General features: G+C 44.7%; 1 protein-coding gene across 1 annotated transcript; it reads right to left on the reverse strand.

Moving 5' to 3' along the window:
• Positions 1-12679: 12679 nt before the first annotated feature.
• Positions 12680-34416, reverse strand: Mylip (myosin regulatory light chain interacting protein). The gene is made up of 7 exons (XM_021180281.2): positions 34121-34416; positions 32816-33006; positions 20029-20214; positions 18497-18694; positions 17862-18026; positions 15768-16188; positions 12680-14069 (listed from the first exon to the last, which is right to left on the reverse strand). The coding sequence occupies exons 1-7, from the start codon at positions 34205-34207 to the stop codon at positions 13980-13982; spliced, it is 1338 nt and encodes a 445-aa protein (XP_021035940.1). The 5' UTR covers positions 34208-34416; the 3' UTR covers positions 12680-13979.
• Positions 34417-72089: the final 37673 nt, after the last annotated feature.

Below are 72089 nucleotides of genomic sequence, written 5' to 3' on the forward strand. Positions count from 1 at the left end.
TAGTCCCTCAGCTCACAAGGCTGGGTGTTTCTGTCCTCTGTCCCTGTTGTCAGGTTGTATTTTCATTGCAGAGGGTGAAGTAGAATCTGCAGGTCTCATTCCAGCTGGGACCAGATAACACAGGATCGCCTTTAGCAGGTAGCATGTTGCTGACAAGTTACTTAGAGGACATGCACATGGTGTGACTTCTGTGAACTTGGCAGACTCTCTTTGAACACCACAGGGATACAATAAAGTCAACACTTGATTATTAGGCCTCTGTTACATAGCCAGTTTGAGGCCATTTGGGAATACAGGAGAGAGACTCTGCCTCAAAAAATATACTAATTATTATAAAGACAGCCAGGACAGCAACTCACATTACAAACCCATGGAGTATCCAGAAAGAGCTGCAGCTCGGCCTGTTCCACAATACCACAGTGTCTGGAGTCCCTTGAATGAGCCTGCAGCTGAACAGCAGTATCCAAGCCATGTGGCTTTCTTTCAGGGAGCTGGCGCCAACGCTTGTCTCAAGTGTCCGGGGGCCAGCATTTGCCTTTGTGCAAAGCAGGAAAAGCTGTCCCTGCACTGTAATGCCGTGTTTCTACCTATTAGGATATTGCTGTGATATGAGACCATGATAGGCAATCGATTGCAAATCCTTGAGGCATGAACTCTGAACGATGTTCCTGAGGGGTGGTATAGTGGGTAGCCAGCACAGCTGTTCCAGCAGTCTCAAGAGCCAGTTGTTCAGGGACTAAGAAAAACTCCCATTGTTTCTGAAGGTCTGGCCCAGTGGTCTGGAGGGTACCAGACAGTCGGTTAATAAATTAGTGATCACAGGGCGATTATTAAATTAGAGTATACTGCATGCTTGATGGTCACTATCTCCTTAAAACTCCAGCAAAAAAAGTTGTGAATAAATATTGTTTATACTTTTTCTATTATTGTTATATTACTTATTATTATTTATTAGTGTGTGTGAGAGAGAAAGAGAGAGGAGAGAGAGAGATTGAGATTGTGTGGAGATCAGAAAACAATTTTCAGGAGTCAGGTCTCTCTCTACAGTATAGTTTCTGGGGCTCAGACACAGCTATTGATATGGGCTCTAAGCATATTGTACCCAGTGAGCTTTGTCTCAGTGGCCCCGAGTCTTTTGGAAGCAAAGAAGTCCAAGATGAAAGAACGTATGTAATGCCCTACTTCACACTCCCAGTGAGTGACATAGCCCACCTAGATTCCCGACAGAGGCAATGCTAAGGCGATACTCTTCCACGTGGTGTACGCTCCTAAAGATGTGTACATTCTTGACGGACTATATTCCATGTTCTGCCGGAATGCAATGGACATTGAGTGAGTTGTTGTATTTTAATTCACACTGTTGGGTTTCTCATGGAGGAGGGAGAAGCTTAAAGATCCTTGAGGGCGCTGTTGAAGACGATATGAACATATGACAAACTGCAGCTGTGAATGAGAAAACCATCTTTTTCAGACCAAGAGACAGAAAGGCATGCAAATGACTGGTTTGGCTATAGAGGCGGTGTGCATGGTCCCGACTTGCTTCTCAGCAGGCCGAGCCGGCCTCTACTCAATTAGGAGGGCCAGCCCTCCAAATTGGAAGATGGTTGGCAGAGATTCAAGCCTAAAAGCCTGAGCTTTCAGATCATCCTTAAGATCTCTGGTGAGGCGACATGTCGGCTTCCTCTGAGTACAAGCCAAAGAGACACGCTGGCTGACCAGACCATGGTTTTCTTTCTTCTGGGGCCTTTGACATCTTGGGACCAGAGCTTTGGGTCCAGTAAAACATCCTCCTTAAAGTCTGGCTAGCTCATCGCCTCTTTCTCAGAGGAGACTGAGGAGAACAAACGAAGAATGAAAAGGTTTTCGCCCATCAGCTTCCTGTTGGCTTCTCTTCCGTGAACGATTCTTAATTTAACCGGTTTCCTTCTTAATTAGATTTAGCAATTAGGGTTGCCCATTAACCTAAAGTTTTCCTGTAAAAGTCTCATCTTCCACGGAGTCCGCCTGCTTTACAGCCCCACAGCTGCCTAATTGGCAGCTAAATTCACATCCATTCAGAGCACACTAGAATATGCACAGCCTTACCCAGGTGGCTGGCACCCGTCTGCTCTGATGCCGGAAGCCGGAGCCAAGCATTTCGGTGCATATCCTTGCCAGCTACTCCGAGGTAAAGGGAGCACAGAGCAAGACACTCTGGGACATTTAGTGCTCCACACCTCATTAATCTAGTCATCCAACCAAAGCTTATTGGACATTGTCAATCTCAAAACACTGTCCCTTTGGCAGGTACTGCCAGGCTGCACCCAGAGATCTCTGCACGAAGGGGAAGTTACAGCTTTGTGCATGGAGTGAGTGACTCTTGCCCCACTACCCTATTGCAGACTTGATGGGGGGGTAAAGATGAATTCTATTTTTTTCTTTTCAGAGAGTAATTGTTGTGGTTAGCTTTAGTTTTTTGAGACAGGGTCTCATAAACACTGGGCTGACCTTCAACTCACTCGGTAGCTGAGGCTAGCCTTGAACTTACTCTTCCTGCCTAGTACTAGATAACAGGTATGTACCCCCATGCCCTGTCAGAGTTATTTTTATTCCCCATTACTTTGTCTTTATCTTTTGAATAAAAGAGTAGTTCTCTCTGACGCACACCCATAGATGTCCTAATTTCAGGGTTTTCTTCATAGAGAAATTTGGGTTATCCTCCCAGGCCTCAAATGTAATTGACAAGCACTTCCTTAATTCCGTTTTCTGTTTGTTTTGAGAATGGGTCTCTCTCTCTCTCTCTCTCTCTCTCTCTCTCTCTCTCTCTCTCTCTCTCTCTCTCTCTCTCTCTCTCTCTCTCTCTCTCTCTGGTTTTTCGAGACAGGGTTTCTCTGTGTAGCCCTGGCTGACCTGGAACTCACTTTGTAGACCAGGCTGGCCTCGAATTCAGAAATCCACCTGCCTCTGCCTCCCAAGTGCTGGGATAAAAGGCGTGCGCCACCATCTCATAGCCCAGCGTAGTTCCAAATTCATTTCTTAGCTGAGAATGGACTTGGACTTCTGATTCTGCTGTCTCCATCTCTTGGGTACTGGGATTACAGGTGCATGCCAGGACTCCATGCATACCAAGTGAGCCAAGGCCTAAACCTCACAGTTTATTATATATGCAAGTGCTCACTGCGTTAGCCATGGGTCTTTTCTCAATGTCTGTAGAGAGTTTAGCTCTCTTTTTTAAAGTTAACATATTACGTGATAGGTTTCATTCTAGCATTGTCACGCAGATTTGTCATTACACCTTGTCCCCCTCCTTCCTCCAGGTCATTGTCCTCCCTTGCAGATCTCCTTCCTGCCTCCAGATATCCCGCTTCTGTTTTCTTGGGAGGTGGGACTCTAACAGAAGAACTCTAAATTATCAGGCAACCTAATTGCCAGATCTAATTAGGAAGGAAAACAGTAAAATTCAGACTCTTCTTGTAAGAGAACCAAACAAGAAGGCAAGATGGCTTTATTGGGATAAAGTGGAGCAGATGTTTTTACAGATGTCAGAGCTGACAGTGGGAAGCCTTCTCCAGGTGTGGAGAGACACCTGAAGCAGGGGCTGGCCCTGGGGCTGACACCTCCTGGCCCCAAGGCAAGAAGAGGCTTTGGATTTTGCTGGGAAACAGGCAGCTTGATTTTACTGGTCAAACAATTCAAGGTAACAAGATGCCTCTGTGGCCCTAGAGGGCTTCATTGGAGCAGGATTTTTTTTCTTCTTCTTGCCTAATCTGTGGACAACTATTATGGGTTGGATGTGTCTCTGAGAACTTCCTGTGCTGGAGATTTGCTGTCCAGATTCACCCTGGGAGTGGCGTTTGGAGATTCAGACTTTGGGAGGTCACTAGGATCAGATGAGGTTATAAGGGTGTGTCCCCCATGATGACCAAGGGGGGCTTCAGGTAATTCTGACTTTCTGTGAGATGCCCTTGCCTTGTTGTGATGAACAGATAGATGTTGGTGCTGGGTGCTGGGTACTGAGACTTTGGTCTCCAAACCCTGGAGCCAATAGACCTCAGTTCTTTATAAATGTTCTGGTCTCTGGTATTTTGTTACAGAAACAGAAAGGAACCGGGGAAGGGTAGAACTGCTGCTTCTCAGAAGGAAAATGAGCTTTCAAACATGAAAGTGATATGAAGAAAAGAAAAAAACTTTTTGTTTTAGAATTCAGTGCAGCACTTAGGGTTCCCTGTGCATGGATTCCATACGTCACAGGGAGAAATTAATTCTTAATGTATTTATGTCAATGTGTGTGGATGCTTGTGGAGGACAGAAGAGGGTGTTGTATCTTTTGGAGGTGGAGTTACACACATAAGATTATTTCTTAACTCTAGGGGTGTCCTTTCTGCTGTTTACCTGCTATGAGCATTGTCTGTGAGTTATTCTGTTGGTCTGGTTTGGTTTTTGATGGCAGAGTCTTACTGTATGGCCCCGGTTGGCTTAGAATGTGCTACATGAACCAAGCTGTCTTTAACTTGCAGACAACTTCCCATTTTTGCCTCTGGAGTGTTGGGATTATAGGCATATACTATCATCTCCAGCTTAGGAAGGCATTTAAAAAAATTTTTTTTAAATTTTGGGGTGTGTGTGTGTGTGTGTGTGTGCACGCGCGCGCATGTGCTTGCATGCACTTACCAATCAAGTTTGTGTATGCATATGAGTGCAGGCCCTGGGAGAGACCAAGAGAGTCCCAGATTGCTTGAAGCTGGGGTTATAGATGATTCTTTGCCAAAGCAGCACACACTCTTCTTAACTGCTGCTTCTCTACCATGCCCATCCTTTAAAATTACTTATTTGTGTTTTTATTTATTTATGTGTATGCATGTCTTCAGGAAAGTAAGCATGTTTGTGGAAGTTGTGCACGCTGGTGCAATGGCAGAGAACAGAAGGCATCAGGCGTTCTTTTCCAGAACTGTCTAGTCCTAAGACATAGGAGTATCTTCCTGCACACAAGACTTTTGTCTCTGCTGGGCTGGAAGCTGGGCAAGACCCAGAAATCCTCCTTCCTCCAACCCCACTCTGGGAGTCAGGGTCACAGACATTTTCAGAGATACCTGGCTTGTTATCTGGATGCTGGGATCCAAACTCCAGTCTTTCTAGCTGCTTGGGCCATCTCTCCAGCACCCACAATGGCCTTTTTAGAAGCTTGCTCTCCTCGGAACACCCTGACACACACCATTCTTCTGGCCTGCAGCAGCAGCCCTTTTCCAGTGCTGAACACAAAGGACATTTGTTGCGTGTAATTGTGTTCGAAAGCTGTCCCATTTCCATTATGAATAATCACGACACCGCAGGGTGAAAGGGAGACCGAGACGCCACATTTGAAACCACGAGAATGCTATGATTCATTTTGGTCTTCCTTATTAAGAATCCTATCTCAGATAATTTGCAGCCAGGTTCTACCCCCAAGCAAGTTTCTTCAGTCATGTTAAATTCATGGGGAGAATCCCTTGGGGATTTAGCGCTGAAAAATAGACAGCTTTAATAACAGCACGCTGATGTAAAGAGCAGAGAGGCAGCGTGTTCTAACCGTTTAGGGGAAAAAATGGGTAACTTGTTACTAATAAGCCGTGCTGTGTTTTTTTTTTCTTTGCCATTTTCATCACATGAAGGAACATTGAGATGAACTTTTCAATGCACGGGATGATTGCCTGACGGCTTCCGTCTCTAGGGCAAACGTTTAGTTAGGGATCATTTCGCTATTGCCTTAACTAAAGCCACAGAGGGCATACACTTACTGGAGCCTAGGATATGAAGTCAGATCCCTGGGCAAAAGGGTGGTGGAGAGAATCACAGGAACCCAGATATTTCTTGATCTCATTTCACAACTGTTTTGAACTCAGACACTCAGTTTCTCATTGCTGCAACAAATGCCGGAAGTGAACCAATTGGGTTCATGGTTTCTGAGTTTTCAGGTCCCGGTTGCTGGCCCTGTTGCTCCGGATCTTTGGCTAAGTAGCGTGTCATGGCCCGGAGGAAGTGGGAGAGCACACTGCTATCTATCGCTATCAGCTATCACCGTAGATTGGAAGGAGAGAGATGTTGGACATGTCCCAGAGACCTAACATCTTTCTGCCAGGTTTAATCTCTTAAAGGCTCCAGCCCTTCTGCCTGCAGGAGATCCAGTCTTCAACACAGGGACTTTTAGAGGCACTTTTAAAAACCTTGTTACCTTTTTTAAAGACCAGGTTTCACATAGCCCAGCAAAGCCCCTCTGTGGCTAACCTAGACCTTCTGATCCTTCTGCCTCCACCTCCTGAATACCGAGGATCTCAGGCATGGATCACCACACCCAGCTGATACAGCACTGGCAATCAGACTATGATCTTTGTGCATATTAGGCAAGTACCCTGCCAACCAAGCTACATCTCCAGCTTCACACACCAGCTTTCCTGTCCAGGAGGCTTTGCCAGGACCTATGTCACCATCTTAGGGAATGTCCAAGTGTCACTTCTCAGCCCTTTATCTCCCTAATTTCCTCTGTGCATCCAGTCATGTATTCCAGTGATGTCGACCTGTCTGCTGGTCTCCAAATATGCCATGTTTTTCAACACATGCCTTCCATCCACCTTTCGCACCAGGGAAGCCGATTTATCTTTTAAGAACCTCTGCCAATGTGACCTCTAGAAGACTGTCCCACCCTAGGCAAAGCCACTCGCACTTTCTTCTGTCTTCCACTGCGCCTGCGACCTGCTGTGGGGCTAAATGTGCTAGAACGATTGATTCACAATCTCAGCTCCGCTCAGTGTCCCACAGAGGACAGGATTTCCTTTCAGACATTTCTTCCTTCTACTCAAAGGCTTTGCAACAGTAGGACTATTGACATTTTAGGCAAGACAATGCTTTTTTAAAATATCATTACATTTCCTTCATTCCGAGTGTGGGACAAAGTGTAAAGGACTTGGTTCTCCTCTTCTACCGTGTGAGTCCCAGGGACCCAGGTTATCAGGCTTGACAGCAAGTGCTTTTACCAGGTTAGGACAAATTTGCTGGTTCATTAAACCAGGATAAACTTCCAGTGTGACAGTTTAAAAAACAAAAAAACTCCTCAGACATTGCTAATAATATCTTGGGGGGGGGGGGAGGGAGCACACTTTACAAACAGAGAGGGGGTGGGGAGGGGAAGGAGAAGGGGGAAAGAGAAGGGGTTAAGGGATGGGAGAAGGGGAAGGTGGGGGAAGGAGGGGTAGAGGAAGGAGAGGGGGAGGAGGAGGAATTACCCTCAGTTGGAACCACTACCCCAGTTCTAATAGCCTCATCCTAGGTACTTAATGAATATTTGCTGAGCTAACAAAGCAATGCTCAAATTAACGAACCCAAATCCGAACGGATCCAATGCACAATGGTAAACAAACAGAGCCAACATCTTGCTGTAGTGCCTACAAATTCACCAAATCAGACTTGAAGTCTTTATTCCAGCCGTGGAGGCGCCTTGGGAGCAGCCTAGGCTCTTTCTGCCTTTGTCGGTTTTTTGTGTTCTTGCTCTTGACCCTTCTGGGCACTTCCCTGTCCCCATGCTTTGTGTGCCTTTCCTGTCACTCAAATTCTGAGCTTCCTTCAGGAAAAAGACTCTAAGTTCTTGTGAACGCCTCCTGCCACTCAGGGACGAACACAGAAGCACTGGTATTGCTTTGGGTCTTGGTGCTATTGATTAGTGTTTTGTTTCATAAACACACATATGGACTTTCTCCTTCGCTGAAGAATAGCCTTGATGGGAAGGTTCGCCCCTACCGAGCTTTTCTTCCTGTTACCACTGCTGTGCGCTGTAAGAACAGATGTTTGGCTTTGCCCGAAGCACACGCTGCTTTAAGTAACTGGCAGATGTGTTCAATCTGTGATCCGCATTGAAGAGGCAAAAGGAGAACTCTTTAATAACTCACAGCTTTTAGAACAAAATCCATTCAAACAAATATGAAATAGAAGGAGTTTGCGAATGCTTTAGGATTTCTGTGTGAAGGCATGGGAGATGCTCCCAGTAAAGAAACAGGGAAATGCATGCGTTTTCTTTTTCTTCAATGTTTGTGCACAAACTCTGCTTAGGATCTTTTCTACAGTAGCAAAACAGTATGGGCATGATGTGCATGCCTGTAAAACCAGTGCTTAAGAGGACCAGGAGTTTCAAGCCAGCCTGGGATCTTGTCTCCATGAGATCCTGTCTCAAAAACACAAAATAAAAGGAACCACCACCACTACAATAAACTGTGAGATTATGAGATCAAGCAATATATATGTACATACATATATACAGACACACATATATATCATGTATATGATATATGTGTGGAATCCAGGTTGAAATAAAAATCTTAAGGTGGAGGGGGACTGTCTGGGGAAAAGAAAGAGCACTCAGGGAAGAGAAAGAGGGAAGATGAGAGAGAAGTAGGAAGGAAGAGATGCGAATGTGATCAAGTTACACTCCACACGTGTGTGAAAAATGTCACAGCCAGACTGGTCATTAATTAGCAACTAATATATGCTGACGCAGTTTATTGGAAACAGACACTGCCAGTCAGTCCTCTTGGTTTCTTCGGTGCTGTAAACCCACACGCATCCTTTACAGCGCCTTGTGCAGCAACAGTAAGTACACCACACTTTATCTCAGTGCCTGGGTTCAGGAAACGCCGCAAACTCTGTCTTATTCTATGCAGTATTTCTTTCCCAAGCTGTTTGTGGAAATTTGGCCAGGTTTTATCTACATTCCTCATTCTCAGTGGATGGTAAGGAGACAAGCTCCCAGAATGAACTAGTCTTGGCTTTGAGTCCCTCGTCCTGTGACAGGATAATAATAAGACCGCTGTGCTAGGAGGTGGGGACACACAATTTGCTTTCTACATATTTCTGAAACCCTCAGGAAAAGGAGGCAAGGGTTTTCTCATCAAGTGCTGTCAAGTGGATCATTAGCCAGCCAGCCCTGAGTGTCATCAGCCCATTGGCTTTCAAAGGTCCTGGAAATCCGTGTTTATCTCTCTCTCTTTGCTGACCCATGTGCTCCCATCCAAACCACAGAACCAGAACACTTCTGGGCCTATGGTGGGGTTTCATAGGCTTCGCTCTATGCTCCAGTATGTCAACTAAGGTGAAAACAGATTCATTCAATGTGATCACACTGGGAGGAGGAATAAAGAAAGGGGCCTGGAGACCCTAAGGGCACCTTTGGGGTAATTGTTAAGTTTCAGACCCAGGACAAGTGACTGAGGTGCCTACTTAACTTTTCAAATTGGATCAGACCTCCAGGTTCTCCCAGTATCCCTCAGTTCCTACCTGTTACAGCACATGGCGGACATACCCCATCCTCTACCATGAACTTTCAAGCCCAGGGGCTAGGCTGCTCTTCCCCCAGAGGCTCTTCCTTACATAATCCAGACATTTTGGTTACCTGCCCCTTCTTTTCTTCTGCACCTTTGGCCTCCTGGCTTCTGTACCAGGCTCCATTCCACTCTCTCCCTTCCCCTCCCCCTCTCGCCAGGAGGTTCAGGGTCACAACCACTCTGGACTCTCCCAGATGTGTCTGCCTCTGGCTATGCTCTCCCACATCTCTATAATAAACTTTCTCCTTCACCATACTGAGGAACTGTCATGTCTCTCTCCTCCCTCCCTTCCTCCCTCCCTCCCTTCCTTCTTTCTTTTCTTTCTTCTTTCTTCCCCCCCCCCCGCCCCCCTCACTACTGGCATAAGCTTTGGATTTAAACAGAGGAGGATCCGAGGCAGGAAAACAGGGGTGTGCATAATCAAACATCCAATCAGTTGGTCTCTGTCTTATTTTAGTGAAGGGTTTTTGAAGAAGTCCTTCCTTATGGCTGTCATGACTTAGAGGCATCAAATGGCCCCCACACGATCATTCTAGGGTACAGCCTGACTTTCATGGGTAATTATTCTCATCTTTGGGAGTGGCCTCTCTGTCTGGTGGTCTTCTGCTGTGCTGGGAATCCAAGATGACTTCTGGAGGTCAGATTAAGGACATTGATTTCTGTCTCTGTCTCTTTAGCCTGGAGACAGGGACCAAAAGAGGTGCTCGGCTTTCATTTTTTAGTTATCTTGAAGGTCCAAGGGGGAAAAACAAAAACAAATGTTTGCTTTTTAACAAAACCACTTCCAAGAGCACGTTTTAGCCCCGCCTCCTCTGGGGGTACCAGCTGCTTCTTTGGTCACTTTCACATCTTTAACACAAAGGGCTTCTTTCTTTCTCAACCCCGGAAGTCCCAACCCCGGAAGTCCCGACCCCAGAAGTCTGACTCTGGCTTCTAACCAGTTCCAGGTGATTCCAAGTAGGGCCTATGTTAGCTTTCCAGGATCCAAACAAAGCTAATTCCTTTCTGTTCCTGTGGATCGCTTCTACTGTGGTTTGGATGTAAAAAGTTCCCATAGGTTCATGTATCTGAACACTTCGTCCTCGGCCGGTGGGGCTGGCTTGGAGGACTGTGAAATCTTAAGGGAGAGGAGTCCTGCTAAAAAGAGTGGGTCTCCGGGGTTTTATAGCCTAGCCCACTTCCTGTCCAATGTCTGCTCTCTGATGGTAGGCTCTGTGAGACCAGCAACCTCATGTGCCTGCTGTCATGTTTCCCTCTCCCTGATGGAGTAGATGCCTCTCCTCTTAGAGTGTGCGTCCAAATAAATCCTTCTTTTCCCAGGTTGCTTCTTGACACAGGTATCTGGTCATAGCGACGAGTCACTAACCCCTTCCCCCTGTGGATTCTTCTTTCAGTTGTTTTCAATCTTTATGACACACCTCATCAAGTCTTTTCATTTGTCTTACCCTTTTTTAAAAATCTTATTCTTTATCATTGTGTGCACACATGGTATGTCTGTTGTGTGTACATGCCACGGGGAGCATGTGGAGGTCAGAGGGCAACTTCACTGAATTCTCTCTGTCCACCTTAAAAAAAAAAAGTATGTGTATGACTATTTTGCCTGCATGTAGGTCTGTGTCTCACATGCATGTCTGGCGCATGTAGAGGCCAGAAGAGGGCATCAGATCCCCTGGAAATGGGGGCTCCAATTGGTTGTAAACCACCATGTGGGTGCAGGGAATCTGACCAAGGTCCTCTGCAAGAGCAGCCAGGGCTCTTAACGGCTGAGCCATCTCTCCATCCACCTTCCACTTTGTCGGTCTTTGCCCACTGAGCCATCTCCCTGGCCCACTTTCCTTGTTTTCTTCATGTCAAGACATAATCAAAACTGAGTTGTCTCTCTGCTCTCCTCTGTCTCATGTGTTAGTTGTTGTACAAGCTTTCCTGCCTTGCCAGTTCTTGCCTCTGAAGGCAGTAGAGAGTACCAAAGTCAAACCTGGAATTGAAGGTTCCACTCACTGTTTCCCCATGCCACACATTCCTTCAGAGCCTAATTTCTTATCAGTGCATTGATATGTGAGCCTGGGCAAGACCCACTGGCTGGCTGCATTGTAGCCTTGACAGGGGCCATACGGCTTTCCCCACATCTACAGAATACAAGTCTTGCTCAAAGGTCCTTCTGAAGCATGTTTACCCTGGGCCCTAAGCAGAGGTAGTCAGTATCTCCTATGCTCAGCACTGTGTCCTCTCTTATGCTTCTAGAAAGCCAAGTAATACATGGGTTTTCATGCTGGTTGCTAAGCTTAAGTCCCTGGCCCATGGAGTACAAGCAATGTTATTTGTTGACCTGTCACTCACCCACCCATTCATCCTGGTTATCATTCTGAGACAGCCATGTACACAAACCTGAACATCACTGAACTTCCATAGGGAAGCACCCATGCGTGTCACAGGCACTACACAGACACTGTAAATCACAAAGACACCCAATACTCTACTGTTGCTTTGGGTATGGGGTAAATTATATCTTTGACTGTTTTTCTTTTAAAGTTCTGGGGCTCATTAACCATTGAGTTGTTGTCTAATAAATATGTTGAATAAGTGAGCTGATTCCTAGAAACCAATGGGAGGCTGTGTTGGGGTCTGTCTCCCAATTGTAAAGGTATAGGTTACAGATATTTTAAAATACTCTACCATACAAAGCATTTTCAGCGTAGATGCACACACACCAGCCTAGCCCAGCAGAAACATGCAGTAGTACTGTAGGAAGGCAGTCCCGGACACCACAGTATGTTTCTGCTATGACTGAGCCCTGTGAGCCCCATGTGTGACCGGCATAAGCCAACTTTGCTAAGTTGGATGTTTCCTCTCCTCTTCATGTAGGTTCCGTGATGACTCAGGCCATCATACTTATATAGCAAAAACTTTTACTGGGTAAGCCACCTTGCTTCCCTCCTCCCCAAGCTATCCTTTGCATACACCATGTGTGTCACAGAATCTTGTTCACCTACCTTCAAACCTTCAATCTTGTATGTCTAAAAACAGATGATAGAAGACCTGGGCAGATCCTCTCAGTGAAGCCACCTTAACACCTTAAATGTCCCAACCTTGAGGTGAAGTGCTCACTCAATGGCAAAATAGCCTACGTGAAAATAACCATAAGATCACAAAGGCCCAGTTGGCTTTAAAGTCTTTATTATCCTGAATAAAAGACAGAAGTCCTCTAGGATATAACAGAGTTGTTTTTTTTTTTTTTAATGTGGAAACATTATTTTTTTTTTACAAGTGAAAAAATAAATACCTCTTGGAATAAAGGCTTATATGCTAATATGTGCCATAAAAAAGTAGAGTTTTAATATCTGACAAAATGTCTGTGCAAAGAAACAAATGCATAAACACATTACTGCTACATTAAGGCAATATGAAACGTAGACTCAGAAATCTCAGTAAAGTGACAGTGTAGGCTTCTAGCTTGAACTTAGCTAGTATTGCACCCGATGAGGTCAGCTAGGTTTCCCGACACCCTAGAAACCCCCTAGCTCACTAGCTTCCAAAATGCCCAAGTGGGGGTGAGAATTTAGAATATGGAAACATAAAGCAGTAGCTCTGGAAGACACCGAGGGGCAGGACAATGAGTACGGAAGCACTGACATAGGGAAACTCGAACAACGAGAAACAAGACATACACAAAAAGGAGACACTATCTAGAAACCTATAAGGCTGTAGAAAGTTTGATCTTCAAGCAAGGCGACACCAATGGGTGCAGCTGGAGTGAGTGCTTGGGAACGTGAAGAACCACTCGGGCATACTGAGTGGCTCTCTGGCTCGTGCCTCTCTCTCTCTCTCTCTCTCTCTCTCTCTCTCTCTCTCTCTCTCACCTTTTTCCTTCAAGGAAGCTACTCTCGCTTTCCAATCTCCAAAGCCCAGGGAGTGCTTGACTCTACCATGTATGTCTCTTAACCAAACTGGTAGCATTTTTATCAGTGAAAGGCATGGGGTGCGGAGTGAGGGGAAACGGAAGGGCTAGGAAGGAAGTCACCCACAGTGAGCTACCTGTTGGCTCTCAGCCAGACTGCTTCCAATCTGACAACATTGCTGTCAACCCTTGGGAAGTCACAGGATTGCTTTTTTTTTTCAATCTGCCAGCTTTTCCAGTTGTTCTTGAATTATAATTTATAATTATAAAGACAGAAATGACTTTTATAATGAGGACTATTTCTTTAAGAAAAAAAAAATCCCTATTAAAAATGTTCAGCGCTCCATGACCATACAAAAAGAACCAAGGAAATCCTTAAAACACTTACAAAATCTTCTGCCCGGGGAAAAATGAAGGAGGCATCATTTCCTAAAAGGTGCCCACAGTTGGGCCATGTTGCCACTTGACTGACGAAGACGATTTTATCTACTCCTTTACTTGATCATTAAAAAAAAAACAACCCTAAAGTTCAAGGAATGTGTCCGTGTCCCAGCGTTCTTCCTGGTGGCCACGGGGCCTGTTGCTTCTCCTCACGGAAGAGGTGTGGTCACATTCTTGTTTTCTTTTCCTCCTTGTTTCTGAAAATGTCTCATGGCAGATGGGTGTTGAGAGTGAAATAGCTCTTCACAAAGTTATTATTCTTATAGTTTACAATACTGCAGCTTGTGGGGACATGGCTTGTCCAGCGAGTGCAGGACGCATCAGATGACAGTCAGATTGAGGAGACTGGTGTGGGTGGGCAGGTAGACGTGCTGGACATGCTCCACACGGGATCTACAGACCGGACAGGACTGCAAAAGAAGCCACCACTGGTTAGGATATTTGTGGGACCTGGGAATTCAGCTTTCGTGCCCCAACAGTCAGTTTTCTAGATACGATGCCGCTGTGATCCAGTTCTAAGCTTTCAAGTGCTCTGGAACAGGCTTGAATATTTATACTTTATACAGATTAACAATGAGTGTTAGGAAAAGACATCCACTGAAGAAAACTATTTTCTGTCAAACTGTGCATGCATGTGTGTGTGTGTGTGTGTGTGTGTGTGTGTGTGTGTATGCATGCGTGCATGTGTGTATGTGTGACCAATGGTCATCCTCATGTGTCAGTTCTCAAAGACTTCAACCTGTTTCTGGAGACAGGGTCTCTTACATGGAGAATACTGGTTAAGCTAGTCTGGCTGGAGAATACTGGTTAAGCTAGTCTGGCTGGTATGCGAGCCCTGCTGTTCCTGTCTCTACCTCCTTTACTAACAACACCAGGATTAAGAATCCCTGCATCTGTTCCAACCCCTGACCCCTTCCCACACTGCTTTTTAACTAGGAGGGTTCTAGGGACTGAACTCAGGTCCCTGTGCCCTGTGACCAGAGAGTTTATTGGTCCAGCCACCTCCTTAATCCTTCTGTTAGCATCAGCCTTCCTTCTGTCTAGGCTGGAGCCAGGCATACAGGAAGAGGTCCCTGCACCTCTGGCCACCATGTTGGAGGTATGTCTGTAGAGAGACCTTGGTTCAACTGCCTTGGGGTCATTATCAGTGGGCAGATACCCTTGTGGCCAGGGGCAACAAGCTTCTAGTGGCTTTTTGGCACACACCCTTCATTGGCTACTAAGGAAAGAGGCAGCAGGGTCAGAATCCATGCACAGGAAAAGTTAAGCCCAGGAATCTGGAGGGGACCCCTCATGGCGGCAGCACAGGCTATATTCCGAGAAGGCACAGGTGTCTTGAGCTCACTGCTCAATCCCAATGCTAGCTCTGTCACTGTAGCTTGTGAGGCCTAGGTGATGTGCAAGCCTGGCTTTACATACATCCACCATGACATTTAGCAGAAACATTTGAGAGGTGAAACCAAGAGAACATTTTACTGCACGAGGAAACGTAAGGTGCAAGAAGGAGAAATGCTATATGTGAGTTGCTTCTATTTTTTGTATGAAAAGTAGCTTGACTTGCTAGCAAGTAACAGCCAATAGAAGAGACCTCTGAAAGTACCAACAGTAATGAAAGGAAATTAAGGGGCTGGTAGCTGGTGAGATTGCCCAATGGGTAAGGATGCTTGCCATCAAGCCTGACAAACCAAGTTTGATTCCCAGCACCACATGGTGGAAGGAAAGAATTGACTCCTACAGATTGTTCTCTGACCTCCACGTGCACACACACACACACACACACACAATACACACACACACACGTGCGCGCACAAGCATAAATGCAAATGTAGACAAAAATGATAAATTAATCATAAACACGGTAAATAAGTCCCCAATAACAATAATCCAAAAATTAATGCATGAATTCATTGGTCATCCAAAAATTAATGCATGAATTCATTGGTCTGGACCTCATATCCAAAACCAAATGGTGGCGCGAGTGTGCTGGTTCACTTGTTTCTAAAGGGCGCAGTGGTGTAAGCCACTGACCGCAGGGCCCTCTCCAAATGGAGATGGGTGCTTTCCACCTATTAGAGCCTGAACGGACAGGAGGGTGAGTGTCGCCTTACCTGCAGCTGGGCTGCACAGCTCTCGCAGCACACAGTGTGGCCGCAGGGGCAGAAGGTGGAGTTGATCTCTTCCTCGCAGCACGCCATACACAGCATGGCTTCCTTCAGCTTGCGCAGCTTCTCCTGCAGCACCCGGGTCTGCTGGCAGCTGAGGCCCTCACAGCTGCTGCAGCTCATGCTGCTGTCTGAGGACTTCAGGGGCGAGCTGGGAGGGCTCTGGTCACTTCGAGAGACAAGGTCCACAACGCCGGCGTTGTACAGAGCCCTCCTGGCGTGGTCATAGACCTCTTTGGATGTTCTCTTGATGTCGAAGACGTATTTCTTACCAAGGTTAATGTTTTCGTTCAGAAACAGAGACGCCAAGTGGCCCTTCAGGTCGCGACTGTACTGCATCATGACGGCGCTGGTGACTGTGTCACACCTGAACGGAAGCCAAGTGTGAACACCAGACTTAGTATTGAAAAGCCTAGGGAGCTTCATAATTCAGACTATCAATAAGATAGTCTTCATAATGCTGCTATCAATAAGAACAGCATATCCACAGACATTAAGTATTCTATCTCATCTCCCTCTTGATTATCTACATCATCCATCTGTCAATCTGTCTTCTATTATATACTATCATTCATCTATTTATCATCTCTTTGTCTCTGTAACATCCATCTATCTCCACACTTATTTGCTTTTGAGATAATGTACCCTAGGCTGGCCTGAAACTTATGGTCCTTCTGCTTGTCGGGATTACAGTTGTATACCACCATGCCTGGCTTAAAAGGCATTCACTAATATTGTTGCTGTTTTGTTGAGACAAGATCTCACTATGCAGGCCCTGAAACTCACCACATAGAACAGGATGGCTTTTAACCCATAGAGGTCCACCTGCCTCTGTCCCTTGCGTGCTGTGATCAAAGACATATGCCACCATACCCAGCTTTTTTTTTCCCCAACCTTGAGATAAGGTCGCATGTGACACAGGCTGGTCTTGAACTCTGCTGCCAAGGATACCTTGGAGCTTCATGGTCCTCCTGCTTCTACCGCCTGGGTGCTGCTGGGACTACAGACATGTGCAGGATGCTCGCTTCATGTGGAGCTAATGCATGCTAGGCAAGCACTCCATGGACAGAGCTGCATCCTTCCCTGAGACAGTTAATACTCTTTTGTGCATGTCTGAGAGTAACTTTCCATTGTATATGCTCAGTAGCTTGGGGACTTTACCCCTGTGCTTCTCAGGGGGTCTCCAAATACTTTCAAGGAAGCAGCTGTAAATATGGAGATGAGACATCCCAGTCCCCCTGGGGCTGTGAGCTGCCACCCAGCAGCTTGTGGAAGCAAAGGGACTTTTGTTCTTTGAAGTCGCAGCTTTTATGTTAAGCATGTCTACACATTTTCTGTTCTGCTCTGTAGTCTGTTTTAACACGAAACATTTGTAAGGCTTCCTACTAACTACATTTTTGGCTTTAATTTTTCTCGAAGTATGAGCCTAATCCTAACTCAGCTTGAAAAAGTACTCTCTAGATTCTACAGTGTTATTTAAAACTCTCCACCGTGGCCAGCTGCAGTGTGCTCCATGCAGGCAATCCCAGCAGCCGGGAAGCCAAGACTAGAGGATTGCAGTTGAGCTTGAAGCCAGCCTGGGGTGTATAGTGAATTCCAGGTGAGCTTTGGACACACAGTGAGATTTGGTCTCGCAAAACACCAAGTAAAATTAAATTCAATTTAAAAAGTATCTGGAGTGTGTAAGGCGTAAGAGCTCAGAACAGAGTCTTTCTCAGCAGGGAGAGATGTGTGCCACTGCTCCAGGAAAGGATGCAGCGTTGGCAGAACAGGTCTGACCCTTGGGGTCGTGCAGGGAGGTGGCTTGGACGGAAATACCATGAGAGATAAGCAGGAGGCTCTAAGGGAAGTGAGGCACGTGCAATCCTGTGCTGATAAGGGCTCCACTAGCTCTGCAAATGGAAGTATTCAGGGTAGCCATTCTCTCCTCTTCTGTACAAGACTTGTGGACTCAAGGCTAGGGGAAGTCACAGAAACCTGCCAGCCCCCCAAGGATTCTATGCTCTGGCCTAAGCTTAGGAGACACATGGTGGTACGCGCCTGTAGAATGCATGTGTTTCGGTGATGGCTCGGTAGAGGCCGCTGGCTGCTCTGGTGCTGATCATCTTAAACAGGAGCACGATGCTGTTGCCGGACTCCTTGGTGACGGTCAAGTAGACATTCTTTCCTGACTGGGTGGCCATCTGCACCACAGGATAAGCTATCCTGAAAGGCAAGAGGAGAAAAGTGATCAGGTTCAGGAGGGAGAGCTCAGCATGGTGTTGCTACGCCTTAGCAGGCAGCCCGTGACCCGCCAGGGAACCAGACACTCAGCCTGGGGACTTCTGTGATGGTGCTAACTACTGATACTGAGCAGGAAGAGCAGTTGTGGTGTGGGGACAAGAGCTGGAGTAACCTCATGTGTGCATGTGTGTATGTGTGTGTGTGTGCATGTAGGCAGAAGCCGACACAGGTATTTATGGCTTGAGTACCTTATGAAAAACAATAATTCTGAATGCAATTGATGAATAAACTAAAAAATGAATCACTTTATTCATAGAGGTTGTCTGTCATGAATTTCTGTCCATTTTCTACTTCCAGAAAAAGCAACAGGTGGATATACATGCCTAGGCTTGTATGAATGTACATATGCACGTATGCATGCATGTACGAATGTGATTGAAGACTCAGGTTACCTGTTAATAGGGCTAAAGTCCTCTTTACAGATCGAGATGCCTTCAGGTCCAACCCCAATGAGGAGTTTCTGTCCTTCGCTGTCCCTCACGGCATGCCACTCTATGCCGTAGTTCTCCATTGCTGACACAATCTGCAGAACCTGGTACTCGGCAGAGGCCTGGCTGATGCCCTCCAGCTCCTTATGCTTCGCAATGATGCTGTGGGGCACCCAACGGCACTCGATCAGACAGATCAATGTATGCATTTCTTAAAGCCTTGGATATGGTCATTGAGAGACCACAACAGCACCAAATGACATTTTCCTGTTTCATTTACTAATCATATTTACTGTAAAATACTTCTGAGATATGGCTCGGGATCTCAACTCTGGGGCCAGTGAGATTGTTCAATGGGTAAGGGTCCTGGCTCCAAGCTTGAGTTTGATCTCTGGGACACATGAGGTAGAAGGAAAGAGCTTACTCACACCAGCTAGCTATCTTACACACACACACACACACACACACACACACACACACACACACACACTTTTAAAAAGATCTCAACACATATCGAGAACCCATCATTTAGGAACACTGAAAGAATTATGGAAAATCTCTAAACATACACGTAAGACAACCATGTAGGCTAGATCCCCTTATGTTTATCTCCATGAACTTCTCAAGCTTCCTGGTAGGCAAGCACCACAGGGGGCTGATTAGATTATCTGCAACTGAAGAAGACACAGCTCTACACTCTCTGTTGTGGCAAGGTTGTCTCTCCTGTGGTCTTTGGTGATCTGGCCTCCCAGTGCAGCCTTCCCTTGAGTATGGTCTGGATTAATGGACTGGCTTCTAAGGAACAGAAAATGGTGGGAGACCTGGCATGAAAGCCACCTCTGAGATTGAGTCTGATTTCTTTCCTAGCTCTTCTCTCTTGCTCTTGGATCGCTTCTGCTGGGTGAACCAGCTACCACACCATGAAAGAGCACCATGAAAGGTCAGGTGGTATAAGAAGGAGGCTGGCCAAGAAGCTACAAGAGTCATTTGGGCCTGGAAGCCTCCCTTAGTTGGGCTTTTAGGTGAGACTGCTCTCTGGGGCTTGGTCTGCCCCCAAGCCACAGCCGTGTCCTTGTCTAGGCATCATTGGATAATGTCTATTGTCTGGGGTTAGTTTGTGACACAGGGATAGGTAACTCAGGCAGTCATCTACGTTAGGCCGCTTGCTGTAAGTCTTGCCTGGATGAAGCAAACACTAATAAACATGCTAGACTTTTATTGGAGGAGATTTGCATATTTAAAAGGTCAGGCACTTTTTGAGATCCTTGTTATTTATGGCATTTCATATAAGGGCATTTATCTGTGTGGGCAGTTTTGCGTTGCTAAGGTTCTCCTCAAGTAAAAGGCACATGAATCCTTTAAAAATGACTGGATAAACCTGGCAATGGCAGGGCTTTGCCTTCCAAACTCCATCAGGACACCACAGGGCCAGTTTCCTGTTTCTTATCAAGTCTGAGGCGGGTGTGAACAAACATGCTAGCCTCCGGCGGCCTCACCTGTTCAAAGTGGAGCTGGAGAGCTCTTTCTCACACAGGTCCTCATAGCTGTATTGGGCGGTGTTCTGGTTGTAGTCTCCAAATTTGGTCTGGGCCAGGAGGGCACTGAGTTCCACGGCCTGCTCTGGGGAACACTGGAGGTGGCCTGCCAAGAGGGACTCTTTAATGTGCAAGAAAAAGATATGCCTGCAAGAGAAGGAGAGAAAGACTGAGACTTGGGATAACAGTATCTGAGGTGGCCTGCTGGACTAGGGTGTGTAGCTCAAGGATAGAGCAATCGCACAGCGTGTGTAAGGCCCCGGGTTTTATCCCCAGTGCTGCAGAAAACAACCAAAGGAGCTCAACCAGCTTTGCATTTCACAACCGAGTACTTTCTATTTTTAAGCAATGAGAGCAGGTATAGAGAGGGATGGCTCAGTGGATGAGGGACCTTGCAGCCAGGGCTGAAGACCTTGGTTGCTTCTACTCTCTGGGCCCTCACAGTGATCGCAAGGGGACTCCCCACAGGTTGTCTTCTGACTTCTAAGTGTGTAGCATGGCATGCCCCCTCTTCAAATCAGTAAATAAAATATCATAAAAATTTTAGTAGAAACAGAGCAGGTTAGCATTATAATGTTTTCAAAGAAATTTAAAAATCAAATTTTTGTTTGCTTGGGTTTTTTGTTGTTGTTATTGTTGTTTTCAATTTTTTATTAGGCATTTACTTCATTTACATTTCAAATGCTATCCCGAAAGTCCCCTATACCTCCCTGCCCCCTGCTCCCCTACCCACCCACTCCCACTTCTTGGCTCTGGTGTTCCCCTGTACTGGGGCATATAAAGTTTGCAAGACCAAGGGGCCTCTCTTCCCAATGATGGCCAACTAGGCCATCTTCTGCTACATATGCAGCTAGAGACACAATCTCTGGGGGTACTGGTTGGTTCATAATGTTGTTCCAGCTATAGGGTTGTTGTTTTTTGAGACAGGCTGGCCTCGAACTTGCAGTGCAGCTGAGGCTGGTATTCAACTCCAGGTCCTCTCGCCTCTGCAGATTACACGCATACATATCTACTATTCTCAGCTGGAAAACCTGTCGTAGTGGATTCTGATCTTCAGGGACAGTAAAAAATAATAATAATAATAATAATATCTCCTGAATTCTCAGAATCCTCCTCCAATGTCCACCCACAGCATGTTGAAGAGTATGACAGAGATGTTCTTAGGTGTCATCCTCAGAAATACCACCCACCTGCTGTGACAGAGTATCTCATGGCCTAGATATAATCTGTTAGGCTAGCCTGGTTGGCAAGTGTATGCTTTGCATGTTTTTGACTGGGTGGTAGGGATTGAACTCAGGTCCTTCTCGCTGAACCTTCTCTCCGGCTCACTTCTCAGGGCTCTCCCGACCCAGTCTATTCTTGCCATCCTGACCTTCTCAGTCCTACTCAAAACTTAGAAGTGGCAAGAGCTTTTGTGACCCCAGGGGCCCTCTCCCCTCCAGAGTCTGCCAGCCCACCTTCCGAGCCAATTGCTGTGAAAATGCTCCATCTTTCTGCTCAAAGTCCTTCACTGGATGCCTGATGGTGGGTGAAAGCCAGGCTTCCCCAGCGGCTGACTCCGGCCACACCTCCTGTGGCTATGCTCTGGATAGGAACCATCCCTCTTGTGGGAAGATCCAGCCTTGCAGCAACCTGCCCTGAAGGCCTCCTCTCCTGTCCTTCCACTTAGTCACCTTTTGATCTGCCTTGCACACAGCCCATCTATTTCCTAGTTACTTTATGTAACAAGTTACAACATCTAGTTTCTTTCCCTAGCTGCACCTGGGCTGGCTTAATTGCCTCTAACAACAGAGAACTCCATAAAGCCAAGTAAAGCGCCGTGCATCTGTGTTTATTTTATAGTCCATCCCCAGGTTGGCTCTGTTTGAGCCTACCCTTGGTACACTGGACGTTCCATTCTATATTCACTACAAGGTATGTGTGCCACAGAAATTCCTGGGAAAACTCAGATATTGTTTTTATTGTCTGAAATCCTGAAGAGGTTCTGAGTCACCACAGAGGCTAGACGACAAACTTTGTCTCTTTGATGACTCGTGGTAGCCTCTCCCATGTGCTTAAAGGCCCAATAATGAGTTCCAGTCATTGGTGAGGCTCTGAACCCTGCGTCAGCTCGGCTCCTCACTGTCTCTGCTTTTGCTTTTGCTGCCCGCCTGAGTTTGTCCCACGAGGGGCTAGCATGAGAAAGGTAAGGAGAGAGAGGACTTAAGACAAGAGAGGTGACAAACACAAAGGTCTGTGTTGAGAGTCTCAAACTGCCAGTCTGACAAGAGCCATTTGTCTTTCTAAGCTAAGAAAGAGTCAGCTCAATCTTTTTGGATCTTCAGTAATGATAAAGGTTCCAAACAATGAAACACTCTGAAAGGTTTCAAGTCTTTCCGTACTCCAAGCCCCCAAGAAGAAACCACTGTAAGATGCACCGTAGCATTCAAAGAGAACAGACACAGTTTTTTATTAACGCAGACATCTGGTAGTCTTTAGAATACTTCTTCCATACTGCAACACTGAGAAAGGGGCCCTGCTGGGGCAAAGGAATTGCCACGGGATGGGGGGGGGGGGGCTGCTTTTAAAATAGCTATACAGATAGTCCGAATGGTAGTCCACACCCTTAACTCTGAAAGAAGCAGGTAGAATTCTCTGAGTTCCAGGCTAGCCTGGCCTATATAGTGAGACTCTGTCTTAAAAGGGGGGAAGAAGAAGAGGAAGAAAAAGGAGGAGAAGGAAGAGGAAGAAGAGGAGGTGGAGCAGGAGGAGGAGCAGTAGCAGGAGTAGGGGCAGGAGCAGGAGGGGCAGAGGCAGGGACAGAGGCAGGGGCAGGGACAGAGGCAGGGGCAGGGGCAGGGGCAGGGGCAGGGGCAGGGGCAGGAGCAGGAGTAGGGGCAGGAGGGGCAGAGGCAGGGGCAGAGGCAGGGGCAGGAGCAGGAGGGGCAGGGGCAGGAGCAGGAGCGGGAGCAGGAGGGGCAGAGGCTGGGGCAGGGGCAGGAGAAGGAGCAGGAGGAAGATGCAGGTCTAAAATTCTCAAACATGCCGGTGCTGATCACGGGAAAATGGAATCTTAACAGACATCTGCCTATTCAACCAGGGATGTGTTTTCTGGGTTCTAAAGCCAGAATCTATGCTTATATTCAAGGAGAAACCTTGTGCCAAAAGATTTTAAGATTAGCACCACAAACTGAGCCTTCTCGATTTAATGACTGTGAAACGTAAAGGTCTCTCTCGACTTATTTTCCTAGCATAAAGTTTGAAACTGCTTCCTGCTTTATTAAACAGTCAGAGAGCTGCCAAGGACGACTTTTCAAATTTATTCAATTTCTTTTTCCAAATTCTCTACGCCTACTTCTGGAGGGACAGCTGCCAAAAGCAAAGCAAAGAAATGGTAACCCAACGTAGTAAATAGGTGGCTAAGAGCCTAGAGCAATGCCCACCCATCCCAGGATTGGCTGAGAACTGGAACAAAGTGGGTGGGGCACACTGGTGGTCTCCAGCAAGTTGAGGCTGAACTGTACTCAGCATCATCCAGCAGACACAGGCACTTCCCCCTTCCTCCTTACCCCCCCTCCTCCTCACTGCAGGCCTCTTTCTGCATGATGTAGTTTTCATGGCTTTATGGCCACCTTGCAAGAGAATCGAGTGGTCTGTGCCCCGCCCCACACTGGGGCTATGGGATGGACATGTCTGATAAGTTGTTGGGTTTTGTTGTTGTTTTGGTGGAACAGCGTCTTTGGAGAAAAGGAACATATCTTATCAAAGGCTCCAGCCACAGGTGGGTTTCTGGGTGACAAGGGTCCAGGCACCAGTGTAATGGAGCAGGGGTAGCCAACATCACCAGCTCTGAGGAGCGATCAAGAAGAGCTATCAGTGTGTTCTTTCCAAGAGGAAGGATGGCAGTGCTCCAAGAAATGTTTCCAACAGGGAATTCAGGGAGGGTGCAGGATTTGTGAGTGGCTTTGAGTTCATTCTTATTAGCTTCCTACCTTAACTATCTGGCTTATAACTATCTTCCCTCCTGATTTCAGCCCCTTACTCTTTCTTTTCTTCTTGTCTTTTCTTTTCTTAATGTAAGTGACCAAAGGTTACTAATAATATCAAAACAAGCAGATGTAGTCAAAGAAGTCAGGCCTGGAGAGAATATATTTTTTTAAAAAGCACATCTCACAAGTGGATAACCTGTCTAGTTCCATATCATTTACAACATGGAACCACACACAAAGGAAAGGCTTTGAAAAGTACCTACTTTGTCTTAAGCAAATGTTTATGAACAGAAGCCAATACTACATATGCTATGCATTCCTACGGTTACACTTAGAAATTAGTTTTTAAAGTTTTACCCAGTTTCTAAGAAAATGGGTCGCTTTCTAGTATATGGACCACACTGTGGGGCCCAGGGTGCATCATTCTAGCTAAGTCAAGTGTTGGCCTCATAGGCTCAAATGAATTCACACATGCTATCAAAGGATGAGGGGCTGGAGACACGCCTCAGTGCTTAAGAGCACTGGCAGCTCTTTCAGAGAGCCAGGTTCAACTCCCAGCACCCACCTGGTGCCTAATCACCACCTATAGCAGATCTAGGGGATCTGCTACCATCTTATAGCATCCATGGGCAATGGCACTCTTGTGGGGTCCAGATATATACATGTAGGCAAAGCACTCACAAACAATTTGAAATTTGAAAAGCAAAGTCTTTTAAAATTACGAATACTTCTTCACTTATGTATATCTGTGGGTAAGTGCCACAGTGCATTTTTTGGAGGTCAAAGGGCAACCTCTGGAAGGCAGTTTTCTCCTTCTACCATGCTGGCCTCAGAGACTGAGCTCAGGCTAGGTTGGTAACAAGCACCTTTACCTACTAAGCCCTCTTGAATGGCCACAGACCACATACTCTTAATATGGTTTTGCTTCAAAATTCTCCATCAATTTCTCTTTCAAAAACCCATGTCTTTACAGGGGATAGAGAGATGGCTCAGCAGTTAAGAGCTCTTGTTGTTCTTGCAGAGGAATGGGGATTAGATCTGTGGGCACTAAGCATGTGTGTGGTTGCACATACATACATATATACATACATGCAGGCAAACAATCATACACATAAGGTTAAAAAACTATATATATATATATATATATATATATATATGTGTGTGTGTGTGTGTAAAGGCCACGCCTTCTCATGGTGTTAAGGGATATCAAGAACCATTTGTCTGGAAGGTCTGTGATCGGAAGACTCTCGTCTGAAGACTAGCAATCTCACAGAAAAATCCTCTAGTATTCACAACAGAGCTTTCCAGAAGCCAAGTGGAAGCCCCTGTATAGCTCACTGGGATGCTTTAAATGAGAATGGCTTCCACAGGCTCCTGTGTTTGAACACTTGGTCCTCATCTGGAGGAACTGTTTGGAAAGGATTAGGAGGAGATACCTCACTGAGAATAGGCTTTGAGGTTTCAAAAGCCTATGCCATCCCCAGTTAGCGCATCCCCCCCACCTCTCTCTTGCCTCTCCCACCCCCCCCCCCCGCCCCTGCCTCTTTCTCTGTCTCTCTCTTTCTTGCTCTCGCTCCCTCCTCTTTCCTCTCTCTCACTCTCTCCTCTCTCTCTGCCTCCTGCACCAGCACGTTAAGTTATTAGCTCCAGCTCCCGTGCCATGTCTGTCTGCCTACTGCCATGCTCCCTGCTGTGAAGGTCATGGAATGTGGCATTGTGAGCCCCCAAACTAAACATTTCCTTTACTAAGTCGCCTTGCTCATGGCAACAGAGAGGTAAGGAAAAAGGCCACTGTTGGCCTCAGCCTCCCAGTCATCTTGTCTGTTACGCCATCTTGGAGAGCTTTTGAGAACAAATGTAAAATAACTAGACTGAGCCTCATGTTCAAAATGTAAGCAGTAAATCTAGCATGACTTTAGAATGGCTAAGTAGCTATTTTCAAAACCATGGTTGCCAATAACTGGACCCTAATCCCCCCTGAAGCACATGGCCAGGAAATAGTGTCTGGGCGGCCACTCACCCCAGGCAGACCCCCTTACAATCAAACATCCCATCTCTGTCCAATGAGTCACTTCACCGCATCGGTTTATTTTAAACCAAACTCTGCCTGCCAAGTTATATTTAAAAACGACCAAATGGAAACAGGAATTGCGACGAGAGGTTTTTTTGTCTTAAATCTCGTAACGTTCTCGTAAAACAAAATTAGTTCAGAATAGAGCACAGTCCTGCACATAAATGTTAAAACCATACTGGCTTGAGAATTAAACCTTAGAGTACCTTTATGGCTAGGGGTGGACAAGGCTTTTCAGAACATACTGAATAAACTTCAGACAGGGTGTGTGTGTATGTGTGTGTGTATGTGTATGTGTGTGTGTGTGTGTGTGTAGGTAGAATAAACTAGATCTCACCAAAATGAAAAACTCCTACTCACTGAAAGGCATGAGCCTAGCAGGCAGGGCACAGGGGAAACATATATTTATAAAACTTGGATTTTACAATGAACTGTATCTAGGCTACATAAGGAATGTGGGCAGCTCAAGAGCAAAGGCAAATGATCAAAATGGGGGACTCGGACATTTCACCAAAGGAGATGCAGGAGAGGCCAGGAAGCCCACGAAAATCTGACAGACATCATTAATCATCAGAGAGATGCAAATTAAAGCCACAACACTCTACCACCATGTATCCAGCAGAAGGCTGGCAGGGCTGTGAGACGCCCCACTTCCTTACATTCTTTGTGGGAGTGGGAGAAGGGAACAGTACAGATGCTGTGGGGGAAAGGCCTGGCAGGAACTTATACAGCTAAACAATCATGGGACCCAGTCATTGTATCCTTGGGTATTTTGCTCAAGGAAAATGGAAACACATGTGTCTATGAGAAGAAAAAACAAAAGCTTGTATTAGAGTGTCCATAGCAGCTTTATTCATGGACAACAGGCGCTCACCAGCAGGACTGTGGCTCAACCAACAGTGCAGACTACTACCCAGTCGTGGAGAGAAACAAAGCAGGCTGTATTTAGCTCAGAGTACTCACCTAGACCGGTCAAGGCCACACTCAGTCCCCAGCACATACCAAAGCAACATGAACGGAGAGCAGATGAAGTAACAACTAAGGAACACCCCAACACATACATACAAGAGCATGGGATCTGTGATGGGTAAAAGAAGGCAGACATGAAGCAGAACTTACTGGAAGACTCCCTGTGCATCAAGCTAAACAGACACAGCAGAGCTAGAGTGGAAACCCCTAATGCTGACAGCAGTCAGTGGTTAGAGTGGGCAGTGGGTATGGGCAGGCCGCAGAAAGATGAGGGACTTCCTAAGACGGTGGGCGCTGCCGGCTGTCCTCAGTCGCAGCTGAGGTGTTGTTTAAGCATGCACCCATCGAATCTCATTAAGAGATGTAATTAGGGTTTATATGTTTTACCCCATGTAAACTTTAACTCAGAAGGAAAAGGAAGCATATGCAAGCAGTTTCTACTTAACGATAACACGCCGAAGTGTTTAGGAGGAAGGGTGCCTATAGGTGACTTGTTTAAAAATGAATCAAAAAAGTTGATGGATGGTTGGAATGACCGATAAATGATTAACTATATAACACAGTAGGCATATTAAACTTAACAGTAGGTGCAGGGGCTCTATGGGAGTCCATGATAAAACCTCTCAACTTTCCTCGAAGTTTGAAATGTCTCACGAGGCTGAGAAAATAACCCCAGGACTCAGGTTTGGAATGCCCATGGAGAAAGACCACCAGGCCTACTTCATGGAGGGCTTACAACTGAAAAACCTGTCAGAGGCAGATGACTATCTGAGAGTTACTAAATTAGGTCTCTACCTGGGCTTACGGGGATCCTCTTTAAGCCCTGAATGGAACCACTCTTAAAGATGTTCCTCCTTGGGCCCTCCAGCAATTATGATATGAGGCTCACCACAGGGAGGCTTCCAGCCCCAAGAGAGATGGCAGCCTGTGCCAGGAGAATACTGTAACTTGAAGGCACAGAAGGCTGTGCCCCTAAAGAATGCCCTTACCCGTGGCAAGAGGCGTCTGCGTGAGCAAGCTGTCAATCTCCGGCCTCTGCGTGCACGTGCATGGACATGTGCATCTGCAGGCTCACACGCATACACACATCACATGCTTCTAACATACTCGCACACACAAAATGAGTATGTGAAGTAGCATTTTTAAAGAGATGCTCTTTGTCTGGGCCGAAAGAGCTCAGAATCTCAAAATAAACACCACACAGCAATGCGAACACTTAGATGTGGCCAAGAGAACAACTTTAAGTAAGATGCAGAAACCCAATTTATAAGTTCTTTGGGAATAGTATATATGTATGCTTTTACTTTCTTGGTTTGTTTTACTTTCCTGGGTCCTATTTTATATTTTGGCAAATGAAACCGGAGTGGAGGGAAGCGAGAAGGAGACAGGGGGAGAGTGGCGATGGGAGAGGGAGGCTGATTCTGCTATACTCCACATACAGTGTAGAGAACAGAAATGGATCTCTGTAATAGCAACATGAGCCTCTGTAACAGACGCACACCGTCTGCAATGCAATTGCATGCAGACTGCACTCATCCTTAATCACGCTGAGGTAGATTACATAAGCCACCTTCACCCAAACTGATGGTAAGCGAGACTTTGAGCATGACTTCTAGACCCTGTCTAGGACCAGTCTGACTGGTCCAGGGTTGGTTTGAAATGGCCAAATCCCATTTGCCTTGAGTTTGTCTGTGACTTTGGCTTCGTGAGCTTTCTTTAGTTTTGTTTTGAGATTTTATTTATTTATTTTTATTTAGTTTATGTGCATGCCTGGTGCCCTCAGAGGCAGAAAAGGGAGTTGGATCCCTGGAAATGGAGCTATAGGTGGTTGTGAGTCACCACCTGGTTGCTGGGCATCAAATCTGGGTCCTCTGCAAAAGCAATGGTGTTCCAAACCATTGACCCATCTCTAGCTCCAGACTTGTAAATTCTTAATTTATTGATTAACAAGGTATTTACACAGCACACGATTTTGCTAGATTCTGAGGATATGGTGCTGATCAAATTGGTTGGAATTTACATTATTGGAGTGACTGGCAATGAACCTAAGTAGTTATAATGTTAGAAGCACATTCATGCTCTAAAAGACAGGTAATGTCTTAGAAGAATGTAGCCTCCCAGGCAGTGAGGGCTAGAGAAGGCATTCCAAAGAGAAAGTGCTGAGCTGGAGTTAAGAATTGGGGAGGTTAGAGCCTTGCTGCCCCAACACATAGAAATCTTAAGGAGATGCTATGTCCCAGATAATGCCATTTCTCTGAACGTTCAGTTCAATACTCATGGAGTTTCATGTACTGGGGCTGCTTTCTGGGGGGTGGGGGGAAATCCAGATGTTGATTAACTTTAAGTAAACTGAACTGTCCCTAACAGAGACCACGGAGCTCTGAAAATGTGGCCACACCAGGACAAACACAAAGCCCCTGCCAGCAGGGGATGGTATAGTCTCCACTATGGGGATAAAATGCACACTTCTCTAATCTCTGGTTTTGAAAACGTCAGCATAATTCATCGTGAAGAACCAGAGAGCCCCTGAAAGACACGAGAGTCTCCACGAAGATGATTTATTATTTCAGATTTACTTCCAGAACGCATTCATTTGTTTCGCTTTCCATTTCAATCCTCAGCATGGCAAACATCTGCTGAAAATACCTGCTGTCTCCATCTCTAATCTATGCCAGCTGGCTGAACAAGACTCTCTTATCTGGGCCCTCCATTCAAGAGCAAATGGAATATCCAGGTAGGGGCTCCAAGTGGGAAATTAAGCCCAAGACCATATTAGCCTGATCTACCCATCTATGATAACATTTGATCCAAGCCAGTGCAACTCTTCAGAAAGATGGCATCTTTCTGGATCCCATCTTTCTGGATCCTAGCACTGCCCACCCCCCCCACCCCCCCACACACACACCCATGGTACCCAGGCCTTCTTGCCTGCACTCCTCTTAGCAGCCTGCCTGGACTCATACTAACGAGTATATTAACCACCCCTGCACATTAAGCCTGCTTTGCTCTGAGCTTACTGCTTAGTGGTCTGCAGAGGGCAACTGTGCCCAGCTATCTCCTTTTAATGAAATGCCTAGATACCCTCAGTCCACTAACTGCACCCTCGTGGCTTGCCTCAATCAAGCCACCTCTTAAAACTGAATTGTCCAAGCTGTGTTAACTCACTACACAAACAGACGGAGTGTGGAACCACAGGATTTAACATAAATATTTTATTGCAAACAATGGAACTTGAAAAAGTTTGTCAACAGGCTTGGTTGTGTGTGTGTGTTTCTTTTTTTTTTTTTTTTTGTCTTTTTTTCTAATATAGCATTAAAGGAAAATAGTTTTGTTCTTTAGTACCATGCAGGCAAAACACCCACACTCTTAAAATAAATAATTTAAAAAATATGAAATTGGACCTAGCACAACTTTTTGATGTCCAATTAAAGGGTAACAAACACAAAGTAGATATTACTTTATGACGATGATATTGAAGCAGAATGACTGGTCATCAACCTTAGGCATTTTCTTAAAAGTTTTATATTTTGGATAACTCCACAAAACTGCAAGATTTACCAACATAATAAATGTAACTCGAAATCTCCTGTCCTCCCCCCCCCCCCCAATCTCCCTTGCTTCTTTATTCAGAAGAGGAGCTCTGGGCAAGGCACACAAGCATCACTGTGCTCTCAACTCTCAGATTATGTTTTATTTTGACCCAGAATTTCACTAAGTTCTTAGACTAGACTTGGACCCACACTATAACCCAAGGCCTCAGAGTCTCTGTTCCTCTCCCTCCCAAGCCGCTGGGGTTACAAACCTCCTGCATGGCTCAGCTTTACACTAACCATCCTATGGGACCTCTGAAAACGAAGGAAAATCAACTGAAATGACCGAGTTGAGCCAGGAAGGCACATACTTTGAATGCCATTAGATATAACTCCCAGGAGTCAAAGGCAACCAAGTAACAGAAAACCCAGAGTAGGAAATCTGATTCTAGTACTCACTCACAAACGCCACTTTCTTACAGGAATAAAGTAGAGCTGATCACAGGTATTGACCTAATTACAGGAGGGCACGTCGCAGTAGAAACCGCCTCACAGTCAGTCATAAAGCATGAACGCATTCCCGATACAATTTATTTGCTATTATCCTTCCACTACTTAAATGAAATCATTTGCTTCCTCACCTTTTGGCTGATTTCAAAAATAAATTTATGTCACTAGAATTGGGTTGCACCTGGAAGCCCTGAAATCACTGTAGCATCACAATGTGACTGCTACACACACACACATGCTGTCATGTATTTTTCTCATTGACTGAACTGAGGAAGCTTTCACAAACTAGTTTGGTCGGTCTGTCCATCTGTCTATCTGTCTATGGGCCAGTGAGATGGCTCAGATGTTTGCGGCTGAGCCTGACAACCAGAGTTCAGACTTCAGGTCCAACCCAGTAGAAGGAGAGAACAGGCTGCTGAAAGCTGTCCTCTTACCTCCACACATACACAAGCACACAGAGACACCACAGAGTAAATGTTTAAAAAAAGGACACAGCCTCTTGTGGTTAATATAGACAGCTCAGCATCTGTAAGTATGCCATTACATGAATATTTGTAAGGTATTTTCAGAAACAGTAAAAATTTCTTATGCCTGTTTGCTTCATAAAAAAAAAATCTCTCTCAACCTTTAAAAGGCCACAGCAAGGCAAAGTGGACATTCCAAATCCAAATGGATGGTAGTTTTTAATGTTTCCATTGCCTGTTTAGTAAATAAACAAAAAGTGGTATGTTAAACCCTCTCAGAAGAGCCTGTTCCCCATTAGGAGTTGAAATCTGCAGGATCACGTTTTTCACATGCGTGGCCCATTGCCAAGCCACAGGAGTATGGAAAACATCAGTGCTGGGATCCAAAGTTTGCTGCGGCTTTCAAAGCAATCATTTTCCTTTTTTCCAAACGCCACTGTAGTCTCTTGCATTTTGGTAATAAATATTAAACATCACCTTCCTATTTTGGTTCATCTTTGAGGAAAGTATTATATAGTCAGCTCAGAGGGAAACGTACCGGGGTGTGTGTGTGTGTGTGTGTGTGTGTTTGTATTTTGGTCGTTTGAAAAGGAGACCACACCCACAGGCTTCGGTTGTCTACCATGGCTGGTGGCCCTTAGTTTAACAAGGAAAAAAAACAACACCACATGTCCAACAATCGTTTTTAATAAATCTGTAGGCTGAAATTTACTTTACAGTGGCCCCTCAAAGAGTTCTTTTATTAAGATTTTGTGAAACTTAGAAAAGTTTTAAAATCTGTAGGAGGCCAGACAGAGCGCTCCTGCTACAACACTGTAATCTGACACTTAGGCTGAAGACTGACCAAGTTTAAGTAACCCAAGAGGAACTGTTTCCTGCTTTCTGTTAGAACAGTCTACAGTGACCTGTAGTAACACTGCCGAGGCGGGGTTACTAGCGGGCATTAGATGAAGCTGTCAGGAAGTTGGTTTCCTTTTTGTTTGTAAGAAGTCAACCCTGCTCTCCCACTAATATTATACAGAACAGGAAAAAACAAAAACAAAACAAAACAAAACAAAAAAACAAGTGTTGAAAAATCCACCCAGGCCAACTGTGCTTTGGAAAACTTGAGTTTTTCCTGAACTTCCTTTGCATCAAGTCAAATTTGCCAGGGAACATCTCCGGGAGGGCACGACAGCTACCTCTAAATGGAATCAGAGGTGTACTTGACATTGGTTTGTATCGGCCTCGCTTTACCTTGTCTGCTCCTGTAAGATGAGATGAGGCTCCACAAAGAACTTGACCCTCAGTTTAAGCCGGTAAGGTGCCAGCCCATCCATCTGCTGCGAGATCCGGTTTCTCAGATTCAGCCATAAGCTCTCACCTTTGCTCCCCGTGAACTGCAGCCCAAAATAATCAACCTCGATGATCCCTAGACGCCTGCACACCTAAAAACAAAACCAAAGGTATGGTGTGTGAGCAGTGCAAACCTAAGGGCTCCATCCGAGGAGAGGACTGGCCCCTGCTTTCCCAAAGTTCTACCTTCTTGCAATGCCAGTTGGTAGACCGGAAAAACAAGGTTTTAAGGAAACAGTGAAGCCAAAACGCAGCCCTCCAGTGGAGGCTTGGCCTTGCTTGACTATTTCTAGGGTCTGACCAATGGCACAGGGAAAGGGGTCCCCCCAAAACAGACTTCCCAAAAGGCTGAGGTAGAACACACAGGGTGTTTTATTTCTTATTCCAATCGCTGGAATCCCCCCGCCCCCCGCCCCGCAGCACCATCTGCACAGCTGATTTGGCAGCGTATTATCTGGACAGTTTTAACCATCTGGATTCCAAAAACACAAACGCGTTGAGGAAGCATGCCACAAGTGTCAGCTAAGCTTTACAAGCGCCTTTCCAAACAGCTCAGGTCCACAGGTCTCATAGGCACAGTATTTCAAGGGGTCAAACGGGCCTGCCAATATCCATTAGGCACACCCCGTTAGGAGCCTTAGTCACCCTTAAGAAAACACACGTGTAAAGACCCCCAAGAAGGAGGCTGCCTGCAGAACCGTCCCCCGCAAATTACTCAATATACTCTGGATCCCTAGCAAGCCTAGAGTGTCAGGTGAACAGTCCTTCTGAGAAGCGGCTTGAGATTCGGGCCCACCTGATCAGCTAGGGAGCCCCGGGGCCAGCGACCGCTTGCAGCCACCTCATCCCGGGACGCGGGTGGCGCTGCCGGGCTTTACAAGGACTCCACGGGAGGCATCATACACACACACACCTGCGGCAGGTGTGCCGGGCCACCTTCTTTAGAGAAAAGTGCCAGGCTAACGGACAGGGTGGAGGTTCCTGGCAGTGTCCTGGTCTCCGGGCCCCGGATCCCCCACCAATAGCGTCCTCTATGCTCCCCCCCGCACTCTCCGCTCGCGGGGAGGAGGAGGAGGCTGGAGCCTGGCGTCCCGGGAGCGCTCCACGGGCCGCTGCTGCAACATCGCCCGGCTCCCGGGGAGCATCCCCGAGCCCCGAGGCTTCCCGGGGACAAGCAGGGATCCCCTTTCCGATCTCCGCCCTCACCTGGTTGAGACAGTCCTCGCCGTTGGCTTTTGCCTCCACCTCCACCTCCATCAGCACCGCGTCCGGCCTCGTCACATAGCACAGCATGGCTGGGGCCGCCGCCACCGCCGCCACCGCCGCTTCTTCTCCGGTGTGCGCCGGGGCTGTCGCCTCACCGCAATTGCTCCAAGTCGACTCCGGGCTCCGTGAGGAAGGTGCAGCCGTGCGGCCACCCGCCCTGCACCCCACGCAGCCGCCACTCGCGTCCCCGCCACCCCCACGACAGCCAGTTCCCGGGAGCTACACGGCCGCGCCGCTCCGACAGCCCCACTGCCTGCGCCGCTACAGGCACGCGTCTTTTATAGAGGCCCCGCCCCTCCGGCGCCGGACTCCGCCAATCACGGAGAGCTTGCCCCTCCTCCCCAGCTCCGGCAGCCAATACTCAGTCTCGGTAGGCTGAAGCCCCGCCTCCCGGCACCGCCTGTGGAGCTGCGGGAGGTGGGAGCCCATCCTCTCCCCAATCCCCCGTACCGTCGCGGCCTCTGCCACTGGGCGACGCTCCTCCCAGCCCGCTGTCGCCCGCAGCTCCAGGGGACGCCTTTCTGTCCGGGTTTGAGAGAACTGTGATCAAACGCTCCTGTGATGCTACGATGCTACGGTTTTCAGGACTCCTGCGTGGGGTTACTCTAATAACCAGGTGGTTTGTGAAAGCCAAGAGAGAAGCAAGCAAGCCACAGAGCCTAAAGTTAAGGCTTTTCCGCTGGCATTTGCCACCCTGGGTTGTCAAAAGAACAATCTAAGTAGAAAAGTTTTTGCAGCTGACCCAATATAAGCCGGTAATTTGATCCAAGCACCATTCTTACATTAACTCGTGCCAAGGGTTTCTATGCGTGGGTTCTGCTACATTGAAACACCTTACCAAGTTATGTCACCCAGCCTATCTCTCATCCAATTCGTTCACTATACACCTGGTACACTCTCTGCTCTTCCTTTCAGACACCCAGATGTTACCCCATCTTAAAGGTAACAGGCTCATCTCAGGACCTAGCAGAATGGGAATCTCAATACAAGAGATTAGTAGTTAAAGGTGTACAACCTTCATATTTTTACTACTTGTTTCTCTTGGCCTCTACTGTCTTTTTTGGTTTCTAAGATAAGCCGGGAGATGTGGGTTTCAGCCTTGGATCTTTGGAAAACTCCATCTCTCTGAAGCTCAGTGTCCTCGCAGTAGAATGGAGGAGACTAGCTATTTTTTGGACACTCCCTCCTCCATTTCCCTCCCCGCGCGCACGTGTGCGCCAGCATTGCTGTGAAGCAATCTAGCCATCCCTGCCTGCCAATGACCCTATCTCTGTGCCGTTTGTTTGCTGTGCGTTTAAGACGAAGTCTTGCTGCATAGCTCAACCTGGTGGTGCACCTCGTATTTGGGCTCAGTGATATTTATTTCTGATGATGGGGAAAACATCGGAGAAGGACTGGGATCTTAGCAGAGCCCTCGCGGAGAACTGTGCACTCTTATGGCTTTGTGTTTCAGGAACACATGGCATAGTTCCCGCACTGCTCCAAGTCCAGTGTAAGCTTGCATTCATCCGCAGGTCTACTGCTCAACCCTTTCCTTCCCGGAAGCAGGTCTGGCACATGTATCTGGGAGATAACATTTAGATTACCTAATCTGTGGCCCATCGCTGGAAATTTCAGCATAAGGAGAGGAGGCAACATGGAAATTGGTTGTATTGCTTAATATTTTTGAAAGGCCAAAACTTAACCAGCTTAAACAAGGGGGAACTTAGGGGACAGATTGGGGAAATTCCTAGAAACTGGGAATAGAAAGGAGCTGAAGAAGAACAAAAATAAACAAACAGAATAAACAAAGACAAGAAACGAAAACAGAAACATTTCTATTTAACTATCTTTAAAACTATCTTACTTTGGAGTTTGGCAGGGATTTTTTTTAAATGGCTTTTTTTCATAGAAATGATTCTATATTTATATTTTTAATATGAGCAGCTAAATAATTTGTAGAAGCAAAGGAAATGTCAGGTTTAAAATTTTTAATTAAGAAAAATTTAACAACCTTAAGTTACTTACAAACCAGTTGCATGGCTGAGATTGACATAGGCATTTCTTTAACCCACATCCATTGAATTCCTTCTGTGAGATCCTCAATAAAGAACTAATCATTTTAAAACCAAGTATCTCCAGATAAGAGCCAGTGAAGGGGCTCTGTGGATAAAGGCACCTGTCACCAAGCCTGATGACCTGAATTTGACCCCATGACCCATGAAGCAACAACCACAGGTTGTCCTCTGACCGCTACGTGTTACATACATGAAAACTAAAGTATAAAAATTAAACTAAGGCATCGACAGTTACTACTGAAGAAAAGAAGTGGTTTTAACAAAAGAGATCAAGGGCTGGGATTAAAACTCAGTTGATAAAGTGGTTGCCTAGTAAGAACTTAACCCCAAGTACCACCAACTGGCCCTGGTGGCACAGTGTGCCACCACTGTGTGTAATGGCAGCAGTGTGCCACCACTGTGTGTAATGGCAGCAGTGTGCCACCAGACCAGCAATCCCAGCAGCACTTGCAGGGTAGAGTTGTAGAAGCATCAGAAACTTGAGGTCATTGTAGGTTAAGTAGGGAGTTTGAGGATGTCTTTAGCTAAAGACTAGACCTCAAATTAATTAAATAAAAAATTAAATAAATAAAAATTAATTAGTGAATGAACTGAGTGATTGGAACTCTTAGCCGAGTGTTGTGGCACACGTGCCTGGAATCCCAGCACTTGGGAGGCCTCTGAGGTAAGTGGATAATGAGTTTGAGGCCAGCCTGGGCTACACAGTGGGACTCTTTCTAGAAGTGGATAAAGAGCTTGCTGTGGAAGCTTGAGGACCCTAGCACCCACATAAAAAGGTGGTGTGTGCTCTTAATCCCTGGGTCGGGAGGAGAAGGAAGGAGGAACCCAGGGGCTCATTGGCCAGATAGTCTAGCCAATCTAGTAAAAGACTCTGCTTTTCAAAAAATAAAATTGGAAAACTTTACAAAGCAGAAGCGTGTTATTGGTGTCTAATGTGAACCCCTGGTCTCCACGGGGCATGTGAAAAAACAGACATAAAACACACAGGCATAAACAAGCAAACAAAACCCTCCAAAAAAGTTAAAAACAGAAGGCCAGGGAAAGGGAAAGAACTGATGTCTGAGGAGAAAAGGATCAATCCAGGTTTCTCCTGGTGCACACGGAGGAGGAGGCTGTGAGTGGAAGAGGAGGCTGTGCGGCCTGTCTCTTCCCTCCTGTCATTTCTTCCCCGAGATAAGACAGAGACTGGTTAAGAGATGAGAAGGCTGCATGAGAAAGCACGGTATGTTTAAAACACTCTGTTAGGGAATAGAAAACCCACTGCAGAATTGCTTCTTAGAAGACGCCACCATCTGCTAAAGCTACAGAGTGTCTGGAGCCAGTTTCAAGCCCCAGCTGAGTCTAGCTCCAAAATAAGAGACTCAGAATATCCAGGTCCGGAGGTTGAGAAGTGAGACGGATTGCGTCGTGTTTGAAGCCAGGGAAGACACTCTTGCTGTCTGCTTTCCATTGCTCTCAAGCAGGGCATGATGTTCCTGCCTGAAAATTCCTAGCACCCAGGAGTCTGAGGCAGGGAGGCGGTCATAAATTTGAGGCCAATCTGGACTACAATTGAGTTCTGTCCAGCATGGGGTAGAGAGTGAGACCCTGTCCTCCTCTCCCCCCACCCCTGAACCAAAAGAATAAAGCTTTACTCAGCTAGTACAGTAAAAATATGGCCTGCACGAATGTAGATTATTAAAAGTAAAAACAAAACAAAAGCAAAAAACTGTATCAACGTGGTAGAATTGATGAACGCAGTACATGTCTTAGTTAGGGTTTTACTGCTGTGAACAGACACCATGACCAAAGCAACTCTCATACAGACAACATTAATTTGTGGCTGGCTTACATGTTCAGAGGTTCAGTCTATTATCCTCAAGGCAGAAACATGGCAGCATCCAGGCAGGCATGGTGAAGGAGGAGCTGAGAGTTCTACATCTTCATCTGAAGGCTGCTAGTGGAAGATTGACTTCCAGGCAGCTAGGATGAGGGTCTTAAAGCCCATGCCCACAGTGACACACCTATTCCAACGAGGCCACACCTCCAAACAGTGCCACTCCCTGGGCCAAGCATATTCAAACCATGACACTACAGTTCTGGCTGCTCCAGTGGACCCAAACATTGGCTTTTCTTCTGTCTTGTACACCAAGTTGCAAGAATAATACATGCAATACATGTAATGCCCATACAGATTCTCCTGGCTGAGCATGTGGTCTGCTCAACATGGCTGGGGACCTACTTCTGCTCATTATATCCTTGTCATTGCACCCAGGGCTGCAGAAGCCCTGCACTGGGTCCCAGGTGAGGCCCTTAGTGGCCGCATCACCTGCCACACCCGCCTCTTTCTCTCCCCATTTATTTGTAAGAGCACCACTGGAGGAACAGTTATCTACTGCCTGAAAAGCTGCCCTTTTGCCTTCACACATTATTCGAGCTAATTATTCACATAAGTAACGCTTCATCAGGCATAAGTGTGTTAGAACAAGTTGAGTGAGCTGAAATCTCTAATTTGAAATATTAGCCTCACAAAACTCAGTAGTTTAATTTGATCCTCGCCTAGCATCTCATTTCTGGAACTGGCTGGTTAAAACGGGAAAGGGGACAGAGGAAGAATTCCTGTATTAAATAAAACCTGGGTGATCTGCAGTGGCATTGTCTTAATTGGAGAGCCGTTTAAGTGATTTTTTTCCTTCATTTTAGTTACTAGGAAAGTTACCTCGAGTGACAGATTACCTGAAAGAGAACAGTGCACAGAGGAAAATGAAGTGGATGTCATTTTATCAGGACTCTCCACTTACAATCGATGGGATGATGTTTCTGTTCGCATACACTGTGCTCTAAATAGTCACTGTGGGGCCAGTGAGATGGCTCAGTGTAGGTAAGGGGCTTGCTGCCAGGCCTGATAACCTGAGGTCAATCCCTGGGACTTACATGGCAGAAGGAAAGAACTGACTGCTGAAAGTTGTCTCTGACCTCCACCTGTGTGATGTGGCACTTGTAACAACACACACACACACACATACACACACACAGACAGAGGCAGGCAGACAGACAGAGAGACAGACAGACAGACAGGCAGGCAGGCAGGCAGGCAGGCAGACAGGCAGACAGACAGACAGACCAGGAAAATAAAAAGTAAATATTGATTGTGGCATAAGCAAGTGATTCATAGCAATTTGTAAAATGCAAATATATCAAGATATTGAGAAGAACTTGAGATGTTCAATTCCAAATCTAAATGTAATCTTATGAATATTAGAAAGATCATAACCAGAAAGAACACACACACACACCAGCTATTGCAGTTTCTCAATTCTTTATTTTTTTTTAAATACTTTATTCTTTTTTTAAGTGTGTGTGTGTGTGTGTGTGTGTGTGTGTGTGTGTAAGCACATGGTTGCAAGTGCTCTCAGAGGCCAGAAGAGGACACCAGATGCTCTGGATCAGCAGTTACATGTAAGCTGCCTAATATGGGTGCTGGGAACTGAACTGGGGTCCTCTGCAAAAGTAATACATGCTCTTCACAGCTAAGCCATCTCTCTAGCCCCTCTTTTTTTTTTTAAATCAAATACTAACTTCTCTTCTATTCGTCCCCTGATCATTAAAATGCCCTGAAAGGCCGGCCACATTTGTGACCTCCTTCGTGTTTGGAATGTGTCATTCAGCTGAGTGATGAGTGATGCATATAGCTTCAAGATACTGTTTGATTAGTCACATTTTGTTTGGGGGACAATATTTCCGTGCATTTTGTGAGGCTATCACAGACTATTTGAGGCTGGGTAACTTATAAAGCATAGAGGATTATTCGGCTAGAGATTCTGGTGGTTGGAGGGTCTAAAGGACATCTTGCCAATATCCTGATGAGGACTCTCTGGCTGCACAGTGTGGTAGAGAAATAGAAGGAGAAATGAAAATGGGGCTTTTGTGTTTAAAAAAATTAATAATTTCAAGTTTTCCTTCCCCAGCTCCTGAAATGACAACTTTGAGACTTATTAGTTATCATTAAATGACTAGATCATAAACTTTGGTTCATTCCCTGACTAGCTCTTAACCTATTTAACCATTTAAACTGCTCCATGTCTACTATTTGGTTAGTGACCTCTCCTCTGACAGGAGCTGTCTCCCTGACAGCTTCTTCCTTCTTGTCTCCTCAGAGACACTCTCTGAAATCATCTACATGAGGGTTTACTGGTCTGTCTCCTGAGTCTGTCTCCCACGTCTGTCTCCCGTCTCACTTCCCATGAACCTCCCCAGGGCTCTCTTTTATCTCTCACTATTTCCCAGAATCCTCTCTCTTCCTGCCAGTGTCCCACCTCCTATGTCCTGACTCAGCTCATTGGCCATCAGCTTTTTTATTGACTGGTGACGGTTATAAGACATTCTCTCTGCAAGCTAGTACAAGAGGATGGCGTATAAGAGCGGAACTCAGTTTATAATAACCCATTCTTAAGGGAATGAATCCAATCCTACAAGACCTGTGTCATCCCTCTGAAGTTGGTGCCTCCAAGACATGACCACCTTCCAATAGACTCTGCTGCTAAAGGCTCTACAAATTCAAACCACCATGAAGAACAAGCTTCAGTCAAAGAACAAACAGCCTTGCTACATTCGGTTAGCCCTTTGTTTTTGTTAAAGACAGCCAAATTGCCAGGCAGTGGTGGTGCACACCTTTAATCACAGCACTCGGGAGGCAGAGGCAGGTGGATTTCTGAGCTCGAGGCCAGCCTGATCTACAGACTGAGTTCCAGGACAGCCAGGGCTACACAGAGAAACCCTGTCTTGAAAACCCAAACCAAACCAAACCAACCAACCAAACAAACAAACAAACAAAAACCCAGCCAAATAGTTAATTAATCTTTTATGTGCATAGAGTAAGTAAAAAACTGGCTTCAGGGCCCTGATGAATTTTAAAGTAAGCAGAAATCCAAAGGTTGAGGCTAGAACACAGAAGTAACTCCAGGAGAGTCTGTCTCCCCCTCCCTTCCTCCTCCTGCCCCTCCCTTCCTTTCTCTCCCCTCCCCCTTCTCTCCTTTCTGGTTTTTGTTGTTGTTGTTGTTGTTGTTGTTGACAGTCTCCTGTGGTCCCAAGCTGCCTTGGACTTGCTATGAGCGTGACCTCCAAATTCCTGATCTTTCTAACTCCACCTCTCAAGTGCTGGAATTACAAGTGTGGTCTGCCATGCCCAGCAACCGAGAGCATAATTCTTGAGCAAGATGAGAAGCCCAAATAAGAAAATCAGGAGTGTTTACCTTTTCCTTCTCCTCTTGAATTATCTGGTTTCTAATTTTGTTCTCCCAGAAGGTAGCAAATTCGTACATGTGTATACTCAGTTTTTATCTTACTGCATTTCCTATGTAGTGGCAAGTTCAAATATATATTACTGTCTTTGGGGGGGGAGACTATTAATAACTCATCAGCTGGATTAGATATATGCAAGGAAGACAAATAGCAAGTCTGTTTATCTTGGAGCCTGAATTAGACGGAAGGTCTTGTAATACAAAGCTATAATTAGCTGAACTATAAAAGATTAGGGCAAATACATACTCATGCAAACAAGATGACAGTTGGATCGCTATCAGTCTTCTTGTCACAGGAAAAGATACTTAGATTTACCACTGACAGATTGCTTGGGGCAGTTTTTAGATTCGAGGATCATGGTCTATATAAATTAAGCAAGTCAACATGTCTGGTTTACTTTAAAGAATAATAAAATCCTTCTCCCAGTTTTTAGCTCCACTTTAGACAACAAGAAGTCCTTTTCAGATTGTAGTTCTTTTTAACCAGCTTCAAATGGTTTTTGTTTTGTTTTTTTTTTTAAGATCTCACCAAGCTGCGAATGTTTCCTTGAAAAACTGCAAGTCTAAAATGGTGCATACAGGCAAAATATAGAAAGAAAACTCAGGCAAGATACTGAGGAAACGGACTGTGCTAAGGGACCGTGGTTTCCCTCTAAACTGCTCGCATTTATTGTGGGCCCTGATCGTCAGCTCTCTTAAGGGACATTCAGTTCTCTTCTGGGACAAATCTTAGTGGAGGATGACTGACAGAATTTGCCATTCCAAGTGACATATTATGAGATTAATTACACTACCCCATATAAATATAAAATTATATTTTCCCATTAGAGATTTTGTATATATCATTAAAATTAAAACACACATCATCAATACTTAAAAAGGGATGCTAAGTATTTGCTTATATCTCTATTTTTTATTATTTTTTATTAGATATCTTCTTTATATACATTTCAAATGCTATCCCGAAAGTTCCCTATACCCTCCCTCTGCTCTGCTCCCCTACCCACCCACTCCCGCTTCTTGGCTCTGGTGTTCCCCTGTACTGGGGCATATAAAGTTTGCAAGACCAAGGGACCTCTCTTCCCAGTGATGGCCGACTAGGCCATCTTCTACTACATTTGTAGTTAGAGACACGAGCTTTGGGGGTACAGTTAGTTTATATTGTTGTTCCGCCTATAGTGTTGCAGACCCCTTCAGCTCCTTGGGTGCTTTCTCTAGCTTCTCCATTGGGGGCCCTGTGTTCCATCTTATAGATGACTGTGTGCATCCACTTCTGTATTTGCCAGGCACTGGCATAGTCTCATATGAGAGTGCTATAACAGGGTCCCTTCAGCAAAATCTTTCTGGCATATGCCATAGTGTCTGGGTTTGGTGGCTGATTATGGGATGGATCCCTGGGTGGGGTAGTCTCTGGATGGTCCATCCTTTCATCTTAGCTCCAAATTTTGTCTCTGTAACTCCTTTCATGGGTATTTTGTTCCGTTTTCTAAGGAGGAATGAAGTATCCACCCATTGGTCTTCCCTCTTCTTGATTTTCTTGTGTTTTGCAAATTGTATCTTGGGTGTTCTATGTTTCTGGGCTAATATCCACTTATCAGTGAGTGCATATCTAATGACTTCTTTTGTGATTGGGTTACCTCACTAAGGATGATATCCTCCAGATACATTCATTTGTCCAAGGCTTATATCTCTATTTGATGTTACCAAAATAACCTTAAATAGTAACACTAAAAACGCTGTCTTGTACTGTTTACTTTTATTTTTTGGTTTTTAAATTTTGTGTAAGTTTATGCATTCCCATGTGTACATATACCTGAGAGTATGTGTGTGTACATGTGTATGTCTATGTGAGTATATGTGTGTAAGTGTATGTGTGAGTGTCTGTGTGTTTGTGTGTGTGTGTGCATGAGTGTGTATTAGTATGTGTGTGTGTGTCTATGTGAGTATATGTGTGTGCGTGTCTGTGTGAATGTCTGTATGTTTGTGTGTATGTGAGTGTGTGTGTGAGTGTGTGTGTGTGTGAGTGTGTGTGTGTGCATGTGGAGGTCAGAGGTCACCCTCAGGTGTCATTTCACAGACACAGTTCACCTTGTATTTTGAGAGTCTCTCTCTTTTACCTGGACTTTGCCAAGTTGACTGGGCTAGCTGGCTCCAGAGCCCCAGGAATCCAGATGTCTCTGTTTCCTAGTGCTGAAGCTATAAGGGTCTGAAATCATATTTGGATGTTTTATAAGGATGCAGAGGCTCAAGCTCAGGTCTTCACGTTTGAGCAGCAAGAATTTATTCACAAGCCATTCCCAGAGCCTTAAGTTTTGCATACTTGAGGCAGTTTGACTATGTAGCTCCGGCCTGGCCTGGAACTCACTATGTAAATCAGATTGGCCTTGAACTCATAGCAACTTTCCAGTTTGTGCAGCAAAGTTCTGGGATTCTAGGCACTTGCCACTATACCTGTGTGTGCTGCCTAGTTTTATGTCAACTTGACACAAGCCTATAGGGTATTTTCTTGATTAGTGATTGGTGGGGGAGAACACAGTCCATTGTAAGTGGTGCCACTCCTGAGCAGGCTGAGCAAGCCATGGGGAGCAAGCCCATTCACAGTATCTGCCTCCTCCCCCCATGACTTCTGCATCAGCTCCTGCCTCCAGGTTCCTGCCCTGTTTGAGTTCCTGTCCTGACTTCCCTCAGTAATGAACAGTGCTTGGAAGTGGAAGCCAAATAAACCCTTTCCTCCCCAAGCTGCTTTTGGTCCTGGCATCCCATCGCAGCAACAGCAACCCTGATTAAGACTGGATCTAATGATTACTCTGTTTTGCAGTGCTTTAGGCCTGAACCCAGGGCATCACATGTTTTCAAGAGTTCTAGCCAGGCGGTTCCAGAACTTGGGAGGCAGAAGGAGGTGGGTTTCAGAGTTCAAAGCCAGCCTGGTCTACAGAGTGAGTTCCAGGACAGCCAGGGCTATACAGAGAAACCCTGCATCGAAAAGCAAAACAAAACAAAACAAAACAAAAACCAAACAAACAAACAAATAAAAAGTTCTATCACTAAAATAAATGCCAAACTTCCATTATAAATTTTTAAATAACCTGGAAAACAGCATTCCAAAGAATTATGTAGTTTCATAATTCAATCACAAACATTTTATCATGTTGATTTCCTTTTATTTTCTGAAATGTTTAGATTTTAGGCATGAAGCCACATTTGACCCTAAATGTTTCGAGGGTAGTATTAATTTATGAATCTAAAAGTAAAGATGTTTTCTATAGAATCCTAAATAATTAACACAATCAGGAAATTAACATTGATATAATATTTATTTATATTTTAGTTATCCATTTTCCACCAGTAGGTCCATTAATGTCTTCTATTGCAAAAGGAAAAACCAAAAAAAAAAAAAAACCTAAAAAACACCACTCATATTGAATATTGTACTCAGGTTTCTTTATCATCCCTTAACCTGGTCTTTGTTTTTTGTGGCTTTGACCTTTGAAGAGTTCATGTCTGTGGCCTCTCTGAATTATAGAGTTATTATCTTAAGCAAAGACAGACACAACCATGTAACTTGTCCGTTCAAACAAACAAAATAAACAAACAAAGCAAACGGGCTAATTAAAAGACAGGCCAACATCCTCCTGTAGGAGCAACCTACTTGCAATGCGTTCCTAAGTAGACACTGTATCAGAGCATCCTCTGAGTACCCATGTCCGTACCCACACACTGGCCAGAGAAGCCCCCGTGTGCTGTGCCCAATGGTTAATGTGGGGATTTCTAACTGGTCAAAGCATGGATCGTAAGTAACTGGCCAGGCTCAGCCCTGGATGAAACATCTTGCTCATGCCCTCTAGGGCTCAGAGGACATTGTAAAGGAGGGCGAAGAAAGAATTTAAGAGCTGGAGGATATGGGAAGAGCTGTGACTCTTGTCTTCTGAACAAACAAACAAACAAACAAACAAACAAAAAGTTCTGCGGGGACGCTGCGGTTACACGGCAGCAGTGGCTACCTGTGCAAGACTTGATCCCATCAACATCCCAGCATAGATAAGGGCCCAGGAGATCCTGTGCCTTCTTGAGAAGCCATAGGCAGTTAATGGTTATTGGGAGAGGAGAAGCCATCTTCCTCAGTGGTGTAGCCACTGGAAAGTTACCCTTGTTGAAGTGAATAATCTCCTCTCGAACCCCTGCTAATGCAAGCAATGCTAATTAAATACAGTTACAGCGGGATGGGGGTGGGGAGGAAGGCATTAAAGTAGGAGGGAGATTGATGCAAAGAAGGCTTTTAATAGGAAGGAGAGGGGACAGATAATTCAGGACAATGGGGGAAGCATCAAAGTATATTGTGTCTGTACGAGATTGTACTCTTTCGCTGTTTGGGGGGGGTGGGTAAGTAAATCAATGGTCATATATTTGCCTTTCTAACTGGAACTGTATTCTGAAGTCATACGGACTAAAGGCACTGGTTAGTTGCTGTACCATCTTTCCCTTTCCGTGACGTCCCAGTGATCCGGATAGAAATTCGCTTTCCTGGGACTGGCCGTTCCCCACCGGCTGAGCCTTCATTAGTGTTGCAAGTTTTTCAAAGCTACATGTCTTTGGTGTATGCTGACATGAGATGAATCAAACCAGGGAGTCTACTCTTGGCCACTTCCTTCCTTGTTCCCTAGACGCCACCAATGCCTCTAACCTGCTTCTCTATTTCCTATTATCGTCACAGCTCCCTACCACCACCATCACCACACACAGCCTTTTAAACTCTGGGTTGTGTTCCCACAGAAGGTCTCATGACTGAGAATGGGAGCTGTGAAAATATTTGGCAGGAGTAAAAGTTTATGAATGTACAGCAATCAAATAGCGTAAACGCCGATGCACAGAGAATCCAAGGGGTTTCCGGAAGTGCGGTCCTGGGTTCTCGTATTATTTACTTCTCTGTTCCTGTGATAAAAATGAGGAGACTCATGGAAGAAAGAGTTTCCTTGGAATCTCAGCTCCAGGAGGGATGGGTCTCTCATGACCACAGAAGTGTAGCAGGGGCCAGTGGCTGCAGTGGGAAGCTGAGAGCTCACATCTTTAAATGCAAGTTCGAAGCAGAGAGCAAGGATAAGTCCACAGCTCGCAAAGTCGGTCCCCAGTGACCACACCTCTCAAACCTCCCGAAACAGGCCCATTTTTCACCTCACGGAGACAACTGTGGTTGCCTCACAAGACTTCAGAGCAGTTAGTTCTGAACAAACAACACGTGCACTTTGCGTTCCTCGTGCAGACGCGCCACAGAGGGTCAGTACACTTGGACATCTGGGTTCAGACTCCAGACTATTATTATTATTTGTTATAAATGCAGTATTTTTACTGTCCATGGAATTCCCCCTGCTCTCATAGAAACATAATGGTTTTATTATGGAAAGTAAAGAATTTTCATATTCTTTCTCTCTCTCTCTCTCTCTCTCTCTCTCTCTCTCTCTCTCTCTCTCTCTCTCTCTCTGGTAAATGTCAAATTAGCAACCTCTTGGATCGAGTTGTATTATCGTTTGATTTTCAAAATTTCTGTTTGAGTGAATGCCTCGACTTTCATAAGAAGGAAGGGAGCAAATGAATTTCAGTTTGGGACTAGGACAGAATTCTGAAACTATCTTACACGATTGCCTTCTGTACAACGTTTTTATGTGAAGTGGTGCTCTCAGCACTAACGATAATAAAACCAAAATACCCACCAGCTCCCCAGCACTGAGTATGCTTTATGTCTTGTAGCATCAAATATCCAGCCAAGATTTAGTTCTTTATTTAAAAATAAACAGGCATAACCACTCATTAGCATGCGGCTTTGTACACATTGAAAATAAATGATAAAATTACATGTATACCAAGGAATTATTCTAAGAAGAATTTATTTATGATTTATTATTGGTAAATGTTTTATCTGTATAGCTAGACACAAGTCATGTAAAATTTTCTTCGGCAGCAAGGGACCTTGAGGTGACTCAGACCTGACGATCTGAGTTTAGTCCCCTAAACCCACACCTGGAAGAAGGAAGGTAACGCCTCCACTTGTGTCATGTGACACTTGTACATGCTTTTTCTTTCTCCCTCTCCCCACCTCAATTAAATAAATTTTAAAATAATAATTTAAAAAGGGGAGACGGGGGAGGTGGCTCAGTGGCTAAGGGTACTTGTTCTGTAATCATAATGACCTGAGTTCAAATTCCTCAACACCCATGTCAAAGGCCAGGTGTGACCATGCAAGCTTCCAGGCCCAGCACTGGAAGGCAGAGATGGGTAGCTCTTCCAGAAGCTTCCTGGCCAATCACCGTAGCCATAATGGTGCACTCCCAGCTCAGTGAGAGAGCATCTGAAGGTGACAAGGGAGGATGGATGACAGCGTGTGACATCCTGCTCTGGCTGCCTCGTGTGCACACATTAGCAGATGCACCTGCATATTCATGTGCCTGAAACCCACGCCCCAGTCAGTCCATCTGTCTGTCTGTCTGTCTGTCTGTCTGTCTCTCTGTCTCTCTCTCTCTCTCTCTGTCTCTGTCTGTCTCTGTCTCTCTCTCTCTCATACACACATACACCCCTCCCTCAATCACATAGAAGAAGGGCTAATACGTGGGAACAGATTAAGAAGTCCTGATTAAGCACACAGCCCTCCTGCCCTCTCTAGCATGGGGGTCTGGTCAGCGGATGCAACCCTGGGCTGCTGTTCAGCATCCCTGTTTGAACTTCCATCCCAGTCCCGTTGCCCTTTGTGGCAATGGAAAATGGAGTAAGTGTCCTTCTGGCTGAGTGGCTTTGAGAACCGGTGTCATTAAGGAGACAAGCCTTGTGTGTGGATGCTTTCAAACTCCTTCAGTGTCCTGGCTTGTCTGATGTCAACTTGACACAAGCTAGAGTCATCAGAGAGGAAGGAGCTTCAACGGAGAAACTGCCTTCATAAGATCTGGCTGTAAGGCATTTTTAAAAATTAGCGACCAATGGTGAAGGGCCCAGACCATTGTGGGTGATGTCAGCCCTAGGCTGGTGGTGCTGAGTTCTATCAGAAAGCAGACTGAGCAAACCATGGCGAGCAAGCCCCTAACCAGCATCCCCTTTCCCAATGACCAAGGTCTCAGCTCCTGCCCTGTTTCAGTTCCTCCCCTCAGCACTTTTGATGATAAACCATTATATGGAACTGTGAGTGAAATAAACTTTTCCCACCTCAAGTTGCTTTTGGTCATGATGTTTCATCACAGCAGTAGTGTCTGACCAAGCACTCTTTCTGGTGCTTACTGTAAACTACACAGCCTTTGTCCCCATGTGTCACCCAAGAGCTAGATTCTTCTGCAGACCTCTGGGGTGAGCATCAGCAGGGGCTCGGCTCCTCCAGGCTTATCTAAAATCAGGGAAAGAGAACAGCAAGCAGAGAATCTTCGAGGTACCCCAGGAGCCATAGTGCCATTTATCTTCTTTCTGCCCTCAGATGCAAATTTAAGGGCCACCAGAGTGTCATTAAGGAAACGTAAAACACACACCAGGTCTGTGCATGAGAAACCCTGGAGGGAATGGTCTAAAATGTTGCCTGAGATTTTTTGGAGCCATAGACATTTATAGAAGCAATTAAAAAAAAATATATATATATATATGGAGGCACTGGAGGTGTGTAGTTTGCTTGGCCTGCCTGAGAGACAGGGTCGGGGTAGAGAATCACTTGATTTGCTTTTTAAATATCACAAATTTATTTTAATGAATGGGCCTAAAAATAATTCTGGGGGAAAAATATCAAGTACGTTATTTCTTGAGCGTTATTTGAAATACTAATGAGCTATTTTAAACTAACCAACGGAATTAAGCTTTGATGCGGCACTCCAGGGTGAGTGGAAGCCAGCTCCATTAACTCCACTTCAAAAGCTGAGGAAGAACACTATTCCTCCCACTCTGGCAAGTTAAGGTACTAATTAAGTATTCAGGTGATTTCCCTAAATCTCATAGAGCAGGAAGTTTGAGTTGGGCAAGCAGATTACTGGAAGCAGACATAGGAACTCTAGTTGTCTTTAAATTTCACTAAATGCTTCTTTCTTGTTTTTCCAAGCACTGTACATTCTAATTACCTGAAAATCCTTTGATCGTGGCTAATTAGAATAGCGCCATCAAACTGCCCCGGGCAAATAGTAAAGTGAAACTTTCCTTAACATTCCCCCATCTCGCCAGTGTGTGGTTTCAGGTGGCCAGACAGGAACGAATTTAACCAGAACAAGTTCTATCCTGCCTAAGAAACTTTTTTCCTCCCTTTAACCAGAAGAATGGGTCTTTCTACATATGCAAATGAGGCATACACTTTAACATCACAATGTTTGAGTTGCTTCCAGAGAGAAACGTTTAGGTGCGGGGATTTAACTGGAGGTCATTTCTTTACAGCCTCAAGAATTCCCACACTGATCCTAAGGCCAATGGAAATCTGATCACTGTAAGTTCCCAAACTTAATAAGCTCAAGGGGTCCAAAAAGTGCCTTCATGGATCTATATAGGTGGTCTTCTGAGGGCTGTGACTCAGTGGTAGAGCATTTGTCTAACTTGCATTAAATTGTGGGTTCAAAACCCCAGCATAACCACGAGGCAAAAAAAACTAAACAGGAAAAGCCAGTGCTGGCTTGGCAAGTTGTCAGCGACAAGTTTCAACCAGAAGCTCAACTTTATCACCTGTAGAGTGGTAAACTGTCTATCTTTTGTATACGCTGGGTTATTAAAAGACAGAGCTAACATGGGTAACAGACACCTTCATCCACATCTGTAATAGATTTTGCTTAGCATGCAATGGAGGATATGATTTTCTATTAAGGTTTAGAGGATTAAAGGATGTAACATAGGAAAAGGATATAACTGTTAAAATTACTCACTATGCAACAGCATCAAAATCTATGGATAATTGTTCTTTTAAAAGTCATATAATTTGTTATCCATAGTGCTGTTGAGTGTCCTGCCTCTTAAAAATGGCACTGTTTTTAGTACTATTTGTTCATGCATTTTGAATATGGTTTCAGGTTTAATGACCAGTATGGGGCTGTATTCAATTTTTGTATTATCTGATTTCCATATATGTTGTTAATTTTTCATGGTTTTATATTTAAAATTATCCATTGGATAATATTAAGTATTTTTAGTGCTATTTTCTGTCTAAATGAGCCTGGGGTGATTAGCTTAAGAATGTTTTTGACATCTTAGTTGTAAGTTAAAGTCTCTTGTAATTAAACATGTTTATGTGATTATTTTGTATGGATTACAGTTTGGGGGTTATTCTTTTGACATGCTAATGTAAATGCTTGTTATTGTAGTTCATCTTTTTATAAATATCATAAACAGTAGTTAATATTCATCCAGTTGTTATGATAGTGATAAGGTCTTCATAAGATCTTGTTTCACTTGCAAGAGTGAAATATGTATATTCATGTGTATATGTATATGTATGTGAGTGTATGTCTGTGTATATATGTGTATGTATATATATATATGTGCATTGTATACATTCATGTATGTGTGTATATCTTTATTTATGGCTATGTATGTATATGTGTGTACATGTATGCATATGTGTATGTATATACATACATATGCGCATGTGTGTGATATGTGCATGTATGAGTATGTCTGTGTATTTATGCTTATGTGTGTATATGTGAATACATGTGTATATGTATGTTTGTGTGTGTGTGTATGTGTGTGTGTGTTAAAGGTAGGGTCCTATCATACGGTGTGGCCCAGATTAGTCCCTAGTTATACCCTGCTTAGTGCTGGGATTACACGCATGTGCCACTGTGCCCAGCTGGAAGGAATATTTCATAAAGAGCAAACTATAATGAGATAAGCCTTAAAGTATAAATCTTACAGTTTTCCAAACCTCTTTAGTCTATAAATATATGTTACAATGTCTCTGATGTGAATCTACACTGGATGCTCAAATTAAAAGCAATCTTTTACGATTACAAAGAATTGCGTGGAGAATGCAAGCTTCCTTCCTGCCAGCTCTGCTCAGCTGCACGGCAACATCGAAGGCCAGGATGGGAAGAGCCTGCCTCTCTTTTGCCACTAGCTCAAAGTAAATGGGGAGGGGATGACATTGTAGAAGACATGAATAAGGTGTTTCATCGCTGTTGCTTTTGTTTGCTTGTGACTTTTTTTTTTGATTACCAGACAGGATCATGTAGCTCAGTGTAGCTTTTAACTTGCAATTCCTTTCCACCTCACCTGGAATTATAGATGTGAATCAATGTGACTGGGGGAAAAAAAAAAAAAAAAAAAAAAAAACCTGTTCTGATGATATAAAGGGGGTGGGAGTGGGTATCAAAAACAACAAAAAAGAATATTCAAAACAAATATAAACAGACCTTTTACACGCAGATAAAGCCAAGTGACAGTTGGCTTTTCTGACATTTATCTGGTTTGGGTAATACTGGTCTCGGGATGAGCCAGGAAGCAAGCTCTCTTTTTTGGTATTTCCTAGAAGAGGTTGTGTACAGTTGGTGTGGACCTCTTCCTCCTGGTCAAATCTCAATTCCTTTTATACCTAGGCTTGACTCCCATCTTCTTACCATGGCAGCAGCATCCTGCCTGTTCTCAGAGAAGGGCCCAGAACAGCAACTTCTGCCCCAGAACACAGCTGCCTCTGAGTGCCGCACACCTCCAGACATGCTCCTCTCCCTGTGCTGAGCTGCTAACCCACACTCCTCCGTCTGATGCTTTACCCCTCCTCTAACTCCAAGTTGGAGAGAGCTAAAGTTTGAATTCATAAGATTTGGGGTTATAAATTTGTATCAGTCAAACTGAGTAAAATGTACAGTACTACAGAAAATAGCTCATGCTCCTAGGTCCTGAATCCATCACCCTGAAGTTCCCATCACCTCTAAAAACTGTGCCAAAGGCTGGTGATCAATTATTGAACACATGAGCGTCTGGGGTAGTTCCTATTTGGAACGCAGTAGCAAATATATAGCAAAAATAGTTCCTATTTGCTAGCAGACGAATGCATGCAGATATGAACAGAATGCATAACTCAATCGCAAGGCCTGGAAATGAGCAAGGAAGATGGCAGCCCTAACAAGGGGTCTTTCTAATGACATTAGGTTTTACTATCTAAGTACTTACACCAAGCTGTCATGTTAGCCATTTCAGACCCTTGGGTTTAGGTAGCCTTTTATCTTAAAAAAACAAACAAGCAAAAGAACAAAGAAAAAGCTCCCAACCCCTACACACATTAGCAAACAGTGCCAAACTCACCCCTCAAGCACACAGAACTGATTTTAAGGAAAAGTTCAGTTTTATATACTTATATATCTCAGCTTTTTGGTTCCTGTGTAGGCCTCCACCCTCCTGACAGAGACTTTGATTGTGCTTTGTCTGGGCTTTCTACAGGATGTGCTGACATCTAAAGTCACAAGAGGAAACACAGCATTTGATCATCATGATGGTCGCGTGGGGTTAAAAGAGCTGCCCTGCTTTCTACCAACTTTGTGAATAGAAGCTAATAGCCAATAACAGGGCCTTCCCTTCTTAGTCACAGACGGTTTTGTTTTTGTTGTTTTTGTTTTTGTTTTTACAGGCCATCCACTCAATAGCATGATAGTCAATATTCTTCAGAACTTGGATTTTGAATGGAAGAATCAACGAACACTATTTTGTATCTATAGGTTCATTAACTATTCTTTCAGCCATGGTTTTCAATTATTTTTCTTTCCATTGTGTGTGTGTGTGTGTGTGTGCACATGTGTCTGTCTGTATGCGTTTGTAGTATCAGGAATTGACATTAGATCCTCTGCCCCTGGGCAAGCACTATCACTGTGCTGTACTTATTCTGTAACTCAGACAGGCCTTGAGGTTGCCATTGAGTTTGCAGTCCTTGAAGATGTCACCGGAAAATGGAAAAAGCTCTCACACTTATTAATGGCAGAATTGGTATCATGAAAGTGGGTATATTACCAAGAATAACCTGCAGATTCAATGGGATCCCCCAATGAATTCTAATGACAGAACCAGGGGGAAAACAATCCTTAAATTTATATTGAAATACAAAAGGCCCAAATGACCAAAACGGTTGAAAGTAGAAAGGACCATGTTGGAGAGTCCACCTGTGACTTCAAGTTAGACCACAGAACAATGGTGACAAAGCCAGAAGGCACTGCCACAAAAACAGGTATGTAGACCAGTTGAATAGAGTATAGATCCCAGAAAGAAGCTCACATAGCTACAGCCACCTCGTTTTTGACAAAGTTGTCTAAATATACATTGAGAAAAAAGACGGCACATTCAACAAATTGTGTTGGGAAAACTGGGTATTCATATACAGAAAATGAAATTAGTTACATACCTCTTAGTCTGAACACAAATCAATGAAAACATTTCAAAGACCTTAATATAAGACTTGAGATACTGGAATTGGTAGGGGGAAACACTTCATGATATGGATATAGGTACAAACTTTCTGGAAAAGACTCTAATACCTCAGGAAATAAACTAAAGAATTGACAAATGGTGTTCATGAAACTAGAAGGTTTCTGCACAGAGTGAAGAAGCAGCCTACAGAATGGGTGAGAAAAAAAATCAGAAATGCAGTTACTACCTAGCACATATAAAAACTGCAAAAATCAAGTACCAAAAGTATAAATCTCCAATCAACAAACTAAAGAAATGAATAGACGGTTCTCAAAAGAAACACAAATAGACAATAATGTTTTTATAGTGTGCCCAGTGTTCTCAGCCATGCCTTGATCCTACTTCACTCTAGTCAGAATGGCTGATGTTAAGAGAACAAATGTTAATACATGCTGGAGAGAGCGTGGGCAAAGGAGAACCTGTATCCACTGCTAGGGAGACTGTAAATTGGGACAACCATGGTGGACATCAGAAAGGAGATTCTTCAACAAAACTAAGAATTGAGCTACATGTAACCCATGGTTGTGTGCCCAAAGGACTTTTAAGTCCTGCCACAAAGACACATGCACAACCACGTTTATTGCTGCGGTCAGTATTCACAGTAGCTAATAAGTGGAACTAAGTTAGATGTCCATCAACACATGTGTGATGGTTTGTATATGCTCATCCCAAGGGTGGCACTATTAGGTGTGGCCTTGTTAGAGTAGGTGTGTCACTGTGGGTCTGGGCTTTAATACCCTCATCTTAACTGCCTGGAAGTCAGACTTCCATTAGTAGCCTTCAGATGAAGATGGAGAACTCTCAGCTCCTCCTGCACCATGCCTGTCTAGATGCTGCCATGTTCCCACCTTCATGATAATGGACTGCACCTCTGACCTGTAAGCCAGCCCTAATTAAATGTTGTCCTTATAAGAGTTGCCTTGGTCACGGTGTCTGTTCACAGCAGTAAACCCTAACTAAGTCAGCAAGATTGGATGGAGAAAGCATGGTACACAGACACAAAGGAATTGTATTCAGCCACAAAGAAAAATAATGTCATGTTTCATATGTAGAAACAACCCTGGAGGTGGAGACAGGTTGTCCCCGAGAACTCACTGGCAGCCAGTCTAGCTCAAAGAGCGAGATTCTCAAGCTTCAGGCTTAACGAGAGACCTTGACTCTAAGGAATGGGGTGGAGAGTGATAGAAATGTCCTTCCAACTGGTGGATCTACCTGTATGCTCACATGCAACCCGCAAACACACATACACACCCCAAAAGAGGAAGGTAGTAGGCCTCACCTCCATCAGGTCTTTAAGTAAATCAAACTTAAAGACATAGGAAGTAGACTGTGGCCAGAAGTTAGGCTGAGTTTAAATAAGGAGTTCTCATGAATATAATGAATATAGAGTTTCAGTCTTGTAAGATGAAAATATTCAGGAGATGAGTTGCATGACAATGTGAATGTATTTGCCACTGTCTGGCTTTACTCTGAAAGATAATTAATGTGGTTGATTTTATGTTTTTTTTTTTTCATGGTGAATTTTATGTGTTTATTTTTTTGTGTTTTTTTTCCTATAATAAACATAGGTTGTTTCTGTAGCACTTTGAGAAAATTCAGATATGCAGCAAACTGTAAGAATAATACAAAAAACAGGTTGGACAGAAGTTGTCCAGTGTGTCTTGCATTCAAATGCTTCAATCATGAACATTTTATCACAATTATGCTCCTGCCATGTGATATTTTTCTATACCACCTGGGATTACATTGTAGATTATTTGCCTCATCCCTAAATACTTCAGGGTGCATTTTCAGCAACAGGGCACTGTTTTAAAATAGCCACACAATAATCTATTGAAACATAAATGAGTACTGATAAAATACTATTACCTAATCTGCAGACCTTATTCAAACTTGGCCAGTTTCCTCAATAATGTCCTTTATGACAAAAATGAGATCAAATAGGGGAAGAAATCAATTTGGCCCAGGGTCCATTCCAGGATCACACATTGCCAAATCTCTTTAGCATCTTATACTGTGGAATATACACACAGGACACATACCAACTCAGATGGAGAACACATCATAGGGTCTTTCTCCTAGATGGAGAACCACAGGCAGCTGTTGATTGCTGTCTTAGTTAGGGTTTTATTGCTGGGAAGAGACACCATGACCAAGGTAACTCTTATAAAAGAAACCATTTTAATTGGGGCTGGCTAATAGTTTAAGGCCCTATGATGTGTTCCCCACCTGAGTTGGTATGTCAACTGGTGTCATTAGGTAGGTGTTGTGTAGGCAGCTGTACTGTTGAGATTTCTTGGGTGAAGTTTCCCTGTCATGTGTAGAAGATCCTATCATGTGGCAGGCATCCTGGTTTTCACACAATCTTTCCACCACTTCTGAGATGTTCCCTGTGCCTTCAATGAAGGACTTGAATTCTAGATGCTCAACTGGGGTTGAGCATCCCACAATATGTTGTTCTCTGAATTTTTACCTGATGTGGGTTTTAGTCACTGTCTCCACCTGTTGCAGAGGGAAGCTTCTTTGATGGATAGATGGGAGTTACACTTGGTATAATATTTTCTAGTTCCATTCCTTCACCTGGAATTTTATGATGCCATTTCTCTTTTTAAAAGTATTTTGTATGTATGGGTGATTTGCCTGCATGTATTCCTGTATACCATGTGCATGCCTGGTGCCCACAGAGGCCAGAAGATTGCATCAGCACCCCTGGAACTGACGTTATAAGGGGTTGTGAGCTACCAAGTGGGTGCAGGGACTCGAACCTGGATCCTCTGGAAGAACAGCAAATGTTCTTAACCACAGAGACATCTTCCCAGTCCTATCGTTTCATTTTTCTTTATAGCTGAATAGAATTCCATGGTGTACACACTTCATGATTTCATTACTAATTCACCAGCTGAAGGACATTTCCATTGTTTGTCTCCCAGCCTTGGTGAACAGAGTGGTCATTCCTCCACAGACTTCATTTCCGAGTCAAACACCACCAGAAGCACTCTAGTAGGTACACCTCAAAGATGTGTCTCCTAAGTAATTCCTAGTCCAGGGAGCTGGCAAAGATTACGCATGAAAGATACTGTGAGGGTTAGGGCTAACTGGCACCTTGGCAGGTTCTAGACTCACCTAGGAGATGGGCTTCCAGGCATACAAGCAGGCGAATTTGATTGCATTAATCCCATTGTGTCAGTATTGTTTCCGAGCTGTGGTCCTGGTCTGTGTAAATGAAGACAGAAAGAAGAGCTGGACCACTTATTGCCCACATTGCATACATCTTTCAGTTTCCTGACTGTGGATGCGATGTGACAGCTGCTTTAGACTTCCGTTCCTCTGCTTTCCTCACCAAGATGGACTGAACCTTAAGTTGCTATAGTGAGAGTATTTTTATCACAGCAACATGAAAGGAAACCCTTGTGTAAAATTTTGAGCCCCCAACACAGCACTTCATATCTCCTTGTCTGATTTATTTTCTCCAAAGTCTTCCTCACCATTAAGGCACACTGTATAACTAACTTGTTTGTGTTACCTGATTCCTTCCTGCCCTCCAGAGAATACTGGTCCATGTGTCAGAAACTTGGTTTTGCTTGACAATATATGTAAAACTCCTAGGGAAGGTGCTTGGCATGTGGGAGAGATCCTGAGTCATGATAAGTATGTCTGGGACTTCCAGGGCTACCTTTGGTCCAGGGACATTTGCTCTTGCAGGAGGGCATGGAGCAGATCCCATACTGAACAAAGAAACTGGGGATCCAGACCAGAGCAACCATGCTGGGCTCCCACAGAGCCTTTCCTGCTGGAATCACACAGGACACATTTGATTCCTCCAGCAATGAGTATGGCCAGGATTTTAGTGTTGCTCACCAGCAAAGTTCATTAAAGACTTGGAGGGACCCAAAGTTTATACAAAAGTCTGGTCACACAGGCACCTCTGCCTGGCACATTCCAAACTTCCAGAGCTCCGGAAGGAAGGCAGGTGTTTGGCATCAACCATATTGTTTGCACTAACAGCTTAGGCACAGGGAACCGTTCTTGTCGCCACATCCAAATTCCCAGCATCCCAAAGGCCAGCCTTACAAGTAGGACTGTCTAAAGATAGAACTCTCGGGCCCGTGGCGTTAAGTCGTTTCTGCAAGAGGCGTTAAACGGATCTGTCACTTTTCAGTTGACAAAAATAAATCATTTTCAGAGCTCAAGAGAAGACCAATTAAAGAAAATGTTTCCCTTTCTTTTTTTACATGTCGGAATCACAGTTACATTCTGACCTTAGCCACCCACATCGACACAGTTTACATGTTTAATGCAACCCAGCCTGGTGAGAAGATGTGGAGAGAGCCTCACATGGTCCTTGGATTCTGGACATGTAAGGGTGGGCTTCTGAGGGAAATGGGATGGAAGCCACACCTACACAGAGTGAGTGCCTATTAGAGAGCTCCCTTGATGAGAAAGCTGTCTTTGTCTCCTCTCCTTTCCTTCCTTTTCCCTTCTCTCCCCTTCTCCTCTCTTTCTCTTCTCTGTCTCCCCTCCCCACTGCCTCCCCCTTGTCTTTCCTCTCCTCTTTTTTGTTCTCCTCTATGACCTAACAAAGTGTTCCAAATATACAAGGGACTACATAAACATTTCTATAACAGGTAAGTAACGCGATTGTCAGGGTTTAAAATAATTTTACCTCAAAAGTATCATGGTTAATCTTCACTGTCAACTTGACTGGGTTTAGAATCACCTAAGAGACAGGTGTCTTGGTGTGTCTGAGAGGGTGCTTCCAGACAGGTTTGACTGAGACAGGAAGATTCACCTTGAATGTGAATGGCACACAACAGGCACGTTACTAAGTCCCATTTACATGGAAAACAAATGTGACTTGTGACAGATGCTCAATATAACTTGAAGGCTGATATAACAGATACTGTGACAAACACACACATTAAATATTTTCACTGTGCCGTATTTAGGTATGCTGGGGTTGGAAATAAATAGTTGTCACCAGTGATTTTGTTTGCTTAAGATCAAAAGAGAGGAGGAAACCATAGCCTGCACCTAGAAGCTTCCTGGAGTTGTGTGAGGCTGGAGGACAGGAATCCCTAGGCCCACAAACCCAGACTTGGCTAAAGCAGACATCTTCAATGGGATACCACATTCACAGGACCAAGACTTCAGGAAGACTTCTCAGGACAGAATTACCTGGGAAGTGAATCTCAAGTCATATAAGACCAGTGGATGGAAGGCTAGCTTACTGGAGTCTAAAAATCAAACAGTAAGAGAATTAGAAAAGGTTTTAAGTTCTCTCCCTCTTGTTTTTTTTTTAAATTATAAATATAAACATATTTATTTTTATTTTATGTTCATGAGTGTTTTGCTGGCATGTCTGTGTACCACGTGCTTGCCTGGTACCCTCAAAGGTCAGAAGAGGGTACCAGACTCACTGGAACAGGAGTTACAGGTAGTTGTGAGCCAATATGTGTGTGTGTGTGTGTGTGTGTGTGTGTGTGTGTGTGTGTGTGTGTGTGTGCTGGGAACTATATCCAGTTCCTAAGAGCAGCTAGTGTTCTAACCACTGAGCCACCTCTCCAGTTCTACCTCCTTGTTTCACCTGTGCTCTTGTAGGTAACCTTAAAAACTCACCAAGTTTCACCAAACCAGACCTAAGGGGAATCGCCTCCTTGCCCTGTTCTTGGAGTCCTTTCCGGGGTGAATTTTTCCTAGTTTCCACAGTAAAAGTTACATAAATGGGTAGTGACATCCAACTTGTCTTGTGTGCACTCATTTCGTTTGTGCCTATGAGTCTGACCACGGCAGCTTAGCAGAGGGCCCACTGCTCCCAGCTCTGCCCACAGGATGTAAGTTAGTCTTTAGCGAGCATAGGCTAAGTGGCTCATGAGTGAAGCTATGGTTTCAAGTTGGAATCAAGGCCACACTGTCTTCACACCATGGACAAATCAAGCTGCCCTCAAACACACTTCATTAACCTGTGTTTATCTAGAGGACAACTGGACCCAGCAGGAAGAGCCTTGATTCTTGTCACAGAGGGTTCCTCAATCCTATCAGGTTTCTGGCATTATGTCAGTGTCTTCTCACTGGATTTCCTTTCCTGGGACTCAAAGGATTCATCAGGATTCTATCCTTGTTACCACCCATATGGTTTTTGTTTAATTAAAGAAATTAGCACCTACGGATACTTAAGTGAACTGACTGGAATGAAGGAGAGAATCTCTTGACAGGTAGTATTGTTTTCAAATGGCCAGCAATAAAATGAAGCTTTTTTGTTGTTTATTGAGAAGAACTGCAAGGTTCACCAGATGATGTGGCAAGTCATAAAATGTTGCTGAGGAACCCTGCCAGCTTCTGGTGTCAGAACTGCATCCCAACGGGACCAGACTCTTTGACCAACGGCTCTACAGAGCTGAGGACAAACCCAGAGAGAAACCAGAAGTCAGACTCTGCTTCCCCAGTAACCAGTGGTTTGACCCTTGCTATTTCAGATGCCTAATGAGTATCTGTAAATGGAGGTCAGAGGGGAATGGCTGGCCATCAGGGCTGCTACTTCCACCCACAGTACAGAAAAGAGAAACAGAAATAAGTAGGGGACACCTCTAGCATCTGGATACTTGTACCACAAGCTCCAGCCGACAGTAGTTGTTAGGCGAGTCATTGTTATAATTAGTCATTTTCCTGGGCAGACATGAGCTCCACTTAGGGCACCAAGGATAGACCAGTGAGCCCATCCAAGTCTAGCTTAGGATTATGAATATGCTCAAAACAGCTGAATCACCAAACCATCAAAGCCAGCATGAAGGATGCGTCGGTGGAGTCTTGCCTCGTTCACTTAACCTCCCGCCCTCCTTAGACTACATCAGCTCTAAGACCACATGCGGCTGAGGCAGCACTACGTACAGCTTAGGGGTGGGGCTCAGAAGGAGCATCTGGCATCTCAGGTGAGGGCCTGATGGCTGACTGTAACCTCTTCTGTTATGAGAGAATGTCCTCAGGGCCCACCTTAGGCTTTCTAGTAGTAATCAGAGATGGTCTACCTAGAGTGGCGATTAATTAATGGCACTCAGAAGGCAGCATTCTATAGAGGAACTAATTGACATTTTGTGACCAATGACGACTAAAGAAAGATTTTCTTCTGCCTCTCCCAGCACTGACATGGAAGGTATTGTGATGGTCAATAAAATAAGTGCTGTGATTTTGGTTTTTTTTTTTTTTCTGAAACTCATGATGAATTATGTTTGCCAATATAGCACTGTTAGCTGGTGGTGAACCTTCAAAAAGGATGAATGGCTTTCTCGGGAGACTGGGTTATGTCTCCAGGAGATGAATTTATACTCAAAGGAACAGGTTGCTGTGCAGTAGGTCAGCTCCTTTGTCCCTTCTTGCTCTTCTTCACATACCCATTCCCACCCTCACAGATGATTCATCCATCCATACACCCTTCATGGGATAACACAACCTAGGTGGCTTGCCAGGTACAGCTTGAACAGCCCAACCTGCAGAACTCTAAGTCAAAATAAGCCTCTTCTCTTTGTAAACCATCCAGTCTCGTGCGTTCTATTACAGCATCAGAAAATACTAAGATACTTATATACAATTTGTTAACCAAGTCAGTAACAAATTAAAGGTATCTAATGCTCAGGTAGGAATGTTTACTTCATTAGATAGTACTGATCCATTTGTTTATAGCTACATAATAGGGTTGTGTCAGAGATATATTTTTTAATGAATTCATTATGGGGCAATTTTGATATTATGAAGACACCAGTAAGAGAACGTATACAAGCTAAGGCAGATACAATCTCATCTTCATTGCCTGCTTATCACCGTGTGCTACATTACTATATATTTGTTTCAGGAAACACAAACACTCAGGAAAACTTGGTGAGTAAATTTTAAAAGCTTATTTTGAATGCTTAAACTTTACCCAAGCTTTAAATGCTCATCTTATATTTGGTGGAGGTTGTGGGGGATGGCTCATTGGGCAAAGTGCATGCTGTGAAAACCCCAAGAGGTTCTGAGTTCAGATCCTCATCACTCACCCCAAAGCCAAGCACAGTGGTGTGTGTTTGTAACTCCAGTGAAGGGGCAGAGACAGATGGCTCTCTGGGGCTTGTGGGACAGTTAGTCTACCCAAATGAGCAAGTTTGAGACTCAGTGCTTCAAAAAGAAGGTGGAGGACCATAGAGAAAGACACCTGACTCTGATCTCTGTCCTTCAAATACATGTACCTGTCATGTGCACTTGAGCACACACCACGTTATATGAAATGGCTTCAGCCGGGTGTGGTGGCGCACGCCTTTAATCCCAGCACTCGGGAGGCAGAGGCAGGCAGATTTCTGAGTTCGAGGCCAGCCTGGTCTACAAAGGGAGCTCCAGGACAGCCAGAGCTATAAAGAGAAACCCTGTCTCGAAAAACCAAAAAAAAAAAAAAAAAAAAAGAAATGGCTTCATACTTTTCTGCAAGCTCATTTTTAGCCTGTTCCATCTTAAATCCAATGACGTGCTAGACTGATAAAGGAAGCAATTCAGTTTTATTTTTGGTTGTAAGCCTAGCTTTTAACAGTTGAGCCATCATCTCTCCAGTCACCAGTTTTAAGGGCACAGTCCAGTGTGTCATAACTTAATAGAAAAAAGTTTAAAGGGAAGAGGTGTTGATGATTTTAAATGTTTCTTATAAACTTTATGGTTTCTAACTAGATGCTAAGATCCAATTGCTAAAGATATCATACATTTTGGTTGTGGGACATGGAGAAATCAAACTAGAACTGAGAAAAAAAATCCTCCCAGCTGGCTAGTTTCATACTGATGGAAGGTACAATATAGACCACCAGGAAAGAAAGGACACCAGTGATTTTCCCTAGGCTGAGCCGTGCATGCTATAATACAAACCTGCCAGGCAAGATGTACCCTCTGGTGTGGTAGTGGCATGGTTGTCATAGGGGTAACCAAACACTTTCTGAATGAATGTGAGGCCTGCCCCAAAGAGGAGAATTCATGTCTGACTCTGTAAATCTTGTCAAAACCCCATGGCTGGACAGACCGTAGGACCTAGGGGATAGTTTACTACTGTTGTTTTGCTAAATAAACATGCTGTCACGTTGCCTTCTAAATATTTAAGCTTATACCCATAGATTAGTGAAGCTTGTCATCCTTAGCCAAAGATGTTTCTTTTTGCAGTGGGCCGTGGCTATTAAAGTGACTTAGAAGTAGTCAAAATGTTAAGGATAAATATGAATAAACATGAATGCTTATCCTTAAATGCAACATTTAGATCAATCCCCACCCTCCCATACTCAGGCAGGATTGAGGATGAAGGAGAAGAAAGAATGTAAGAGCCAGAGGTTGGGGAGGAACGCTGGGTTCTGGAAACAACATGGCTGCTACACTTCCGAACTCACAACAGCTGCAGTTGCATGCACAAGGTCAAGACAGTCAACATGCCAGTGTGGCTAGAGAAGGGGTTCATGAGGAGGCCTCACTCTGCACGGAGAAGCTATTGGCAACTGACAGCAGCTGGGGTGTGGCCACTGGTAGGTTGCCTATTGTCACGGGATGGTCCCACATTCATATACATGTAAGAAGCGTTGATTCGAATCAGGGAATTTTTTTTTTCTTTAATAAGACATGAAGTTAGGAGGCAGAGGCATAGAGGAGCCGAGGACTGGGGAGCTGGAGAGAAGAAAGAGGGGAGTGAATATGATCAAAACATATAGAATGTGTGTATGAAGTTCTCAGATACGTTAAAATGGAGAGAGGCAGCTGAACACAGGTGTGCATGAGTCAATCTCTTGTTCTCTGCTCCTGACTGTGAAAGTGATGTGTCCAAGTATTTCAGGCTCATGCTGTCTTGGCTTCCCCACCATGATGGACTGCTGAAATGGCAGCTAGAAGAAACCACTTGTTCCTTTAAAGAAAGCCATTATTTTACATCCTCCAAAATCTTACAAAACAATAGTCGAGCCTCCTCTGTACCAAATAGAACTTGATTTAATTTCTTCCTGTCACCATCCCATGTTGGTATAGAGAAGCAATGGTACCTGTATTAGTCTTATCCTTCTTCTTAAGGGAGAGTCTCAGTTGGTAGCCCAGGCTGACCTGGAACTCATCATGAATGTATGATGTAGCCCGGGTGAAACCTTAAACTTACAGTGATCATCCTGCCTCAGCCTCCAAAGTGTCAGGATGACAGGTGTGAAACACCAAATAATTAGTATTATATGTAAAAATCTCTGGAGGTTAAAATAAGAGTTAAGAGACATCTCCCAAGAAGCTTCCAATAGCAATGTGGAAACTCAACTTTTAGATCTTATTGTTGCAGCTATCAAAGGCCGGGGAGCCTGAGCAGAGACAAGTCTTACACAAAAAGGTTCCTTGGGCTGGAGAGATGACTAAGCAGTGACTAGTACTTGCTTTTACAGAGGACCTGAGTTCCCATCCCAAGATCCACATCAAGTGACTCACAACTGCCTCTAACTTTGCCAGCTCCAGGGAATTGGACCCACCCTATTCTGGCCATCATGGTCACCTACCACACGAAAGTGTTCACGTGCACAGACACACGGAGACACATAAATGAAGTATCAAAATATATATGTAAATATTCTGTCACCATATATCTCTCAAGACCTTTAACTTGTCAGATTAGGCGTGTTAACCTTTCAGCCTGACCTTGGAAGCAGCTGTGCTCCTGGAGGCTCTAATCAAGTATAGGCTGACTCCATTCTCAAAGGGAACTCAGCAAGTAGGGAGCCTTAGGCCTTGATTTGGTCAGACTGTTTGGACATGAATATGGCCCCTCTTCAGAGTTTTGAGCAATTTAGAACAATCCAGAACAGTACAGTACTCATGGAAATACACAAGCACCACTGCTTCCCAAAACCTTGTGCCCTGGACTTTTGCTTCAAAATTATGATGGAAAGGTAAGCAAGTCATACGTTTGAGCAAGCTGGGAAGGCAGACATCGGGCTCTCCTTTCCATTGGCTATCTGGAACACACGGAACTACGTCAAAACCCATTTAAACGGTGTCCTTGGTGAATGTGTAAAAGTGTCCCCTCTTACCTTCTTATCATCTCAGATAGCTTGCAGGGAGCGTGGTGGTCCTAGGCTTTTGAGCTGCGGCTGCTGTTGGCAGCAGGGGGAACAGCTGGAGCCAGCACCTGCTTTCCATCCCAGGGTCTTGTAATATGCTCACAATTTTGGAATTGAAAACATTCCTCAACGCAACTCATGCATGCAAATAAGCTTATCTTTTAATGCTCTGTATATCTTTGCTTCCAAATGTTTATTTCTCATGATAAACACAGAAGAGTCTAACAGACCATGAGGAAGATATAAGAACTGAGGTAGGGTAGTGTTACTGAGCCGTGGGGATTTTGTTTTATTTTCCTTCTCATCTGTAGTCTAGGCTTCCCCATAACTCAATGTGTAACTCAGTCTGCCCTTAGATTATCAATCCTCCTGCCTCATGCTCTCAATATTGAGATTATAGGCATGAGTCACATGCCTAGCTTAAACCATGTGGTGTTAATAAGTGTAAGCAAGAAATCCTATCTCTTCTGACCTAAAGTTTTAGCTTGGGTAGTTGAACAAGCTTCTACAGCTATACCGTGTTACTAAAGCCCTTGACTGCCTCCCTAGCTGCCACAGGCAGGCTTGAAAGAAGCTAGCTATTTTTGTGAAGACAGATTTCTAGGTGTTCTTGTCACATTTCTTTGGGATAGAGTCCAGACTGAACATAGAGAGAAGAGGTGGAGATAGTCCATGGACGACACTGGGTTCCTCCTCAAAGCTTCTCAAGGCAAAAGAGAACAAGTTCTTATCTAAGATGCGGCCAGGGGCAGCTGTGTGTTTCAAGAGGAAATGGCCCTAGTGACGTTGTCTATGGGTTAAGGGTGAAGTGACCACACGTTCCCTGGAAATGCTCACTTAATGTTATCCTTCTCCCCCAGCCCAAGTTGGCCTTGAACTCACTATGTAGCTGAGGATGACTTTGAACTCCTGGTACTGCTGCCTCTACCATTTGGATGTTGGATTACAGTCATGGGCTACCGTGTCTAATTTATGGGGTTGTCTTAGTTAAGGTTTCTATCGCTGTGATAGAACACACCACAAACAAAAGGAAAGGGTCTATTTCCGTTTATTTACAACTCTCAGGTTGTAATTCAGTCCCTGAGGTGAGTCAAATGGAGGTCTTCATGACTTAAGACAGGACCTGGAGGTGAAAATGGAAACAGGTCACCAGAGGAGGTCTTGCTCCCTAAGGTTTGCTCTCTGTCAGGGGGTGGCAACCCTCTACTTACACCCAAAACTTGGACTGGGTCCTTGCACATCAACCATTAATCAAGAAAATGCCCTGCAGACTGCCTATAAGCAAGCTCATAGAAGCGTTTTTCTTAATTGTGGGTGCTGGGGATCGAACCCAGGGATTGATGAATGCTAGGCAAATAACTCCACCTCAGCCTCACACCCCATGTTCTCTGCTGTCATGCCCTGATCAAGGCAAAATGAAGAAGCAATCCCAGGCACTGAGGGAAGCCAATCACTTAGAAAACATGGCCACTCCTTTGCCATCTCTGTGTTTGGGTTTTGAAAAGAAGCTATGCAGAGCCTATGACTGTGACTTTGGCCTCCATTCTGTGACTGTGATTTTGGCTCATATCCTATGACTGTTGGTCTTTTAAAAAAATTATTAGATATTTTCTTTATTTACATTTCAAATGTTATCTATCCCCTTTCCTGATTTCCCCTCCGAACCCCCCATCTTCTCCCTCCTCCCCCTGCTCCCCAATCCACCCACTCCCACTTCCCGGCCCTGGCATTCCCCTACACTGGGGCATAGAGCCTTCACAGGACCCAGGGCCTCTCCTCCCATTGATGACTGACTGGGCCATCCTCTGGTACATATGCAGCTGGAGCCATGAGTCCCACCATGTGTACTCTTTGGTTGGTGGTTTAGTCCCTGAGTTCTGGGGGTACTGAGTTAGTTCATATTGTTGTTCCTCCTATGGGGCTGCAAACCCCTTCAGCTCCTTGGGTCCTTTCTGTAGCTCCTCCATTGGGGACCCTGTGCTCAGTCCAATGGATGGCTGTGAGCATCCACTTCTGTTCTAAGGCAGGGCTAGCCAGGTTGCAGAGGTGGCAGAGCAGAGGTGGGGCACCGTTCCTGCTAGAGGAGAGCTTGTCTCCAGGAAGTGCTCTGGAACTCAGATGACTGTTGGTTTTAAAGGAAGAGAAAATACAGACACACATGAGGGAGAATGCCATGGGAAGATGGAGACAGAAACTAAGATGATGTAGTGACCAGCCAGAGGATGCCAACCCCTGGCAGCAGCTACCAGGAGACAATCCTGAAACAAATTTCCCTTCCGAGATTCTGGTAGAATCAAGCCCTTCATCCTGGCCTTCCAGCCTCCAGAGCTGGGAGAGACTTCTGTTCGTCTGTCTGTCAAGTCATGTAGCCTTTGTTGCTTTGTTTTGTGACTGCAGACAGTGAATCCACCCTGCCCTGTAGCCAGGCCTAGGCCAGGCACTGCTGCTTCCCTCTTCCCATGGAACAGTGGTAGATCGCAAGGAAGAGGACAGGGATGGTTCTCTTTGATGATTAAAGATCAAAGAGTGGGATTAAGAGACAAGTGTCTGTCCATAGGTCACAAGTCTCGGTGACACTGGGACATTATTTTTGAGCACGTGCTTTGGGCCTGGCCATGAAGTTGCCCAGATCTCCTGGAAGAGTGGATTAGGGCTTGGATTGAGTAATGTGCCCCAAAGTCACAACAGGCATAGCTTGAGTAGAGACTCCAGCTCTGTACTTCCACAGACTACCATTCTCTCCTCCTCACTTCTTTTGAGGTGTGTGCGTGTGCGTGTGCGTGTGCATGTGCATGCGTGCATGCACACACAAGCCACAGCATGACTATTTTTTAGGGACTTTCAGATAAAACAGAAAAACAGTGAAGGAAATTTGGAATCAAATCTAGAATGAGGAAGACTCAGAGAGCTACAGTGACACTTTTCCATGTCTGTGTTCAAATGACATTTTAAATCACAGCCTGTTCTGTGAGATGTGAATGGTTTCACTGTAACACTTGAAATGAATGACTCAAAAGGCTATCTGGGCAGTAAACACGTGTAGGGCAAAATATCTGACACATTGAACACCGATGGATGCTCAGTCTATATTATAGGTGGTCTTTAGACTCTCTCATTAAGCCCCTAACATATTTCAAAAGAACAAACAACTTGATATTCCCTTAAAGGTGTCTCTAACTCTGAGAGCATTTGCTTGCCAAATGAAGCCATAAAACCAAAACCATATGTGTGTAAATAGTGCTTATAAGGTTTGGGCCTAAAGAACATCCCTTCTATTGCAGTAAGAACCAGTCATATGTAGACTCTGGATGGCCGGGCATATGCACACAGCAACCTCTGTGAATTTAATTAGCCTGTATTCAATGTCCTGTGCACCAATTTTTGGTGTGTCTTTGATGTGTCTGAACTATGTGTAAGCTAAACAGAGTAGTGAGGTTTGCTGGAATTTAGGACTAGCTGAAACCTTGAGCTTCCCTGAGTGGTGTCTTTGGCTGCATTGCAATCCCAGGCTGAACACATTCTATGGAAGAAATTATGCAACTTGCTGGCTGAGTATCATCTGGAGCAGTTATGTGGTGCAATCTGTGGGATGTTTCCCCCATATCTGTGCCCCTTCAGTCTCATTATATTGCTGGACTGCATTTCCCAGGCTCCTCTTCAGTCTCATTATATCACTGGACTACATTTCCCAGGCTCCTCTGCAACTTGGTAAGGGCATATCACTGAGTTCTAACAGAGGAGGTATAGACGCAATTCTGGGTCTAGTTTTTCCCTTCGTTTTATTTTCTTCTTGCTAGAGGTTCTAGCAGGCTTGTTAGCCAGTGGCTGGTGGGCTGCATATAGCACGGACAGCTATGAATATGGCCAAACACAGAATTGTAAACTTGGGCCTGCATTAGTTAAAGAGTTTGTGGTACAAACCCAAAGACCTGAGTTCGACCCATGGAACTCACAGTGAAAGGAGAAAGGCAACTCTGGCATGCACCCCAGAACCCACACACTTGCTCACTAAACTAAATAGTAAAATGTAAAATCCCGCCAATGTTACATATATAATGTTTTAAATGGTGTGTGTGAGTGTGAGTATGAGAGAGAGAGAGAGAGAGAGAGAGAGAGAGAGAGAGAGAGAGAGAGAGAGAGAGAGAGATATCTTGCAGGTCAGGTCTAAGTTCTCAGCTACTGCCCCAGTGCCATACATGCCTGCCTGCCTGCCACCATGCCCCCCTACTATGATGTTAATAGATTAAGCCTCTGAAACTGTAAGCACGCCCCAGTTAAATGCTTCCCTTTATAAGTTGCCCTGGTCATGGTGTCTCTTCCCAGCAGTGCAACAGTAACTGAAACCGAAGTCTGTGTGCTAACATGGAATTGTGATGGGGGGATTTATGCCATCCAACAGAGAATAACCAATCTGGGTTGATTTATCTCATCTGGCGGGGAATAAACAATCTAAATACTGATGTGCCCCTGAGGAGCTGTCTAGGTTGTAAGGGACATACTTATCACACGGGGGAGGGGGATTGTCCCAAATTGTTCTTTCTCTTATTGGAAATTAGAACACTTACAGCTTTGTGCTAGGCTAGCCTACCATATTAGATAAAAGATGGAGGCTGGAGCTGCTTCAGGTCACCCCAATTTTTACCACTCTAACCACTTCAGCCATGTCCTATGAGAAAATGGCTGGTCCATACTCCATTGAGTAACTGATGCCTGATCTCTCCTTTGCCACAGTTCTAGCTGTTAGCTAAAAACAGCTTATTCCTGGGCAGATCACACCAAGCCAGCACAGTTCCCACAAAAGAGCTCCTTTATTGAAAGAGGGGAAGAAGCAAAGAAGAGAAAAGAGGAAGAGGGAGATGAGGGTCCCTATCTTTTATCTGGGCCGTGACATAAGTGACACAGATGGTGACATGTACAGGTGATGCAGGTGAGGCATGGGCAGGGAGTGTGAGGCGGTCACCATGGCAACAGATGCGTGAGGGTCTTCTTCCCCTAGGGATGACGTCATCAGTGGATGCAGAGGCTGGCCATAAACAGTTTCTGATGCTAACATTAGCAAAGCTTTTAAATCCAGATTCTCCCATATGGACTTTGGTGGTTATTCTGAACCTTCTCCTTCTAGTCCACCCTCATCCCCCCGAATTGTCACCTAGCTGATCACTCTGAAGGAAACCTTACCTGCTCATGCTTTTCTCAAAAAACACTCCACAAATCCCATTTCTCCTAAGTAGCTTTGATGTATGATAGGATAGTAACTTATAAAGTGGTGAAGCTGGGGAGGTAAGACCATGAGGAGAGCACATGCTGAGCAAGAATAAGGACCCAAGAACCCATATAGAAAGCTGGGCATGACGGCATATATCACTGGACAGAAGACAGACGCATGCGGGTATGAGTACTCTTTTGATGACTAGCCAGTCTAGCTGACATGGCAAGCTCCAGGTTTTGTGTGAGAGCTTGTCTAAACTGACGGTCAGGCCCTGATGCTGAAGACAACATCTACGTAATTCACTGAACACGGAGAAGTGGAGCTAGTGTCCACCTAGAACCTTCACCCCTAATGACTAGTGTTCATGATACAGGAAGGTACTCTGTACACTAGCAGAGGAAGGAAGTAAACACCAATGCAGCGACGAAACCTGAAATCTACAATGATGATCTGCCTACAAGATATATGCTTGTGCAAGTGTGGCACTAAAGTTGTGGGAGAAACCAACCGATATCTGAATGCAATTAAGGCCCTGCCTGTGGCATTGAATGCATCCCTGACAGTGGTTGGGTGGCTAAGACCTGAGACTAGATAGGCCATGGACCTAGGAGAAAACTAAACACTGCTGTTAAGCTAAAGGAATGTGGCCATAAGATAACTCCTTACGACGTTCTGCTATGCTCACAGACCAGTGATTTGTCCAGCCATCGTCGGAGAAGCTCCCTCCAACAGCAGATGGGAACAAAGAGACCCACAATTAGAAAATACACAGAGAGTGAAAGGCCTCGAAACATTCAGTTCTAAGTGGGATGTCTTCATGAAACCCCTCCCCTCAGGGCTAGGGGAACTGTGCAGAAAGAGAAGCAGAAAGAATATAAGAGCCAGTGAGGAGGGAACACACCTAGGAAACAAGGTGGTATAAACCAACAAGGCTGACACACATACCAATTCACAGAGATGACAGCATGCATAGGGCATGCAGAGGTCTAAGCCAAACGGGGTCCCGGTGCTGAGAGGGGAAGTAGACACAAGTCCCCATCCATCACCCTGAAACTACTTCCAACTGATAACTGCTTTCCAAGGAAAACATTAGTTTTTGTCAACGGAGTCTCACTGGGTATACAAATCACACATAAGGGCAGGTCCCACGCCTATCAATACACCAACACAAAATGAATTCAATGATATTTTGATATTTGGGAAGGGAAGGTTTTGTTGTTGTTTGCTTTTTTATATATACCTTAAAGTTATTTTGGTTAGGTATCATGGTTTCTGATTTTGGTTTTGTTTTTATGGGTGTACTGTGTGTACAAATGTATGTCTCAGCTTCTACTTGTGTTTCTTCGGCTGTTTTGTTTTGTTTTGTTTTTTGTTTTTTGTTTTTTTTGCTTGATGCTGTTTCTTTTGTCCTGTTGTCGTTTGTTTGCTTTTATTTTGATCTTATTTTACTGTTATTTTCAGATGTCTGTTTTATTCTAATGAGAGAGAAAGAGTGAGAAAGGATATGAATATCGGTGGGTAGGCAGTTGGGGAGAATCTCAGAGGAGCTGAGGAGGGGAGAACTATAATCAGAATATACCCTATGAAAACATTTTTCATTAAAAAGTGGTGGAGGAACACTTCTGACCCCCACAGGTTTGTGTGTGCCTCCTGCACATGGCCTCATGAACATGTGTACAATACACACTCACCTTCTGCTGAACACTCGGCTTCAGTGACATATGAGAGTACATTAGTGTGCACCCCTGAATCAAAGTCCCTGTGTATCTGGGTGCCTTCTGCTTCAAACCCCTTCCTTTCTCTCTAAAACTCACTTATTTAAATTCTTCTGTATCTTCTTCACAAACGTATGATGGCCATGGGGCCATGGAGTCTGGTCTTCAGAAGGCAATCTATGAC

Source organism: Mus caroli, unplaced genomic scaffold, assembly GCF_978045245.1.
Source record: "Mus caroli unplaced genomic scaffold, Mus_caroli_1 scaffold_15, whole genome shotgun sequence".
In the NCBI taxonomy this organism is placed as follows: domain Eukaryota; kingdom Metazoa; phylum Chordata; class Mammalia; order Rodentia; family Muridae; genus Mus; species Mus caroli.

Coding starts and splice junctions, on each gene's coding strand:
- Mylip (XM_021180281.2), bottom strand. CDS start 34,207: ATGCTGTGCTATGTGACGAGGCCGGACGCGGTGCTGATGGAGGTGGAG. Junction 33,007..34,120: donor GCGAGGACTGTCTCAACCAG/GTGAGGGCGGAG, acceptor TTTTGTTTTTAG/GTGTGCAGGCGTCTAGGGAT. Junction 18,027..18,496: donor GACTTTAGCCCTATTAACAG/GTAACCTGAGTC, acceptor CTTGCCTTTCAG/GATAGCTTATCCTGTGGTGC.